This window comes from Semicossyphus pulcher, unplaced genomic scaffold (genome assembly GCF_022749685.1).
Source record: "Semicossyphus pulcher isolate SPU_LCO1_2020_fin unplaced genomic scaffold, fSemPul1.0.p SCAF_17, whole genome shotgun sequence".
Taxonomy (NCBI): domain Eukaryota; kingdom Metazoa; phylum Chordata; class Actinopteri; order Labriformes; family Labridae; genus Semicossyphus; species Semicossyphus pulcher.
Window position 1 is genome coordinate 4,447,860 of NW_027211681.1, and position 60,948 is coordinate 4,508,807.

Genomic DNA, 60,948 nt, shown 5'->3' on the forward strand with positions numbered 1-60,948 from the left:
TGAAAGTGAGTGTTAACGGTTTCACGTATAAATTGATGTGCCGTGAAAGTCAACGAATTCGACAGCAGATGATAACGAGGACGAGGATGAGGAGAAAGAGAGACCCATTTTTTATTATGGATTTTTGTGGAGCAATGGCTGCTACTTCAGTACGGAGGTGTGTGCGGTCGCGGAGTCGGAGCCATCTTCCATGTTTATATTTTACGGTTTGACTCCCGCCAGCGCAGAATTGTGACAAATGTCAATCAAGAGTGGCGTAAAAGTCGCATGAATTCCGATTTGACAGTTCAGACATTGCAAAAAATCCGACCTGATTTAGGAGCACATACGAAAGTGGCCCAAATCAGATTTGGATAGATCAGACTCCATGTGATTTGTGCTGTCATGAAAAAAAACAAACCTGAGTCCCATATGAGCAAAGAAATCGGCAGCCTGCAGTCTGAACGTAGCCTAAAGTGTCAGCCCTGTGATTGACTGGTGATCTGTCCAGGGGTCTGTTTCACAAAGCAGGTTTATTGAAAACTCTGAGTCTGTTAACCCTGAAATGAGGGAAACTCTGAGTTTTCCGTTTCACAAAGGGAGGTAATTTAAGCTCTCGGTCAGTTACCGTAGTAACAGACTCTATGAACCTAACCTGGTCGCGAGCAGGTTTTCTTCAGGAAACTCAGAGTTTCGCTCTGTCTCCTCCCTCTAGAATATAAAACCACTTCGGTTTTATATTCTAGAATATAAAACCACTTCGGTTTTATATTCTCTTATATTCTTATATTCTCTTATATTCTATCAATTCGACTTCCTCATTCATTCAGCCCGTCGCACGCGTGTGTTTAAGCGGTTACTGAATTAAAAGAAGAAACGTTGCGTCTCTGTGCTGCTCTGACCGCGTTGCAAAAGTCTTTTATATTTATGATAAAAAAAAATCAAAAGACAAATCTGTGTCAAAGTCATCATTTTTAGATTTTCCACCGCCACTGCCAAGAGCACTCAAATAAGACACCGTAAGTTATTGGATTTCTTTTTTTTAAACTAACACATTCAGTTTAATCAACATGAATTATAATGTATGTGAAGTCAGCATCATGTTAGGGATAAAGCTAATGCACATTAAAACAGCCACTGAATGATATTTCGTTAGTTTAATATTTAGAATATGATTGAAGTGCTTCCATGTATGTTTTTTTCTACCGCTGCATTGCTCCTAAATTAATATAAATTTTAGCTTCCGGTCGTGATTAAGTATTAAATAAATAGACCAGTTCAAACTTGCGCATTAACTCGAGCAGCAGTTTCTTCCCACGCCGCTTCTCTCTCTTTTGCAGCTGCAGCCATGTTACTTTATTTTTCTGAACGTCCGCATGAGGATTTCGAGCTCCATTGGTGTGACGTAGGAGGACCTCTTTTTGTGTACCGTTGCCATGGTGAATCGTGGTGTCTGGGCTCCATTAATGCTGACTTTTTACAGTCAGCGTGCACGCACTTAACTCCGGGTGAACCTACTCAGAGTTGATTGAACTAACTCTGATCAGCTGTTCTGGAACCGAAAACTCAGAGTTTCCTATCTCAGAGTAGATCGACTCAGAGTTCAGGGTTAGACTCAGAGTTTGTTGAACCTTCTTTGTGAAACGGACCCCAGGTGTAACCTCACCTCTTGCCCAATGACAGCTGGGATAGGCTCCCTGAGCAGGATAAGCAGTATGGATAGAAAGTTTTCAATAACATATTTGATGAGGTGGACATCTCATATTGGAATTAATCTAATTAAATTACCATAAAAACATAAACAATCATCTCAGTGATCACTGATTAGACAGAGACCCCCCTCTGGAGGGCCTTACAAGCACAGCACCTCCGGTTTGTCTGATCTCTGGGGAAGTGAACCTTATACCTCCCTTCTCTCTCTCTCTCTCTCTCTGCACGCCCGGTCGAGCGTGCTCACTGTACCATGAGCGGCAGAGTATGAGATTTCACTGTTTGGGTTGGCAGCGAGGACTGAAACTGTCTGCATGTTAAAGAGAAACCTGCCCTGACTGTGAGGGAAGCGACGGCATCATGGAGGAACTACACTGAACAAAAATATAAACGCAACACTTTTGTTTTTGCTCCCATTTTTCATGAGCTGAACAAAAATACTTTTTCTACGTACACAAAAGGCCTATTTCTCTCAAATATTGTTCACAAATTTGTCTAAATCTGTGTTAGTGAGCACTTCTCCTTTGCCGAGATAATCCATCCACCTCACAGGTGTGGCATATCAAGATGCTGATTAGACAGCATGATTATTGCACAGGTGTGCCTTAGGCTGGCCACAATAAAAGGCCACTCTAAAATGTGCATGAAAAATGGGAGCAAAAACAAAACTGTTGCGTTTATATTTTTGTTCAGTGTATGTTATATTTATACATACATGTAAATATATATTGTAACCACAAGATAATGGACGAAATGAACGTGTAACATCAAAGAAGTCCTTTATAATGCTAAAATGAGTCTAACTCCTATAGCTTTAAGTTATATGCACAATCAGTGTATGAGTCTCTTATATTAAGTTTCCAACAAGCTTAAATAAACACAGTGGCCCTCATTTATCAAACGAACGTACGGCAGAAAACCGTGCGTACGACCATTTCCACACAAGCTTCGGCATTTATCTATTTGGACGTGAGCGGAAGCTACGATCAGATCTCACGTCAGGTCTGAGCCCGTGTACGCAAATCTGAGTCTGTGGATTTGCGGTGCAGCACAGCAAAATCTGGCTGAGTCTGAAAGTAATTATTAAACAAACCTCAGCTGTCATCTAAGCATAAGCAGCCACATATTCAGAACAGATCAAATGGATTCTTAAAACAAATAAAACAAAATAAAATGATTTTTTTTAAAAAGCCCACGTTTTTACGGATACCACTTTTTTTGTAAAATAAAAAAAATATGATGGGCTAAAAAGCCTAAACATGACAACTAATTATTGCACATTAAAATAATTGAAATAATAATAAATACAAGCAGAAATCTGTGTTTGCAAATGAACTCAAAATAGCCTATGGCAAAATTCTGTAAATGTTTTTGAGCGCAGGTGTGCAACAGTGCGCACACACGCACACGGGTCACAGTGGAGCGCTGCTTCGGGTTGCTCAAGGGCAGGTGGCTCTGTCTTGGACCAGCGGGGGGAACGCTGCTGTATACCCCAGAGAAAGTGTGCAACATTATTTTGGCCTGTTCAGTTTTGCACAACATTACATTGGTAAATGGAGTGCCTTTTGATGTGCCAGCGCAGCCAGAGGAGCCAATGCCCAGGGAACCGTGGCCAGCACAGCCTCCAGTGGGGGCTATACGGATGAGACAGGACCTCATTAATCGCTTTTAAAATGTAAAGTATACCTTAAACTTTTGCAACCGCGCTGCAGTATTTAATCAGTAATGTGATGAAGTATCCTAGGTGAACTTGGCTAAAGGCATACTAAACACAGACAATGGACAACATTTAGTCATTTAAACATGTATTAAGGCTTTTTTAGGGTTTTGTTAATTTCTTTTAATGTGTTATTTATTGCCTCAAGTGTGCCGACAACTGAGGCCAATAAAAGGCATATTTCAGTTTGTCTGTCCAGGACCTCTGCCGTGATGATGTTTGGTCTTGGCAACGCAGCACGGGGGGCAGAGCACACACGCTCGCTCTCGGCAGCCTGACTCGGTGGGTCTGGCTCTGTGGGACCGCTCTGGGGAGGAGACCTGGCCGACATACTGCTGGTGCCTGGCTCTGAAACATTTAAACATACAATAAAAATGTATACCCATGTTTCATGTGTAAGAGTTAAAGGAGAAAATGCACCTCCGAGCAGCCAACGAACTGTCTCATTTACGAATCTCTTTAGCCGTAGCGAAAGACGGGATCCACGAATTCATGTGTTTTTTGTTTATTGTAAAACAATAGCAGCAGTGAGTGCACCTTCTGTTAGCTAATTAACATCTTTTTACAATTCTGTTATCAGGTACAGGTGAGCTGCTTCCCTGTAATACTTTCAAGCTAGTCTTTAACTCAAGCTAGGCTACACACCTGCTGTACTGTACTGTAACAATACCAAAATGCTAATAATAGAAGATTTCTAGTAATGAGGTGAAATAAAAGTCTAATACTGTGTCTCAGTATGAGAGCGCCTGTGTGTGGTAACTTCATCTTGACTTTAAGGGTTTCTTTGATGGGAAACAACACTTTTGGAAAATCTTAATAATCCCAGGGGAGTTCAGTATCTTCTTACACTACCACCTGCACTTCACATCTATCACTCAAATTATGAACTATCACCAAGCCAAACCTTCATAATTCAATATTACTGAGCAGGATGGTTCTTCCCCTGCTCCTCCACACAGTCTCAGCCCAGATCTGTGCACTGCTGGCGCTCCACCAAGAGCCTGCTGCATCAGTGAGGAAATCCAGGCCTAATCGTCTGCTTGCCAGTAGTAAATACAGTTTGGCAAATGAGCCTTGGATTCTGTGTGGGAAATGCAAAGCACTTGCTGTGGGTTTTATAAATCTCTGAACAGATTCTGTGTCTGTGTCTCATAAGGGTTTGGACGGTCGTCTGCAGAGGATTGCTGGAAGAGGCTGTCAACCAGGAGGAAATACAGTGTTGCAAACATGCCATGAGGATATTTGTCCCAATTAGTTGTTTTAGAAGTGAATGAATTTCAGTATTTGTCTAGTAGCTTGGGGACAAAAGGTCAACTAATGTTTGTCGAGGACTGCTGCTAAAACATATAAGAGGAGCTGAGCTGGAATCATGCAAAATCTCGGCTCAGTAAAGAGGAAGCTGTGTAAATCTCAGAAGTGATAGGTGCTTAATGTTCCAAGTTGCAAATCCCAGTTGTTTAATTTGACTCAATGCACATGCAGCACTATGGCCTCTGAAAACCCCCCAAAGGAAAATCCCCTAAACATGCTGTTCTGTTGTATGATGAACGACGAGCAAGTCAAAAAAAGTGCACGTAAGATTCCAAAAGTGAATAATAAGTTAATTTTTCACTAGAAAAAGTGCATAAAAATTGCCTCTTAAAGAACAAGTTAACACACATCTTAAAGAGGGCGTATTATGCTGTTTAACCTTTGAAGATATATATATATATAATGTTACAATGTCCAGACTAAATGTGGGTGAAGTTTCAAATCTGTAGGTAGAAGTACTATGGAGTAATCCCCAGGCTTCTCAGCTCAGTCTGCAGGCTGCAGTGAACGCCAGGTTTCACACAGTGTATTCTACATGCTGCACTTTGTGACATCACAAAATGCAGCCTTGGCAGGCTTCCGAGAGCTGGCCAATCAGAACAAAGCGGGCCTGTAGGGGCGGGGTTTCTTAAAGGGACAGAGCTGACTGAGACGTTTCAGGCAGAGGCTGTATGAGGGCCTGCACATGCACCAGTGTGAGAAAAATGTTTGAGTTTTTTTAACTGCGAATTATGCTAAGCTACTCTACAGGTGAAATATGAAGCTTGAAATTAGCATAATACCCCCCCCCCACACACACACACACACACAGATTGCACACAAACATTATAAAGTACTTGTTAGCAATACAATTGTATCCTAATTTAATTCATACTTTTTCAGTAGCAATCTCAGTTTACAAAATTAAGTAGGCTTAGTTATGACACACAACTGTTAAAATGCTGCACAAGAGAGAGTAAATGATTCATTCTTAGTTGCAGGACTACATAAATAAGTCAACAATGATTCATCAGGATGCTATGCATGTTTGACTGAAACTGAGGAAGCAGATCAGTGTTAGTTTGTATATTATTTTGCGTAGTGATAATATTATCTTGTCCCTCCTCACATCACGCTGCTCTCTTTAATTTGGCCTCATTCAAAATGAGCAAAAACAGAAATGTTTTCATGAACACAGACCACCTACTGTCTCTCTAGCTCGCTACTTCACAGTGAAAAAAGGAGAGTAACATCGCTTCCCTTCAGCCTCAAACACAACATGACTATCTAAATAATGCTGTCACTTTAATAGATTGAGGTCAAAGGTTATAAGGTGACTAATGATGAGAGTTGTGGGGTTGCTCTGGTTGGTTGCTAAATTTAAAATTTTCAGCTGAGCATTTGATGAAAAATTGCTGGTAGCTTCCTTGGAGATAGTGAGACTTTTCCCCTAATTAGGGCATAATGGTACTATTAGAAAACTTAATTTTTTGATACATTGCTGTTGAAGTTCTCTTTTAGTATACTCAAAAATAACCTGTAGTTTATAATGTTACAGGGTCGTAAATGTGCCCTATTTATTATATAACAACACATTACCGGGAGGTGACAGTGTAACCGAGTTTAATGGGGTTTAGGATCCAGTTAAATCTCAATTTGCATGGACTATCTTCCTGCACATATGCATTTGTCTGGTGTTAAACACATGACACACTCACTGCAGGGTCCCATGAGTCAGTTCTGTTATCTGAAAAAGGCCATCACACATCTATTTATCTTGGTGTGTGTGACAAAGCCGACTGGGGAGTCTTCGTCCAACAGTCTCTTCAAAACAAACTCCTTCTGACAAAGCTGCTGCTGGACAGAGGATGTCTGCAACGGAGCAGCAGGCCAAAGGGACTCCTCTCCTCTCTGGAGCAGGGGCGGCCTCTGTCCTGATCATCTACCTCCTGTGCTGCTGAATTAACCTCTGGATGTGATAACACAGCTACTATCTGCAATCCATCACGTTTAACTAGGTTATCCATTTCATACAGCTCCCAGCTGAGATAAGGAACTTCTGGAAAAGCAGCGCTGGCAAATGTACAGCGATGTTGTCACCCGATGAAGTAACAATCTAAATAACATTAGTGTATTTAGATTAACGAGCCATTTGTAATGACTCCGAAGAAAGATAAATGGGTGGAGCACTTTGTGCAGTGATATGTTGCAAGCTGAATTTCACTGCTGACCTTTCAGCAACCTGTTTTATGTCACAGGACAGAAAAAGTGGCCTCGTGAAGCTGCATAAAATGATGACGAGGATTTATTTTCCTACTAGATCAGTGTACTGGTGGTTAGTTAGGGGTACACCCTTACTCGACTTGCAGAATAGTTTTCAAGCTACTTTGCCTGAATAAAATTGGTCTGCTTTTTAGATCAGTGATGCAAATCTTAATGTCAGAGTGCCCCTTGTTCAGGGTTACACATTAGCTGCATTACTGAACACTTCTCCTCACCCTCTCACCTCTCTGTGATGGATCAGCACCTGTCACACTGTGTTTGGTGACAAAGTAGTGGGTCTGCAGTCCAGACCACCTTGAGTTTTACTTTGAGGGATAATTCACCATTATGCTGAAACATCTCACTCGTCTGTAGTGCAGGAATTAAGCAAGTCTTGCCCACATGTCAGAGAAGGAATTTTAAGACATGAGAGGAAGCGATGTGAGGATGTTGTTGACATAAAGAAGATTTTGCTCAATGCACATACTGTATAACTGTGTATTAACAAAGCGACTGGTTTGCTATATTATAGAGACTATATATGGTACATGAGTGCTCTTGTGTTCACCAAGATTGACAGGTCCTCAAACTTTCAACACTCAGCAGAGGTCAAAGTCACTTGACCTTCCTTCATTCAGGCTCCGGGCAGCTGACCAATGAGTATTTTGTGGATCGAGTTCTGACAAAGATGGAGGTCAATGGTAAACCCAATGAGACCCTGACTGAGAGAAAAACTTGTTAGTTGCTACAATGTACAACAAAAAGTTATATATCTCTGCTTATTCGTGGTAAAAACATCCCTGACCAAGCACATGGATCCAGCATATCATGAACAACAAGTGACAGAAAGAAAATAGATGACAGACCACTGAAAAAGCATCGTGGTTATCTTGTGTAACATGTGTGCAAAGTTCACGCAACATTGCTCCTTAGATGAAAATGCCAGCAGACTGCGGGCCTGACAGGGTTCAGTGTACTGTCTGCGAGAGAAGATCGTGCTGACTGGAGGGAAGAAAGCTCTGTAAAATTATCTATTAAAGTAGAAGGGATCTTTCAATCAAACTAAATTGTTTCCACGTTGCGTTTTACAGTGCAGAACAAGGATTCAACATCAGGACCTCCAGCCTCGACAGGCCTCAAGGCTCAAACTGTCTAAAGAAAGCTCTTGCAATCAGTTTTAAACGCACAGAGGAATTAAAAGGTTCAGTGTATCATAGACGGGAGAACACACTACTGATCAGACACACGCTTGTCTAAATGACTACTATCTGGATGAGGAAAAAAGCAACAGTGTGCAGCAGAAACTTTCACAAAGTAAAAGAAAGTTTCACAATTCAAATGCACATGCAAATGATCAAAACATTACTGTGAATAATGAAAGTGATTGATTGTTTTTTGGATTAAAAAGACATTTCTCTCCTGTCTGTTGCCCTTTTTTTGATAAATGACTTGGTGTGAAGAATGAGCAGGCAAGCTGAACACATATTTTACACTGCATTCATTACTCTTCAGTGTGCAATATGTTAGTCATCTGAAAACAATTTGTGCGTCTCAAATCTGTCATCACTGCAGTGAAAACACGGCCACCGAATTTATGACAACTTGCAGCAGGTTAGCTAATGCTAAGGCTAATGCTAGTTAACAATCTCCCAATCTCATTAGGTTTTAACAAGGTCTATTGTCATTTTAACAACTTCAAAGATAAGAGAAGTGATTTGTTTCTGGATTTGAAAGTAGATGAATTATTTTACTAACTTGCCAAGGACATGTCAGATCCTTTTTTGGTACTTTCAAAGGATTACAGGAACTTGGCATCGATTTCCTTCCCTAAGACCAAATTTAATATGTAAGAGTTTAAAACAGCTAGAAAAAATGACTCCTGACTCAGTGACAGGTTCAGAAGCATCCAAGTTGGAAATGATGCATAAATCTGTCAACTGAGCAAAAGAGAACATGTAAAATGCACCCAGCCTGTAATGTTATTTTTTAATGGAAGCCAGTGGACAGTCTGTTCGGTCTCATGTTGTTTATGTGGGTCAGTAAATTGTTCTGTTATCTGTAAATCTGTGAAACAAAGACCGCATGTCTAAAGTTAAGTGCTCTTGAAATCAATAGTTGCTTCCGCTCTTATCCAGCCAGGAAAGATTTTGGGAGCAGCACCAAAAAATGTAGAATCAACAGTCTCTCATGAACCGAGTCAGATGTCTTCTATCAGAACCGCAGAGAGCTTCACTTCATCTTTAACATGCCTGTGCTGTATGAGAGTGGCTCTATGCCCAAATTCAATGTAAGCATTGCACGTAATATCATATTTATATCTGTACCAGAATGCAATACTCCTCAAACAATATGTCAACTCCAACTCACAGTCACATCCTTAATCTTATGAAAACCAACAGCCTGAAGTCGTGTTCGCTCTGTGACGCTTCTTTGGCACGGCTGTGGTGAGAGCTGAATTCTATAGTTAGCATGCTAACTTGCTCACAATGACGATGTTGGTATGACAATGCTGAGCAGGTAAGATGATGACTGTGTTCACTATTTGAGTTTATTATTAGTAATCATGCTGAAAATTACATATCAGCACTACAAAGTGCAGCTGAGACCAATCTTGGAGCCCTTCGGCTATTGTCTGATTACAATATAACCTGAGAGAACAACGGCCAACTTTTCAGGGCTTCTGGTATAGCGAGACTGGAGTTGGAGTTGAGATATAAGTCTGCTCAGAACCTGGGCGTCATAATTGACGACCAGCTAACCTTTAAGGTTCACGTGGCCTCGGTTGCTCGGTCATGTCGATTTGCCCTGTACAACATCAGGAAGCTCAGACCCTACCTGTCAGAGTGTGCAACACAACTGCTGGTACAGGCTCTCATGATATCATACTGCAACTCCCTCCTGGCAGGCCTTCCGGCATGCACATTCAAACCTCTGCAGATTATCCAGAATCAGCAGCGCGACTGGTCTTCAATCACCCCAGAACAGCACATATCCCTCCACTGCTCATATCCCTCTACTGGCTCCCAGCTGCCGCTCGCATCAAATTCAAAACCCTGTTGCTCGCTTACAAAACAGCAACAAAAAGGCTCCTGCCTACCTGAACACCCTCATCCAGGTCTACACTCCCTCCCGCCCACTACGCTCTGCCAATGAAAGTCGCCTGGTACTCCCATCACAACAGGGCCCTAAGTCACTAACTAGACTCTCCTCGGTTGTCCCCAGGTGGTGGAATGAGTTACCAAACTCCATTCGGTCTGCAGAGTCCCTTTCACCTTTAAGAAGAAGCTGAAGAATTAAATATGATATTACGTGCAATGCTTACATTGAATTTGGGCGTAGAGCCACTCTCATACAGCACAGTCATGTTAAAGATGAAGTGAAGCTCTCTGCGGCGTCAATATGAATTTCATTTTCTCTTCATTAAGAAATAATGAAAAACATTTATAACATTTATAAACTGTATAAATTGGAGTCATCGCTGACTCTAAGTGGTTTGCAGCAGTCCACGTGCAGCTACTGCTTCTGACACAATTTGTCAGTGTGTTTGGAAATCAACAAAACATTATGTTAGAGAAGAAACAGACCTTGTGGCTCTGTGGGAGACTTTCCACCATTGTCCTCTGGAGAGGATACACAGGATCTGAGCCTGTGATGGATGTCAGACTCAAAATGAAACAATATGTCATGGTTATTTGGAAGTACAGAGGAAATCTAAGATAAGTCAAGAGCTAATGCATTTATATAAATATGTTTTTCCACACTTACAGACCTGATTCTGATTCAGAAAGTACAACAGTAAATCTTGGCTGTAGCCTCTCATAGGCTCAATCTGCCATACATTAGCACTGGGCTAATGCTTGAAGTCAGATGTTAAACCCCACAGATTTATGTTGGCACTGGAAAACGCTACTACGAGTCTCTTGGTCGAACGTTGTTCCTGGGAACCACACATGTGATCGTGGAGTGCCTACATGATAAATAAAGATGACCCAGCGCATGTATACATAGATCTCTGGGAAAAGATGTCACCAAACACTCCAGGGGAAACATGCATGTGTGGGACGCAGGAGCACGGTCCAAAAATAGATCTCGTATGGAGATGGTTGTAGGAATGAACCCTCCTTCCCTCCCACCAACATCTCCCCCATCAACTTCTTTACGCAGGATGGACACGGAAAAGAGGCAAGCATCCCGCAGAGGCACTAATCCCTATCAACCACATCATTCACATTAAGGTTTATAAACTCGGAAGATTTCTTCAGACTCGAATCCCCAGAGTGACAGCCTCTGTGATTTTGGCTAAAAGTACTCCGTTTCCCAGAATGCATTTATCAGTCAAGGAAAGAGCGTCCAGGTTTTTTGTCACGTTCCAAGTATCAACAAAAAGGGAGAGGACCCAGAACAAAAGAGTCCAGTAAATAAATGTCCAATAAAACAGGTGAAGCTCCACAGGAACAAGGTTTAAATAACGAGGGTTGACGAACCACCAGGTAAAAACATTGGTTAAGCCACAGGGAGCGTTCACACAAGGGGCTATGTTAAATGGTAGGGCGAAGGTTAGAAGAAAGATGAACTGGCACAGAGACGGGGGACAATAAAGGCGAAAAACACTGGAGAGGTGAAGGTGAGATCACAGGTGTGACGAGTCAAGGAGCAGGTGAAAACAATAAGGGCGGAGCACATGATCAGACGAGTGGGAAACACACAAAGAAAGGAAGAAGAACATCACACGGGTAGTAAATAACAAAATAAAACAGGAAATGGTTTCTGAACAATATAAATGAAATACTAAATTTAACAAGAAGAACTCATAACATTAAAGTCAGGAAGGTAATTATTCCTATTTTTTCAGTCACCAACTTTTGGCATTTAGTTTAAACATTATCACCTGTGATACACAACATTTTCCATTATCAGGGGGTGGACAGTAACAAAGTAAATGTACTTGAGTACTGTATTTAGGTACATGTTTTGAATATCTGTTCTACTTGAGTATTATTTTGGGGGGAAACTTATGACTTTTGACTCCACTACATTTCTATGAATGTTCTCGTTACTCGCTACTTTTGGCAGCTGATGAATTTTCTTTTCTTTTCTAAAATCGTAAAGACAATAAACTGTTTTTGTGTAGTTCTGGGCGTTGTTTGTCTAAGTGGTGTTGCCGTACCTGTACCTCGTGTGTCCCCATGGTTGAACGTTGAGCGTAGAGCAAACGTCACCCCGATCAGGCAGTTCATTCAGTTCATGTTTCTGACAGTTTGTGCAGAAATTCTTTGGTTATGCAAACCGATTGTTGCAGCAGCTGTCTGGGTGGCTGGTCTCAGACGATCTTGGAGGTGAAGATGCTGGATGTGGAGGTCCTGGGCTGGTGTGGTTACAGGTGGTCTGCGGTTGTGAGGCCGGTTGGATGTACTGCCAAATTCTCTGAAACGCCTTTGGAGACGGCTTATGGTAGAGACATGAACATTCAGTTCACGGGCAACAGCTCTGGTGGACATTCCTGCAGTCAGCATGCCAATTGCACGCTCCCTCAAAACTTGCGACATCTGTGGCATCGTGCTGTGTGATAAAACTGCACATTTTAGAGTGGCCTTTTATTGTGGCCAGCCTAAGGCACACCTGTGCAATAATCGTGCTGTCTAATCAGCATCTTGATATGCCACACCTGTGAGGTGGATGGATTATCTCGGCAAAGGAGAAGTGCTCACTAACACAGATTTAGACAAATGTGTTTACATAGAAAAAGTCTTAGATCTTTGAGTTCAGCTCATGAAAAATGGGAGCAAAAACAAAAGTGTTGCGTTTATATTTTTGTTCAGTGTATATCATGTACATGATAAGCTTGCCTTTCAAGTGGTTTTCAACTTTCAAGTCAGAAGAACCTAGCTGCCATGCAACAGTAACATTGACCCGAAATATATGTTACTGTCCGGTTCCAGAGGCCACTGAGGCTAACAATTTAGTTAGCTAGAGTGTGTAGCTTAATGCAGGACATGCAGAAAATACCAGTTGGGAATGTAAACATTTAACATCTGGGAATTATTACAATTGTAGGAGAAACCCTCATCATATAATTAAAAATAATTTTGTGATATGTAATTTGACAAATATTTCAATAAAGTATATGGACTTACCAACGGCTGAGGAATCCTCGAATGCCTGACTCTGAAAAAATGAGCTTTCAGAGAATTTCCACCTCCGAGGTCAGGAATACCACATGAGGGTTGTTAACACTATAAGTCATTTAAAGACACCATTATATACTCCTAAATGTTAAGCATTGACTGCAATTTCCAGTAACTCCGCTCGCAGAGCTCTAATTAGTCATTATAATTAAAAACACCTGTGTGTGTGCCTTACAGTATGAAATGATACAAGTCAAAGGCCTTTGAAACTCACTCAAGACAACAGTACAACAGAGTATAAGCATCCATTTCTTAATAATTGTGTGGAAACAAGTATTTCATACCTGACAGCAGGTTTTTGCTCATCTTCGGCCTCAAACTAGCACAAGCTAAAGCCTGGCCGGAGGAGTAACCGCCTCCATAAAACCTTTGACAGCACCAGGAGCGGTACAGGCTCAGCAGCGAATCCCTGAAGATTTTCAGAGCCCCTTAAATGACAGTAAGATATTAGAAGATAACATATGGGCTATACTGTGAATGTTTAAAGCTTGTTTTTATAACACTGCAAATAAATAATGGAGAGTAAATCTCTTCTGTAAATGTTAAGCCGGGGTCGGTGCTGGGAGGGCATGAAGCTTAAACAGACAATATTAATGTTTTCTGCTAAAGTAGGCTACACACAGGACACGCACACACACACACAAACTCTGGGCCTGTTGTGTATTTTTTTTTAGGCATTAATACATAAAGACCTCAGTGTTGTTATTACACTGGATTAGAGTGGGCTCAGGGCACATTTCCTGTGTGTTACAGTACGGGGGTTCAGGGTCACAGAGGGTCAAGGAAGTAGCACGTTAGCATGTTTAATGTGTCGTCCACCGTGTGCCAGCTTCTTTTTGATACCACCATGGTAAAGTTTCACATCGTCCACTGAGGGCCGAGATATCCTCTGCAGGATGGTAATTGGACGGAGCAGCGATGACAGCAGCAGTCATTAAATCACACGTATAAACAGCAGCATATGATTTCTCACGGCTCTTTGGTGTCTCTTGTCTCTAACACTTTAACTCCACGGCTCTTTCTCTGTTTTCCTCACTGCCAAAATAAGTTTTATCTTCCTGCTGCCAAGAGAGCAGATCTCTCCATATCCTTCATAACAAGTCGCTCGGTCTCAAATTCAGCTTTTAAGAGTTTTTACAGAACCAGGAAAACTCCGGCCAGCATTAATGTACATTCGTTTAGTGAATTTTAAAGAACGGAGCTGGTCAACTTTTTTATACTGTTTGCATTGTTTATTTGTTTTTATATGTTTCCTGCTGACAGTACAAGTACTGAATAAATTATCCTCCTTCAAATTAATCCACAGTTATTATTAAGTGTAAGCACATGTGTAATATCCAGTGGGATAGTATATTAGAATTGTAGATGTTATGACTCCTATAAAATAATTTATTACAGTTATAAAAGATGTTAGACAGGCATGCATGAGTCATACTCCACTTCCATATTATCCTAACTATTTTATTTTTTTACAAAAACTATTCCAAAGTTTATTTTCTTTTTTAATAGATTAATTTAATATTTAAAAACATAGTACACTTTTTTAATGTAGCGAAAAACAATCAGTAAATCTTGAAAGCTGAAAACAATCAATGTTTGACACTCCTGCAATAAAATCACTTAAATAAATCAATTGTAGCTGATTTAAGTAATTTTAACTAAGGTGTTTATCATGAGTGTACAGTACATAAGCTTAGTATTGTACACTCAAAATAAACAAGTGACTTTATTTAATTTTCTTAGAGAATAAGTTTGCATATTTTTTTAAGTGAATCTAACTTATTACATTTTACAGTGTACGATCAAAATAGTTCAAATGAAATGATCAATTAACTGTTCAACCCCGTATTAACTGTCTGTTATATTAAAGAATTCCAATTATCTTAATTCATGTTTTACTCCAGGAATGTACATGCATTTACTAGATAAAGATGTTTTAAAATAATATAATTTGAACAGCAAAGTGCATTAAACAAACACAACGACAAAAGAAATAAAACAAATCATGGGTTTCATGTGAGGAATACAGGTACATCTAAAAACATGTCGAAGATAAAAACATGTCGGCTAAAATAACACATAAGATCAGGGTGAGGACATTAAAAGATGAAACTAATTGTGCTAGCTTAATAATAGCCTTCTTTGAACTGGATTGCAGGAGTGTATTTGAAAAAGAACATGCAAGTCAAACAGTGTGGGCCCTTTAAATAATAATTCAGCATTTTCCTCTCATATATATCTTTTTTATAAGTAACTTCTGCTGTTTATAACAAACCTCCATCAACACTCTTTCACCGTGTACAGGAGCCTTTAAAACTCTGTGGTACAAAGGCCGATCACCATCACACACACAGCCAGCATACGTTACCCAGCAGCCTTTGTGTATTAAAATGTACCTCCTGAAATTTAACTGACATGTGAAATAAATCACGGCGGGACCTTCCCGCTGAACCACATCAGAACAAATGGATCACGCCACAATGCTAATTCCCCACCAGCCTCTGTATAAACACCACGGAGGGGGAGGCTGAGGAGCGGAGCGGGCCGGAGAGTAAGGAGGGGGGGAGGCAGGGCGGTGAGGGATGGTCAAGAATTCACTGGCCGGTCCAAGAGAGCGAGGAGGGTACATGGGGAGGATTATAGGAGGGATGATTGATACATTTTACTGCATTTTATGACTCAGAAAATATGTAATACAGGGTTGTATGGAAAATCCCCCCAGTGTAAAATGTGACCCTCAGTGGATCCACTCTGACCGCAGACATACAATCAACCAAGGCCTTGTGAAACTGTAACACAACGGAAAGAATGTCTCTAAATTGGGAGACTTTTTAGGCCAACTTTTTAAAGGAGAAACTCACAAATTTTATCCAACAAGAGATAACACTGAATCAGATAGTAAAACAGGAGTAAGTGAGGAAATGAGGTAAGGAAATAGGGACTTATCATGAGGATGTTGGATTAAAGCCAGTGTGTCTAATAAGTCATTACTCAAGCTGCTGTGAATCAGAAAAGCCTCAAATATCCATGTTAAACACTAAATGCTGATGCAGCCTGATAAGGGGCCTTTGGGTGTGTATGGGAGAGACTCTGTGAAAGTTATGAGGTTAAATATTAACGGTGTGTCACGCTGATAAGTGAGGTGCTGCTGGTGGATCGGCTGTGAGAACGAGAGCTGCATTAACACTGACATTTAATATTTTATTCGCTCTTTCCTAAAGCTGACGTCCTCACAGACACACGTGGCAGCACATCAGGACGGGTTATGTTATATAAACACACCCTGAAATGTAACATTAGCAGCTGCAAGGTCACGTATTAAGATATAGAGTGTCCTCGTAAAAAGAAATGAGACGGCAGGAATGTATTTCCTCACATGATTTCAAGACGGTTCTCACTGAATTGGAGCTGAGCTGCCAGCTTGTCTTTATTGTTGGAATAATGCTTGAGCATTTTCATTTTATATATGTTTTTAAAGATTTTATCTATAACATATCCGTTATTGTTTTGCCTTTTATTATATATTTACTGTATTTTTAATAACCTTGTGTATTTTCCTACAGAAGCCCTAACTGGACATGTATCCATACATTTTATTTACTGTATTTTCCTGTGATAATGAGTCATTTCCGGTTGTTTTTTTTTCGAGTTTCAGCTTATTTATCTCGTTATCTCAAGATAAAAAACGTCAGATGATCGTAACTCATATCCCCAGAGTAGCAAAAGAACAAATCAAACATAGAAACGGGCTTAACTTACCTCATTAGTGCGAGCAATGGCAGCATGGCATGCCCTGGTCTGTCATATCACAGTAGGCAGTATTGTTTTGTTTTCTAGATTGCCAGAAAATTATCCTGTTATCAGGCGAAAACCAGCTTTGTTATCTCGAGATAACAAGATAGATAAGTCAGCATCTCGAGAAAACAACTGAAATGAACTTGTTATCACGGGGAAAAAAGAATAAATCAAATATATGGATGCATGTCCTCTTAGGGCTTCCGGACCTTTCTTATACCATATCTATTTTTTGGGATGGAGGAGATAGCATGACATGAAGTGTAGCCATTAAAATAGATGCAGCGATAAACATGAAGACCCTCAGCAATATGTAAGCACTAGTGGAGCGATACTATATGTGGTATTTATTCTGTTTTTAATAGTTGTAATGTGGATGTAGAACGTGAGAACATCTCTAAGAAAATGAAATCAAGCAGAACTCTGCAAATAAACGCCAAAATGATCTTAAGTTTTATGTTCCATGTGGTGCTGCTATCTTGGCCTGGACACTCAGTATCCTGCGGTAATATTTCCATGTGACTCCGAAAGGGGCCCGAGAGTTCAGCCTTTTGTAATTGGAAATTAATTCAATATAGTCTGCAAATTAAAACCACATGCCTCTCAGGTTTACTGAGCATTGTCAGTTTATAACTAAAGAGGAGAGATTCTCACTTTACCTTAGGTCAAAGTTGAACAAAAAACAGGCAGATTTAGGTCAATTTGACCTCAAATATCCACTTTTTACCACACTTCGATTAATTCTCGTTTGCATGCTTAAACAATGGCATGTAATATTTAAACTCCTCTGAATAACCGTCAAACCTCACACATCTTAATGGCGTGTTATATTAATGCAATGATGACTCAGATCACTGTCGGGAAGAACAATAAAACCCTTGGCAAAAGAAACTAAACTGCAGTGAATGTTATGACTGAATTTACTCACATCAAAGCAGCTTATTATCATCACGATCATTTCCTCTGCACTGTTGTATAAAATATGTGAGTTCTGAGTGAAACTGTGAGTTGTAATATCCCCGTCCTCGTTCCCATGACAGCGACCTCAGACAGAGCTGGTTTATACATACCATCCTGCTTAAATAAACCATACCAGCTTTAATGCCACCCACATGCCCCTTCAATCCAAACAGCTGAAGTCTGCACAGGCGCAGGATGGATGTGAAAATTAAACAGGCTTTGGAGACATTTAGGAGGCTAATAAACAGATATTTTAGCCGCTGTGTCACGGCCTATTTCCTTATCTGTCGATCTCTCTCTTTCTTTGTTTTTCTTTACCGTAGACCACCACTGTCACTCAAGATCAAACTGTGGGACTTATATCTCAGTAAAGCACAGCTCGTTGCTGTTTATGAATCCAGACTGAGGTCCACACATGCAGGCGAGGTGTGACACCTAGTGGACGATCTGATTTGCAGTTGCGTGATCCTGTTTTTATACCTCATTACTGAAAAGACAATACTGTTACAGTTTTTCTTGATTGCTTTGACCTGCTTAAAGAAACTGGGATCCACTCGGTTTTCATCATCACTGTCTCAGCAGAGCACAAGACACCTCTTGCAAATGTGTTAACCCTTTCTCATTGGATTGACACATTTTCCCCACCATTTTGCAGAACAGTTAACACGGATGTCATTCAAGCAGTCCAAACTCCATTGTTTTAGCTATGGTAACCAAACAGAAACCATCTGTTCCCAACTATTAGAAACTACCTACATCCGTATGAAATCATTGAAGCACCTGTTTGACACTCCTTCACACAAATCTTCAATTAGCAATCAGTCTGCAGGCCTTACAAGGTGCAGTGTCTGTGTTGTTCTTTGCCAACATGGATGGAAGAGGTCTAAGACAGAAGAGACTGAGTAGCAATAGTGGCTATTTCTATACTCTACAGTAATAGATTTTTATACTTTACTGTAATAGATTTTATTTTTAATTTTCTTAATTTCTTATACTCTAATAGATTTTATTTTGGTTTACATGTATTTTGTGTAATATTTACAGTATTTCAGTTTTCAGCCACAGTTTGAAAAAAATAATGGATCAATAAAATTTGCATCAAAGCATTTCTGATTCTGGATCCAATTCTTTGCAAGAAGGCAAATTTGACAACAAATGGCACTGGCATGACAGCTACACGTACAGTAATAGGCTACAATGACAAGCAATGGTGCACTGATTCGCACTGAGTGCTGTATTTTGTATTTTGTTGTCCACTGTGTAATGGTTGATTGGAAGTGTTGTTTGAAGGCAAAATTTGCTTTTGTTGCATATTTTAAATGTTTTGGCACGGTTAGAGCCTTTTGCAAACAAAATGTGTCATTTCGACCATGAGTGCCACTGTTTCGGCCTGTGTGTTACAGTTTTGAAAATGCGGAGTTTGAGTTGACGGCTGCATCAAAGCAATCAAGAAAAACTGTAAAGCAATGTGTGAAAAGTAAAGACAGCGTCTACGTTTAGTTAATTAAACAGCATAAATAAAAGGTCACTTTTTTTGCAGCAGTAAGATAAAAGTTCCTTTTCCTTCTAACTTTAAACATCATATATACAGCCAGATGTGTATCAACAGGAAATAGACCCCAGGAGAGTGACAGTAGATAACCGTAGATAAATACAGTCAATGGAGTATTCAAAAAAACATCCTCTTAATCGGACATTTAGTCACAGAGAGAAATATCTCAGACTATGAGGTCAGAAAGCATCAAATGTATGTTAATGCACTGCATAAGATGGTGTTTTAAAAAAAAAACTTCATCCTGCTTTCTTTAACAGTCATGTGTATCACTCACTTTAAACTTCATCAATCGCTTCATCTGACACCTACTCAGACATTTCAGACATTAAAATAACTTTATAGAAATAATCTTGTCGCTGATGGTCTGGTTTGCTTTTGTTGGTCATATAGAGGCATCAGAATTAATTTCAGTCTGTTTCATAACTCCTCACAGGAGCTTTAAATAAAGTCTGTTGAGTCACCATTTATCGCAGAATGAGGTAACACAATGGTGATTGAGCCTATGGCCCACTGATGAAAGCCTTTACATTAGCAGTATATAGTATTATTATGGACTGGGTCAAAGACTTTATATATACAGTCATTGGACTGGGTGTCTGTGGCGACATTAGCGCCGCCCAGTCAGTGACGTGTTTTCCATCACTCAGCAGTGGTTGGTCTGCCAGAGAGGGTAGGCGGAGCTAAGCAGCTGCTTTCCCGGTCTCTGCAAGTGAGTAAACAGTAATGTACTATGGCTGAACAAGCAAAGAAAAGATCAATGACTAAAGATACAACTTCAAAACTAAATGAAAATCAATGCTCAGATGAAGGCAAACAGCGACAGGCGGTGAGGAAAAGCAAGAGTCACCGTGACAAAGGGAGCCAACCGTAGACGTCTGTTTAAATTAGAAAAATGTGTTCTTCATCCATAACTATATTGTCATTAGGCGGTACCCTAGAGGAAAGAATGGGAAGATTTTGAAATTGTCTGAGTAAATGTATAAAGCTAGATTCACTGGTAATTTAAAAGTATTGGTCAACGCTGGTAATTACAAAAATAATCTGTAATAGTCCTATCCTTTTCATCTCTTCAAATCTTTAGAACAGACCAAATGGAACCAAAGCCATGTTTCATTGTGGATAGACGTACAGACTCTATTCTTAACAAGGAAACACAGTATGAGTCATTTGAAATGTTGTTTGAATTCTGTTGCATCCCAAACGTGGTATTTGAATTGGTATGTTTCCTACTTTTCTTCCATACGAAGAAAATAATGATATTGTCTTTTCATGTATCAGACAAGTGTACGTGTCTTTAGCCTGGACCTACTATTTTTATGAAAGAAAGATGTGGGTTCTTTGAGACAATATATTTTTACTAGTTTCAAATAATCTTAGCTCTTTTTTTGTAATATTTTCCCCATTTTATGTTTTACTTTCTCATTTTAAACTGACTTATTTGCAGTGCATTTATTTGGCACTTTACTATAATATAAAAAGTGTGCAATAGAAAGTATTCATTTCTTCATGCAGAACGTGATTTAGATCCATTCTACTGAAAGTATTCATGCATGTTGTCTGTAACTCGGTAACAGCTCTTCAAAAATGGAATGAAAGAACTCCATGTTTACACCAAAGCTTCAATGCTTTTGTATAAATAGCTCAGTTAAGTTGGTATTATCTTTGGTGCGTCGGTTATTGCCTTTTAAATTGCAGTTTATTCCAACAGCAGATTAACAATCTCTCTCAATCATGTGTCATCCTGTTTACTCCACCCAAGAACTCCAAGAAGGTTAATACAAAGGTCACATATAAAGAGGTTACAATCTGAAGTGAAGTGAAGCAGAAGGAGAATGCTGCCTTTGTTGCCTTTTCGCTGCTTTGGCTCTGTCAGTCATATTGGACCAGCAGGCTGTGGGCCTGCTCCTGGTCCCCTCACTGCAGTGATCCGCTGTGCTGTGCTCCTGTCCACAACACACACAAACAGCACACATCTGAGACTTGTGTTTTGAATGATGTCTGTGCCTTAGCAACTTAGATATAGTGAAAGTGTAATTGGACATTAGTTTTTAGTTGCTAATATTCTGCAGGAGAATGAACTGCTTTAGGCTTTTTATGAGTTATTCACATCTTAAGAGAGTTGATACAGTGCTTCAGGTGTTCATTTGCAGAAAATGTATAATTGATTAATTGTTTGTGTCAACTTTAGCTTCTAAGATCTAATATTAACTCTTTTAAACTTGTTTGGACCATTGTTTTTACTATTTTCTAATATTTTAAAGACTTAGCAAAATAAAAGTTGATACCTATGATTTAATGATTAGGGGGAAAAAACATTATTTGAATAAAAAATGTGGATATAAACATGTTTTAAAGTTAGACATCAAATGACAAAGGTTTGTATCATTGTTGCTGATGGCTACAACACACCTTAAATAGTATTTCCAAACATTTCTTTTAGAATCACAAAGCTGAAAACTCATGAGGACACCTTATTTAGAGTAAACTGCTCCTCTTCGCTTCCTCTCACCCTCGTTCAGCTGTGCTCTCTGCGAGCTGAAAGCAGCCAAACTCTGTGGTTTTGGGTCACCACTCACAGCTTATTCCAAACAGTATAAAAGGCCCAACATCTCCCTGAACAGAATAATGAGCAGTAAACAAGGGGGGCAGAGGGGGAGGGAGAAGAGGGGGTGTACAACATGAACTGAGGGGTGACAAAAGAGGAGGGGGGTGTCTCCACAGCGACTGAGTCGAGCTGCTTCGGTCACATGGTCTGTGTTTCTATTGAAAGCAGTGAGAGGAGGCTTCAAGCTCAGCCTTTAGTCCAAGTTTCAGAATAAATGGCAGCAACATGAGTGGAGCCCGACAGGACGGAGCGATGATGGCCGACGTTCTGAACAGGACGGCAGCTTTGGGACTACATGAGCAGGAGATGAACGAAGCTGCTCTGTTTGGTGGGTTTACTCATTAATAACTACTTTAATGTCAGGGTATCGTCTGCATAGAGCTTAACTCAATGTAGTTTTAGTGCTTCTTCAAAGTAAAATTGTTTTTCTTTTCTCTACCCAGAGTTCAAAGTGTTTAACATTGTCATCATCGCCCTGGCCCTGTGTATCCTCACTGCAACAGGTCTGTACTGCATCACTGTCTGCTACAACCGCACCAGGTGAGTAACCTCCTGAAAGTAACCTCCTAAAACCAACAGGATTTTTAAAAAAGCATGTTATTGGTGGAAAAACACAATTTGCTAACATTTTGCTAGCTTTGGATTGACTGGTGTCTTGCTAATAATAGATTGTGTCAGAGGCCGTACCTGAGCAGCTCCAGCGTGACCTGCCTCCTCACCTTTATTATGATCAGCAAGAAAATGTGATATTTCAGTAGCATGTCTAATTGCAATCCTTGACCTGTAATTTCAAACAGAGCACAGTTCAATGTTCACAGTTATATCAAAGTCATTAGTGCAATTAGTGCCCTCTTCCTCCCCAGGCAGTCAAAGAGGGCCCACTTGTATGAGAGCGCAGTGACCCAAGGCGAGCCAGCTGACCCCGTGTCGGTCCGAGCAGTGAAGAGGTCGACCAGCTTCATGAACCCCCTGGCCTTCTTCAGGAAACAAGAGACGGCAAAGGACAACAAGATCTATTACATCTACAGTAACCCGCTGCCTGTGGGGCTGAAGGAGGAGGAGGAGGAGGTCAGGACCAAAGCTCTGCAGGAGCCGGAGGAGCAAACGCTGAAACTCTCGCTGCCTCTGTCCATTCAAGAGTACGCCAACGATCCCGAGAGTGGTGTCATCCTGGACCCGCCCATTTTTTACATGCAGCTTTAGAAGTGGTGAGAGTGTAAGAGAGAGACTTTTGACTTCCTGCAGATGTGTCTATCAGAAGTCATCATATACAAGCCATTAAAGGGGCGCCTAAGTGATTTTGCAAATTAAAATGTGTTTAGATATCATGGAAAGGATTACTCAGCCTGTAAAAACCTGTATAGTGTCCTCTGTAGCTGGATTCAAAAAAATAGTCTTGTGATGTCATAGTGATGTCAGAACTTCCTTAGCATCTGCATGGAGACTACTCATTTTAAGTAGAAACCCTACATTATAGACTGAGATATGAGGTTTATGAGCTGTGAGCATTTACAAGGCAAGGGACATGGGATGGTATCAAGTTGCATTGTGGGAAATGTAGGACCTAGAATTTAAAGGCTTGGCCCAGACTAGGGAATACAATTGTAGATATTTCATTAAATACAGTTTGAATTTTGACCATTCTAGCTTTGAATCTCCCATGAGAGTACATTACTAAATCACTGTTGTACTACTTTAAAACCCTTATCTGCGTTTCATCAGAAATAACTCAAGATGAAGGCGTGTTAAAGGTGTGTAAACAAAAAATGTGCAAAAGTGCAAGTGCAAACAGGATGTGTATCTGATCCCGGAACATGCAGTTGGAGTGTACCTGTCTTGACATCACTGGTTAGAAGTTTAAGCAAATAGAAATTGTAACAACCGTTTAATGTCACAAGAGGGGAGGTGGTTGAGCTCAGTCAGTAGAGCATGTGCCCTCCATACACAGAGGCAAAGTCCTCATCGCATTGGCGGCTGGCTTGACTCCAGCCTTGGCCCCTTGGTGCATGTCATCCCCCGCTTTCTCCTCCCCACATTTCCTATCTATCTTCACTATCAACAACAAGAAAACATTCTTAAAATGTCACTTAAGATAGACACTTCTGAATTTTTACATTTTGTAGGGTTTTTTTTAGCATTGTTTGTATTAGTTTTATTCCCCCTTTATTTTGCATCATGTGCATGTGCAACATGATCCAGATTCCTGCCACTGTTTCTGCTGTTCTAATCGCTGTCAGATAGCAGAGCTACAAAGCATAACAAAGTGCCAGAATAAGCTAGCAAAAATGGATGAAAAAATTGAGGATTACATTTTCTATTTAATTTGTTTGCAATGTTTTTTTTTTTATAAGATAACAAATGCATTAAAAATGTTGTTATTGCGTCTAGGACACGCATATTGTATTTTGGTGTTAAACACTAGATGTAAAAAAAAAAAAAAAAACAACTTTCATTTTGAAGGTGCAACACGTTCATTCAGTAGGCTTGTAGTTATACAGAGGCCTAATGGTCATGTATATTAAATGCATATTAGGATAGAGTTTAACACTGTACATACTGATGTTGATATTCTCAATCCTTAGAAGTCACACGTGTACTTTTTTCACTTCTCACAGAACTAGATTTTTTACATCTTAAGAAAGCTCTTATCAAGGCCTCACAAAACACTGCTTATCTCTGAACATGAGGGTGTCATTGGTCATGAAAGCTTATTATGTTGGAGACAAAAGTTAAGACAGGAAAGTTCTTTGATTTCTTGATTTTTTTTTAATGATCTTATTAAAACTGCTGATACGATGTGATTTACAAAAGAAGCGGAGAGTGAGACACAGCGAAAGATGAGAAGAATACAAACGATTATCACTGCAGAGCGAATGACCAGTCAATGCAGAATAGTCAGTCCTCAGACGATCGGCTGTGTCTCTCTGATCAGCCACTGCAGAGCGTCCTTCCTGCCCTGCTTCTCCATCTCCGCTCCGACCACCTCGCGACACTTCCTGTGGTACTCGTTCACCCATTCACGCTGCAGCACAGAGACGAGAGGTTGTCAAAGAGCAATCAAACCATGCAGAGACTAAGTAGTGCTTAGTTCAATAGAAAAAGCATGTGATAAACTAGATGTAGGTTATTGTATACAAAACAACGTGGAACCCTGTTAAGTGTACTACATTATATGTGTTGGTGTATTTCAAGTGTATATGTGTATTTCAAGTGTTCACATTATCACATTTTCAATAAAACACTTTTCAAATGAATTTTAGGGTTAATTTATCATTGATTTAAAAAAAGGGGGGGGGGGGGGGGGTATATGCTCATTTCAAGCTTTATATTTCACTCTGTGATACCTGTGGAGTAGCTTAGCATAATTTACAGTTAAAAAACTCATTTTTCTCACACTGGTGCTCTGTGCAGGCCGTCATACAGCCTCAGCTGTGTCCCTTTAAGAAACCCTGCCCCTACAAGCCCACTTTCTTCTGATTTGCCAGCTCTCTGCACTAAGGCTGCACTTTGTGACACTTTGTGACACCACAAAGTGAAACGTGTAGAAAAACCTGTGTGAAACCTGGCGTTCACAGCAGCCTGAGCTGAGAAACCCCGGGGATTACTCCAAAATACTTTTACCTACAGGTTTTAAACTTCACCCACATTTAGTTTATACATCCAACATTGAAACATTATGTCTTAAAATGTGAAACAGCATAATTCCCCCTCTTTAAATATCAAGCATAAACATACAGAAAAAAGGATATTCCTTACCTCCTTCTCAGTGAGCAGCTCCGTGTTCATCATCTTGACTTGGATAGGAACCAGAGTGAGCGGCTCAAACGTCAGACTGCCTCTGTTTCTGTAGTTGTACTGAACACACATGAGAACGGAGAAAAACCCTGAGTTTCCTTAAAATGCAATTGACTTTTAAACAATGAATGAATGGCTAAATCCTCCCTGATCAGCACTCTTTAGCTCTTCTTTGTATTTCTAAATTAGTCCTGGTTGTCAGTTAAAGCACTTACTTTGGGCTTAGCTGGTATAACAAGGACCACATTTTCAATACGAATGCCAAAAGATCCATCTTCATAGTAGCCAGGCTCTAAAAAAGAAGAAGGGAGATGAAAATTTAGGAAACCATCAAACAATGAAAATCAAAGTTACTGAGTTTTGTGTGATTTTAATAATGTTTTAGATGCTGCTTTTTCTTCCTCCTGCAGGATAGCTTAAAGCCAATAAACAACATGACTGAAACATTTGGAGGGATTAAATTTATTTATAATTATTGCCTGCTGTTGTGGCAGTGGTGACATTTTCAGTGCGCCTGTGGCCGCCTCCATCAGTCACATGTGATGTGACATTTTCATAAGGCCTTTAATTAACTTCCCCACTAACATAAGGTATAAACACATCAGTCAGAAGGCGTTGTGGGTCATTGTCTGAACATTTGCTGTTGCCTTTAAGGGATATGAAAATTACTTTCAGTGCAGTGGGAGAGGTGTGAGGAAGCGGAAGTAGTATTTTACCTTGTAAAAGTCTCTTATGTATTTCATTTGACTGCACCATGTAGATTATTTTATTCACTATTTACTATAATAATATTAATAATAATATAAATAAAAAGACATTGCCAACTCTATTTATAGAAACATCTTAGTGCTGAAACAAAAAACCCTCTCCTTCCTGCCCCCCATCGTACCATCACTGACGATCATGCCGGCCTCCAGAGGCTCGTCAGCGAAGGTCTTGTAGCTGATACCGCAGGGCCCCTCGTGGACGTTGAGGAAGCAGCCCACACCGTGTCCTGTACCATGAAGGTAGTCCAGCCCCGACTCCCACAGAGCAGCGCGGGCAAATGAATCCAACAGGTGGCCTGGGGAGGAAACAGAGAGATTATACTGCAGATCACACTTTCATTAAAAAGATGAGGGAAAAAGTAATTATTCAGTTCGCTCAACACCTTTCTATCCAGTGCATGCTGGGAAATCAATGCATGACCCTGTTACCTCTATGAGATGTCATATTAGTTAGTGACCATTCTTTAGATGTTACTTTTGCTTTGGAACATGCTGTATCTTGATCCCATATTTTCAGCATTCAAATTTAAATGGCCTCATGGGAGCGCGATAATTAAAGGTCAAGTTCTCTGTACTGTAATTACACTAGCATGAAGTGTAACCACTGTCCAAAGCTCTCCTGTCCAAACAATGTCGATGCTTAAAATTCTCCTGTCCTCCTTGAGTCAGTAACACGGATCAGTGACCATACAAGTTTAGTGAATCTAAAGCAACAACATGTTTTACTGCTGATTTGTGAATGTCTGAGACTAATATAAAAGATCAAGATTTCACAAAAGACAGTTCAGGAATATTCAATAAAATCTGTATATTTAAATTAATAATTTCAGCCTTACAGTTGAACTTAAACATGTTATGTTTTATAATGTTATATACAGTACACATGTTAAGATAAGCCCCACATACCTTTAGTTCCATTAGGGAAAATAGCAGCACTGACAGCTATGTGCCCTTTCAGCACATAGGTAAAGCATTCCTGAAAGGAAATGAGAGCAGACAAAACAGAACAATCATTTAACAAATTTAAATAAAATCAGGGTTTGGATACGTTCTATCAATGTATAATTAGTCTGTCATGATTTTTAGTGTTCACACGCTAAAAAGAAGCATATAATTCCTATAATGTCAAATAGTGTGTAGAGTTTCACTTATTTTCAAAGTGAAACAGAGCACTATAAAAATACACATTTACCTTCTCAAAAGCAGACGGTGTCCCAAAGTGCATGGTGCGTGTGACGTCTGTGGTTCCATCACTGCCAAAGAGAGATGCAGGTGAATGTGTTGTTGTGTTAATGTATGGCATTAACAGGCATTAAGGTGATGATGGTCAGCCTAAACGTAATTCATGCATATGTATTGTTTGACTTACATGTATTGGGCTCCTGAGTCGATCAGGTAAACCTCATTCAAAGAGAGGGTTCTGTTGGTTTCAGGCAGTGGGCTGGTGGAAACAGAAAAAGGTCATGAATTAAAGCCTAGTGCCTTAACAAAGCCTTGTGTCTTAACATAAAACAACAAAAAACAGACAAAAAGCTGCAAATGTAGTCAAACACATTTCATTGGTTTGGGTGTGTTTCATTAACCAACTGACCGGTAATGTATGATGGCTCCGTTTGGACCAACACTGGAAATTGTGGGGAAACTGAGGCCGACAAAGTCTTTCTGTTGACTGAAAAAGAAACAGCACAATCACAAGGTAAAGCTTGACATAACAATAAAACAGTTAAAGAGTCATAAAAATATCACTCTTTCTTACAAGAGAACACACTGGGGGTATAAAGCATTATAAAAAAAAGGAAGAATATTTTCACTAAACATGCAACACCTCCATGTCCACTAGAGGGGGATATAACTCAAGGAAACTCACTATCCCAACACAAACAGCCTCCGTCAGAAGACGCTGCCTTTAAAGCATGAAGGCTGACATGAAGTCGAACTGGATGAGCTCGTCAACCAAACCAGGAAAGCAAAACTGTTTGTTTACGACTTGCTTGAAAAACCCACCTGCGTAATTCTTCCGCCTTATCGGCAGCAGAGATCTCTGTCACGGTGCCTTTTGGAATCTATCAAACAAATTAACACGGGCGGCATTTAGTCATGCAGAAAGCGTTAAAATAACACCAGCAAATCCTCCGCCTCAAGCCAGCTTACATGACAACATTCACCTTAACAAAAGGTTCCCACACATACTGATGGACATTTCATTCATTCTCCATTTGAGATTTGTTTCAGAGAATATAAGGCACATGGTACGAATAACAGATACTGTAAATTTAATTTAAAAAATTTGAAAAAAAGTCATTAAAATGTCGGAAAATATTAAATCTGAAACACTTTCTATACCTATAAATATCCATAATACCTCAGTACAAAAGCCTTATTGATGAATATGACATTTAAATTACCTTACATGTTTTTAGCTTATCCAAAAAAAAAAACTTTTACATCTTTATTTCATTTTTAAAGTCCAGTGACACCCCAGCTGAAAAGAACTGGATGTGTAACCCTTTTTTCCAATGAATATATAAAATGTATGGCTCAGACAACAAGTCAAAATACCTCCTTTTCCAACCAATCAAAGAGCTCACAGAGCGCGACTGCATCCTTGACCTGTGGGGGAAAGTGAAGGAGATTTGAGACATTTATTGTGAGTTTATGATGATGTCATAAAGCCTGTGATCATGAGGTATACACGGGAGATTTGAGACATTTATTGTGAGATTAAAAAGATGTTATAAAGATGTGATCATGAGGTATACACAGCACATCTGAAGATGGTGGAAAGGTTCTTACGTGGGCCATTTTCATGCCTTGAATCTCGGTGCCGTTCTTCACAGCCTTGGCGAGGCAGAGGGGAGTGTAGGGAATTGGAGTCCTGTGGGTCTGAAACAGACAAAGAGAAAACATTTACAAAACATTTTTGATAAAAAGCTACTTTAAATACATCAGATAATAAAATGTGTGTACATTTGCTATTTTTGTACATCTGTTGTGGAACACAGCATAGCTGGTCTGCCTTGACAAATGGTTAAGTAAAGTAGTAATGCTAATGGGAGTGATTCTGCTTAAAGAAGTGTTTTTTTTTTTTTTTTAGTGTTATTCATATAGTCAAGTTAGAAAAAAATTATTTCTACAATTAAAGGCAGAATAATATCTTGACACTGATATGTCTAAGAATACATGAATATTTCTGTCGTCATAACATACATTATCTGATCCAACGGCAGGAAACAGACACCCGGAAATGCAGTTATTATTCAGTAAAAGAGTACAGATGAGACTTTTTTTTTCATTTTTCAGTTTGTGAATACTAAAAAATGAATAAACAAAGTCTGAATTCTCCCGATCTGTGGTGCTGGTAATGCTCTCTCACCTTGGGGATGACCTGTGTGAGAGCACAGCTGGCCTTGTCGCAGATCCACACTTTGTCTTTGGGGCCGTGCGCGGCGCAGATGGCCTGCAGCTCAGTGTAGACCGACTCGTACGGGAACGTGTGGATGCTCAGCTCGGGTTTGCTGGGGGAGTCCAGCTGCAGATGGTGCCTCAATGCGGGATTAGAGAGACGCTTTAGGTCCACAAAGAGCCTGCAGGGAGGAAGGGGAAGTTTAGTGAAGAGGTAAACACAGATGAAAACCTTGTACCTACATGGAGCTTTAATTTAATGTGTTCATTAACAATGAGACTTTTCTTTTAAATGTATTTATTTTTGAATATGTAACGCATAGTTTCTACAGAGACTCCATTTATAACTAAAGTGTGTTGGAACAGGGTGTCTGAGTTTTACATATGAACGTTTCATTGTGATTAGGGATAAACACACGTGGGAATCTTAGAGTTAATATTTTGAAGAAAATATAAAAAAAATAAAAACATTTAAATGTAGGACTTAAATGAAAGAATGTTATAACTGGTAATCTTTATTCCTGTAGCCCTTCAAATCAGTCAGCAGCATTAGGGTATATATTTGTATATCTTTATATTTGTTGCCTAAGATGTATATATTTTTGCTCTAAATGTACATTTTTTTGCCTCAAATTTTCTTTTTTTAGATTTTTAGTACTGCATCCTTATTTATATTTTATATATAAATAAATATACGCTCAATGGCCACTTCATTAGGTACACCTGAAAATGAAATGCAGTTCAAAACAACAGCACTGCCATCGATTCTGCTTTTGTGAAGTCAAGTTTTTGTTGAAGTGTGTAAATTCAATGATGTTTATTACTGAGGCCATAGTTAAAGGTGGTGTTGTACTGAACTACATTATATTGAGATGTGTCTCTAATTTTTTGTCCTCCCTATTAACATACATGAGGGGGCCAGAGTATTAGAAACGCCTCTGAATATAATGCAGCTCAGTGCAGCCCCATCGCCAATTATGACCTTGATGCTGAAATATTGAATTAACACCTCTATGACAGCTTAGAACAAAGCCTGTACATAATAGGCAACATAAACACACACTTAAAGCTGAGCTGGTGTATTGGATTACATTAGATTTTTCAGGTGTACCTGATAGACACAATACTATAAAATAGTGTACATATATACTTTATATATTTTATTTATTTTTAATATTTAATATGTACCCCTTTTTAAACGGAGCCCCCAGCTGAAGAATTTCACACACTTGTACTTGTAGAACCGGAGCGACAATAAATATCTTGAATCTTGAATCTTGAATCTAAGGTGTTTAATACAGCAATGATGTAGCCAATATGCTGCTGCATTGTGTTACACCTCATTTACCTTATAGTGTTCATCCCCACAATGGCGTATGCAAAGAAGACTGGGTTGTACTCGATGTCTGCACCTCGAAGGTTAAAAAGCCCTGAGAAACAAAAGAACAAACATTACATTTAATAACATTTGATAAAGTTAATACCATGATGATTTGCTGATAGAAGATGTTTCCTATTTTGGTCCATCCATGCTAACAAACACTAAAACACAATAGTTACTTTAAAGGGGCCATATTTTAGCTATGCAGTCAATCTTCTATTATTCCTTTTTAAAAATGTAATTCTGGAAAAACACAGAATTACGCAGTTTTCACTTTTTCACTGGGAACAATAAACACCCAAAAATGTGAAACCCATGCAAAATATTAGAATATCCATTCAAGAGATATGGCCCCTTTAAAATCAATTAAAGAAATTATATGTTTAAACTGAAAGCTCAGTTTAATCTGCTTGGTGTTGAATATCAACGCTCACTGTACTGTCACTCATCATTTGCAGATGCCTGAGCAAATCCCCTTCAATCTATCACCCACTGAAACCCTCTAGTCTGAATGCGACCTGATGGCGACCTGATCAAAATCAGCGTCACTCTAATTAACACAAACTCTCAGACCAAACAATCAGAAACAAGAGCTCATTAGGGTCGCTTAACAAGGTGCTCAAACAGGCATCTAGAGGGACACCCGTGCATCCCTGGGTCCTTGGATCGTGATCACGTATCAAAACGGACTTATGTAACCGAAGTGACGTCAGGTATGGCTGCAGCTTGTTATACACAGACATAAGTTATGAATGCCACAATCTATCATGGCCAACTCACTTTAACAAAAGAGGCTTTCTTGTAAACCACTCTCTCTTGTTTCGCTTTGCTTGTAAATCCACAAGCATGGGGTCATGTGTGTCACACTTACAGGTTGTCTCCACCCATAGCCCAGGGCTGTTTATACTGCACCCTGGAGCTGTTGTTGTTGTGTGATCGCAACACAATGTTAAGAATTATTATGCAGCTACAGGAAAGAGGTCAGAGCAATTTTCAAATTACATGACAAACTGCTCTGACTTGGTGAGTTATTGAAAATGTATTTGTGAAACCAGTTTGGAAGTAAAAAAAAGTTCCTGCTAAATGTACTGCTGGTAAATGTGTAAAATGAACTACTGGTAAATACCTTCTACATCTTCAGAGGCATGCATTTCCCGTCTGAAAAATCTCTAGTTGCCATTCCTGTCTTTAGCTACCCCACTCTACCCCCACTGTGTATTTCTGAGAAATAACCGTACATGCAATCTCGTCCAGCGCTGTGGCAACGAACCAGGTGATTTTCCTCTCTGTCATCTTGGCTCGCAGCGTTGTTATCTTGTCTTGCCAGGACATACCTACAGGAAGACAGCAAGGCTCATCAACAAGGCGTGGCACTGAAGTCAAAGTCCTGCTTGACCTGATTAACTGAGAACTGAAAGCTACATGGTGGTTAGTAGGCAATAAAAGATAAAGAAAAGAAAAGTAGAAGAGGCAATTTTTCTGCTCATTAGAAAATTACTCATTAATTACACAATATCATGGTGTCTTTATTATTGGGGGAGCTCTAAAAATGTTTCCTGATTTTCATGTATCCTTTTTAAACAAAGTTCGAATAGCTGCTGCAATATGTGTGTATTTTATAATGGAGTAAAACAGGCGTTGTGCTCACCGGTGTAATGTAATCCCAGGGTTCGGAGCTGTGTGCTGGGTCTTTCTGGGCGCTCTGTCCAGACCACATCGATCAGGTTATCCTGCACCGCCACCAGTGAGTGGCCTGCACTGGTCAACGCCCTGGACATGTTCTTCCACTGATCTGAAATATAACATCAGAGTGTGTTGAGATGCACAAGTAGTGGCTTTAAATACTATATTTAACAAGCATTAGGACGACAAAGCTGTGCAGGAAGCTGTGCAGGAAGCCTGACAGTATGGTGCACTTGTTAAGTTTAAGCAATGGGAGCATGTTATTGTCTCTAAAGTCACATCTGCACGTTTCTTTAGTTTGATTGTTATTATTTTGTATATTGCAAATTTAAGATGATTTACCCCAGCACATTTCCTGCTAATTTCACTTAGAACACAGTGTTTTGCTGTCCTTATTGTCATTGTGTGTCCACTGCACTGATAAGAAAATGGTTCCACAACCTACCGGCAGCAATGATCCAAGGATCGACGCCCACTTTGGAGTTCTCTGGCAAGACGCTGATCAGCCAGTCCTCCTGAGAGGGAGTCTCCTTCAGCCCTAGATATCATTATTTAAAAAAAGATCAAACACAATGAAAGAGATTTTAAAAATGGCTGATTCATAGGAGTGTTTAACAAAAAGAATCTTTAATTAATTGTTGGCCATATTTTAGCTATGCAATCAATTTTCTATTATTCTAATGTGTTTTTGCATGACGTTGGTAAAGTTTGTTTCGTTTTAAAAATTGTACACATATTTAATTCAATTATTTTTGGGAGCCTCTCCTTCCTCCTGAAACGAACAAGCCGTTTGCCATTCAAAGGTTAGACAATATTTGGAGTGACCGCGTAGCCCCTCCCCAACATGCCCACACTGCACTGTCGCTCCAAAGTTGTAGAAAACATGGCTGCACTCGGATCCGTTATTCGGCCTTATATGTACGAGCCAGAATCGCCATGAGGTATTGGAAATGTTGACGACTTGACTACAAGCTAGTGCAAAAAGGCAGCCTGAGGTGAATGATGGTGAATGACGATTGGTTGATTTCAGCGAAAGCAAGGTTCTACGTAGAAACCTGCAGCTGTTCTGAATGGCCCGTTTCAGAGTAGGGCTTTCAACAAATATTCTAAATTCGAATATATAACCAAATTGTAATAAAAAACTGGTAATCGGATATTCAAATTAATGTTCGATTTGTAAAAAAGCACTACAATGGCTGTATCAAAAGCTCTTGCGTGTTCTCGTAAGTCCTCGCATGCGCTCTCCTGGTTAAGGAGCATCTTTGAATGCATTCCAACGTCACTTTTAAACTATGATAGGTAAATAATTAACTAAATAATTAACCGTGTGGCATGTGGTAATGATGGCGGAGGATTCAAATCCCAGCCCGGCCGGAGAGAGAAAGATTCTCACCCCCAGCATAACAGACAGGTGTGTTGATTTTTTGTAAAAAGCATGTTTATGAATAGATATACCTGTCACAGCACAGCTCGCTCTGAGCACTGAATGTCCGTTCTACTGTAACCGAATAATTTTGTTTATTTTGCAAGGTGCAGGAAGCTTATGTAGATCTTTTAAAAGGCATATTTATGTTTGAATAAATATCTTAGCACATAAGTTTGTTCCTCGTTGTATTGGTATGTCTTCTTGTGGACATATTGCGCAAAAATATATGTTCGAATAGTTTGAATCTGTGTTTTTTTAGAGGGAATAATTGAATATAATTTTTGGCCAATTTTGACAGTGCTACATCAGAGGCTACCTTTTTAAAAATGTAATTCTGGAAAAACACAGAATTATGCAGTTTTCACTGTGAACAATCAACAAAGATATGGCCCCCTTTAAACAACATTACTAACATGACTAAGAGGCAGCTATTATTTCCATCATGTACAGCAGAAACAAAAACTAGGACATTACCCATCTTCATGAGGGTCCAGTTGTTGTCCATCTGCTGACTGGCCTGGAGGAAATATCGCCCATCAGTCCACATTGCAGCATGCTGCTCTGTGACAATGGCTGTACCTACAAGTCACAACATACAAAACAGATTTAACATTTACAGATGGTTTCGTGGAATTTAAACTACTGGTATCTGGCAGTGAGCAAGAAGCATGGTACTAAAATGGTGATACAGTAGTGTATTAGTGTATTAGTGCCAGTCTGTGAAGAGGCTATTGTTTGGTCAGTTCTGAGAAGCAAAATAAACAGATAATAAACCTAAAATTACAGCAGCTTAGAAAAAAGTCTGAGATCAAGTGAGTCAGCCTGCTTCTCTCTCTTGTGCTGATGCCAAGGTGAACACAGGTTTTATAACAACTAGCTATTGCAAAAGTAGGCCACCTCGCCTGAACAGTACACCTCCTCATACTGCCCAAGCTAGATTTTGTTTATCACACTGTCCTCGGTTTTTCCACTGCAGCAATTACATCTTGGCTTCTGGTCTACCCAACTAAGATTTGAACTTTGGGTGGCTTATTTTTTATTTGACCTGCTTGTATATTACCACTCACACAAAGGATAAACATACCTGCAGAGCCATTAAATCCACAGATAAATTCACGTCTGCAGTCACATGGCGCAATGTATTCACTCTGAAAGACATACGGACAGAGGGAGAGAGGAGAGAGAGAAAGAGAGAGAGAGAGGGAGAGATCAGCTTCATTAACAATCAGTGTGAAGTGGCCATCAACCAGTCAGACATTTTAAATGCCACCTTTGCTGCTCTTCTCACATCATGTCTTGTGCATGGAGAGGATAAAGGGAGGAGCACTGAGCAAAGGGCTGTGATTAATTGCGAAGGTCAGACGAGATAATCAGAAGTTAATCAGGACACAACATAAGTAAAACGAGCATTACATTGAGCCTGTGCATGCGTGTCTAGGGCTATGCTTTGGTATGTTAGGCCATGTAAACATGTAGTATATGTTTTGTGTATGATTTCACTTACCTGGTGTGCATCTCCAGAAGGGACGATGTACGCCTGTATTGGCTCAGACAAGTATTTACAATTCCTCATTGCCTGGCGAAGCTGCCTGAGCAGCTCTCCTGTGATCTTTGGAGACATGCCTGTGTCTGAATAGAGAAAAAGCATGACACACTAAATAAAGGTTTAAATTCACACATTGTACAAAACAGAGCTACTGTTGGATATATTGGATGAGCTGAATGTAAAAAGGCAAGACGAAAGCTGTTTCAATTTTCGGAATGCAGACGATGTCACACCAACGTATTTATGTTATGCAAATAATCGTTTCAATGTTAAATCTTGTAAACACACACTCATTTCAAATAACTACCCTTTTAACAACAAGCACAAAGACTTCCCCTCATCTATTGCTATTAAAATCCACCCTGATAATCCATAGATTACCTGACTGTTGGGAAGCCATGTTTACTTCAGGTGATAGGAGCTGGACATTGACAGACTGTTTCCTACCTGACTATTAACGTGGAGCTCAAAGTCACAGTCCACACCTGGATTTTTAATCTTTAACTCATTAAGCAACTGTAACAAGAGTTAAACATTAAAAGAATAGACCAATTGGCTGGTGCGTACAAATCTGTGACCTATTTTCATTGCCACAATCTCCTAAAAGAAAGGCCAGAGGAAACTGCAGTGGTAAATTCACTATCAACATTGACTGATGGGCCGAAGAACTCGGTGTACCAGCCGACCAATCATGTTGCAGAATTTTTCATCGATGAGCTCTCCTATTGGCTAAACACTCCGCATGCGATTGTTGTTTACAAGTTGGCATTAGATGTATTATTCACCCATCTAACCTCCTAGATAGCTATCATGCGTGCATAAAATAAAACTGTTGCTTTTATTCCTGATATGGAACTAAAAAACCATACAGCTCGATAAGGTCGATATATTTTAAATCACACATCACTGTTATTAACAGGCCAAACGTAACACACAATGACTGATTCATTCAGTGTGTCGCCGTTGATTTCGTAGTGGGTGTGGTAGCACGCCGGTTACTGTTATGATATTTGCAAAGTTGCTAGCTAGCTTATTCATTCAAAATTTACAACCCTCAGAAAATGCTTTCTCTCAGATTTGATAACAGACTAAACTATGGACATTGTCTTTGGGGCGACCAACCGTTTCCCTCATTTGAAAACAGTCAACATCCGTCTGAGCTCCACTGGGAGATCGAACGTTAGCTCCGCAAACCGCCGCTAGCTAACGTTAAAGTCCCCACACATACAGCCAGTGACACGCTGAATACACACCCGGTGGTTTCGTGTCGAAATGAGATTCTTGGTTCTATAACGAAGCACTCCTTTACCAGCTTGGACCTTGTGTTACTTTACAAAACAGGAGGCTGCCATTTCGGTGTTGACGTTTGTGGTCACGTGACTGCAGTTTCTTCCAGTAGACGCAGAGAAAACTGGCTCGCCTCTTTTTCTCTGAGTAAACCATGCACAGAAGAGAGCAATAACACATCATCTATATGTGGCTATAATTACAGTTTATGTTATGTATAGGCACCACACAATGAGTCTTTAATTATATTACAATGCAGAAGCCTAAAAATACTGTAATTACAGTCTACCGAGCCTCAAAACTGACTAAAGGTAGTAAAATGTACCAGGCAAATAAAAAAATGGCTGAAAACGTCGACTGGCTAGTTATTGTTTAAAGCCGTGAGTTAGTTAAAAGCCAAGTCAGTGATACAATTAACTGAAACTTTGCTGGGAAAATGTATTTTACTGCACATCGTTTTTATCAAATGTTTTATTTCCGAAAATTAAATACCACAGAAAATCATTAGCCTGTACATACATGCTCATGGGGGGTTTTTTTGTCCCTCCATTCTCAAACTCCCCCTTCCTCCCCATATGACACATGGGTAAAAAAATTAAGAATACTAATGATATCGATAGCGAATAGAAAATAAAACAACAAAACAAACAACCAAGCAAACCGTTTACAGGCTATATATACATTGCTTTCCCCCCCATACATAATCGTCTTTCTTGCAGTATAACATGTAAATGTAACATAGTCTACACATATCTACGGAGGCCCATTTCCGCCAGTAAAAAAAAAAGTGAAAATTTGCCTTGATTTAAAAAATAAAAAAGTTAAGTCATAATTATGAGATAAAAAGTCATATTTTTGAGATACCTTCACACAACAGTCAAAGTAGCAGCTTTTTGGTGTGAGCTCTGCTGTTCAATATGACAGAGAAATGGATTGCAAGTACATTGAGGAGTACTTTAAACGGGGCTTTACAACAAATAAAATCCTTCATTTGCTTGCAGACTCGCATGGTAAATTACTATGCAAACGCACCCTTGAAAGGATTTTAAGCAAGAAGCAGCTCTGGCGAAGAAAGAATAAAACTGATGTGGTTGACGAGGCAACCAATCTGGTCATGGCTATACATGGATGCATCAAAAATGTTGGTTACATGGAATTGTGACTGACAGAGAGACAGTTTGAATATTACTACAGATATCGGGTGGTGAAGGTGTTCATCTAAGGTCAAGAAACAGACTGCGAAGGCGTGTTTACCACAGTTGTGGTCCAAACTACGTTTCGCACATTGATGGCTATGATAAACTTGGATGCATTGACCGGTTTTCCAGAAAGATGATATGGCTTGAAGCTTACAATACAGGTAATTGACATAATGAAAGATTACCCAATAATATTTTTAAGAGCCACAAATGACCATTTGTTTAAAAAGTTATTGTCTGGGTCCAGTGCAGAGAATGAATAATACACAAATGATTGTTTCTAGTTAAAAACAAAAACAATGATGTAGGTTGAGGTATTCAGAGTAGCTCTGTATCAGATAAGTAGGCATCATTTTAGAATTGTGTTATCAATTGCATCACATAAAAACGTTTAATTTATTTTTGTGTTCTTTCACATTTCAATAGCTGTGAAAATACAACTGCAACAGTAGTTGCCCTGCAGCAAATTACATTTTGCAGGTATTGATATTATTGCATGAAGCCATCATATTTAAAGCTAAAGAAGAATCTCACTTATAAAACAAACCATGGGTCAGGACTACTAAGGCAGTAATCGCCAATGCCTGCTATTATTATCCACTCTGACTGAATATTATTTGCCTTCTAGGAAGAACTTGATGAGGTTGTACTGACTTGGAACGACCACAGAGCCCGTCAAGTCCACAGCTCACGGTCACCTCATGGACGTCCCTCCATACTGCATGCAGTCCTTCAACTGTACGGAGGCAGGGATTGTTTGCATCATGTGGATATGGAGAAGGTTCAAATTTGCATTGAAGAATGTGTGTTCAAGGACTTCCCATGGGATGAAGATGTCTTCCATTTCTGTGTGGACCTAATGTCAGAATACAATCCGAAATTGACAAATGATGTGTTTGAAACAGTTCACCTGTATATCGAACTCAGACAGCTGACAATGAACTGGTTCTAGATCATTAACTTTGCTGGGCCTGTGTCACTTTTATATTTCAGAAATGTTTTTTTTGTTTGTTTCCTGTTCAATTTGAGGACAAATTTAAACTTACATACTGACAATTATCTAATGTACAGTATATGTTGTAACCTGTAAAGAATGTAAATGTAATTGAAGTTGTTTTAGATGGCAAATATATACAAAACGTGTTCATTTCCCTATAACAGATGTACACACAAAGTTATTTGTTTGTACTTACATTGACTATTTGTAAGAACTGAGTAAAAGGTCAAAGTCCACACATTTATTAACTGAATTATTTATTAAACATTTACAAAATCACAGCATTCAAAACAGCTGTTTCCAATTTAACTGCAGTTGAATCTAACTTGCTACAACAGGTGGTGTTTAACAGAAACCCATCTATGAGCTTTTTGTAAATGACAATGACGGCACAAATCAATAAGTATTGTGCTTGCAATGTGAAATTTCAAAAGAATACATACATTTTGACAAGACTGGAATTTTATCTCACATGTACTTGTTCTGTTAAAGAAAAAAACGTCTTACATTTTAAATGCGCTGAAATAACTACTGAAGTGAGCTTATAAATAATTTAAATTCCTTATTTGCTTTGGTAATGTTTTCAAATTAATAAAACAAATTCATTTGGAACAACACAAGTTCTGTGAACATAATGTAATAAAATTTCAAATAATAAAAAAGTATAAGTAAGCAGCCTTTGTATTACTTGCGACTGCATAATGTAAGCTCTCTAATGTCCACACTATACAACGTAAACCTGATAGAAAGTGTAATTTTCTCAAAAACAACAGTGGGGTTCTTCTGTGTTTGTGTTATGGAGGTAAGATGAACAGCAAATGCTTTCAAGTTTCAACAAACACAAGGTGTACAGGTATCAAATACAACACAGACAATTAGGCTCCTCCATTTTTCTCTCATATCCAATATTACCATAGATATTAACACGACATTCATGTAATAACCGCAATAGTATGTTGTCTGAAATAACTCATTAAGACTCAGATTGTTGGAGAAGTAAATCAATATAAAACACAATCTTAAACTTCCTACTTAATTGAGGTATTCACAGTAATGACCCTGCTTTGAAACATACCACTTTAAAGAAAATGTTCTAGAACTGTAAACAATTCAACCAAAAAAAAAAGTGACAAATAGCAGCAAAAGAATGTGGACAGCATGTGAAAAGGGAATTATGGGAGATGTATTGGCAGCAATGCAAAATCATACTCTAAGTTATGTTTTTCATTTGTGTATAAACCTGAAACTAAGAATCATTGTGTTTTTCTTTTGTTAGAATGAACCTTTCATATCTACACAGGAGTGAGGGTAGGAGTATTCAGTTGGTCACTTAATCATACACACTGGTCCTTTAAAAGTGTGCCACTCAGTAAGATTAAACATGGTGGCTGTAGTGCCTCCTTAATAAGACAAAACTCATCTGGAAAAGCTTAAAAGCCTAATCTTGAACCTCTGATGGCAGTCCACTAGCTTTTGGCTGAAATCGTAGTATCTTAGAGTCTAGACAATGTCCATTACCCCCACGCTGCTTTCTAAGATTCTGTTCATTTCATGTCGAAAATCTGGGTACTTGTCATAACTGACTGGTAACTCCAAGTAATAGCCACATGTATGAGCAATAGGTCTTCTCTGAAATCCCTGAATCTGTGTGAAGTTGACAGTGATGCTCTTTCCTGTGAACAAGTCTGATCCAGTGCAAAATCGGAGGAATAAGGAGAGGTGCTGGGTGTCTGACTCTCTGAGGTTTGTACTTACATACTTCACAATTTGTTTCTCCTGGGTATTCTGGGTACTGGGGTAAGTAATTGATCTCATGATCTTTCGTGATGTGGTTGTAGCTCTTCATAGATTGCTGCAATTCCTTTTAGCCCGGATCTAATTGGTGTGAGTATGTTGCTCCACTGTTCAGTCACAAAAGCGGGCTCCTGAATCAGTTTTTGATGAGCAAGCTCCCCCAAGAGCTGCTCAATGTTATCTGCTGTTGGAATATCCATAATTTCCAACAATTCTTCCTGGTCGACACCTTCAAAATCTAAACAACGTGATTCAAAGATCACTCGCACACTCTGACACATACTTCAAAAAGCTGTCCACAAGATCACTCTCTACTAAACCCAAAACAGCTTGCTCCAACAGTACAGGTGCAAGTTTTACAGGAAGGTACTTCTCTTTTTGCCAGCCAAATGTGATTATTCGGCCTACACTTTCCCATTCTTGTTGACGTAGGTATGGCACTTTGAAGCCATTTCCCATTGTGCACTGCTCATAGAAGTCATTCCAAAATTCTGAGAGTACATCCCTTAAAACACCTCCATCATCCACAGCTTTTTCAAGCTTTCCATCGGGAAGAATAACTTGAAAGTAAAAGTTGTCCTCCATGAATCTTTCCTCAGAAAAAACGTCTTTAAGAATCTGTCCAACAATTTTCTTCACTCTTTCGCTCTCATTGGCTAGTTCCTGCTGCATATTCATTGAAGAAGGCATGGGGGATTCAAAAGACAGTTCGTGAGACAGAGGCAAGGTATCATCAAGACTGGAGTGCTCCATCCCAGAGATGCTTTCTGTGTGGAAAGTTACGATGGCACTATCCTCTAAAGCATCCAAATGAAGTAATGTTTCGTGGTCTGGTAAACTACATGCATCAGATGGGCCAACTGTGGTGTAGAGAAGAGAAACACCGTCACTGTTTGCATCTGCAAATACTGTGCTGCTTCCAACATAAATTAAATCTGAGGTTTTTAACTCCACAACATTTGATGCAGAAGTGTCCGGAGAGGGGTGAACAAGTCTAACGTGGTTTTTCACCTTCTTTTGCAGTTGCATCACAATTCTCCTCCTCCAGATTTATGTCACTGGCAATATTTCGCTTTGTTGTTGTTAAATAGAAACGTAATAGATATAACTTTGTCTTTTCATACAGTTCCCCAACTGTCATACCATCCTCTAATGAATGCTGCTGAAAGTCAGTTAAGTCAATGTCGAAATCAGTGATGTTCCCCTCTGCATTTTTCCCCCTTTGAAAAAACAACTGCTGTTTTTTACTGTCCTTTGAGACACCCTCTTTTCTGGTTCCCCCACCCCTTTTTGGTGCGTACTTGCACAAATCCCCCTTCTCTGAAATGCATCCATCCAATCTCAATTTTCCTCTGATTCTTCTGTGCATTCTTTGGAAGGGTTTGATGCTCTCTTTCAGACGCGTGATCACCTTTGTTTCTTGAGAGCTTGCCTCTAAGCCGCTCAAAGACCTTCGACTTGCGACTGCTGGGTTCTTTTTCCTTTCGCCTGCAGTGTCCAAAGACAGCTAGTCGATCACCATATGACGGCAGATAATCCCTTAGCTTAATTTTAGGTTTTTTAATGTTAATATGTCATTTGTCAAATATAAGCGTTTCCTATTTAACTACCTTCTCCTGTTCCATTCGCTGTATGTCTTCCTCAGGCACATGCCTGGATCTTAAGTAGTCACTAAGCTCATCCATCTTCTGACAGTTTGAAAACCCTCTGCACCTCTGTTGAATACAATTCCAGTCAATTTCATGTTTAGGTAAGAGTAAACCTTTTTATTTTCCTAAGGAGAAAGGGTGCATTGTTTCATTTTATTATATTATGTTTTATTTTTATTTTAGTGTTCAAAATAATTCAGTTTTCTGATTTTCTAAATCTACACTTGACGTTATTACAAATTCACTACTTCAAATTGGGGGCATAATAATTCCATTTGATTATATCGTGAAGCAGCTTATGATAACACTGGATGATAAAGTACCTTTAAAAACTGTAGTTTATATTAACGTGTTTGGCTGGATGTTGAATTAATTAAATCAATCATTAAAATATAGAATCCTGGAGCAATTGCAATTCATGTGTTTAAAAATACTTTTTTGTTCAAATGAAATGTAGCAAAAGAGCTTTTTACAAAAGTTAATATTTCACCTAGCTTATATTAATATTTCATGGTACAATTTGCTATTTTACTGTCTCACGACCTTGCAAACAACTTACAGACCATTTTCACACCAGATATTTTGACTTCTTATAACATTCACACGAGGCTTTTTCTCTTTCATGCAAACAGAGAGTTTCATTCTTATGTGTAGTATTTTCTTTTATCACAACCTTTATACTGTAATGGTGATAAGAGGATAGACAGTCCATGGGTAAAAGCAGTCAAACAAATTAAATGTAAAATGAAGTCATGTGTAATTTTTGTGTTGTATTTTTTATTTGAGTCACTGCACTGCTCTCTCCCTGCCTTTTGAAGAATGATTAATTCACAAACAAATAACTACTATTAGCAAATTATTGTAACATCACTGTTCAATACTGAAAAGAGGAAATTACTTTAGTATATGAACACTGATCTCTGTTTCTACCTCAGTGACTGGTATTTGTAGCAGTAAATAGGTTTTATCTTTTTTTTAATCCATTATTTATAATGGATAAATGCAATTGTAATGGGTCCATGTCAAATGTCCCACTGTAACCAGAGACGTTAGGGCAGCGATATTAATCAATATTATTATTTATAATATTTTAACGAACTGCATTCACCCAGGGACAGAGAGCGAGAGAGAGAGAGACAGGGAGAGAGCATGCATATAGACAGCGCGGACGTGAAGCAAAAAGTCACTTGATTATGAAACATGTTGCTCCGCTTATATGAACGACTCCTCCGCAGGTTGCCTGTCTAAGTGCCTGGTTCTAGACTGGGCAATAGCCGAGATAACCATGCTTTAATCAATGCTATCCATGCTAGCTGCGACACCAACACATACAAGGTGCTTAATACTGAGAATACTCATAATGGCATTTGCGTCTTCCCCAGAATAGGTAAACTGGAAAGCTAAAGAGGACATTTTAGTGCGCATGTATAATAGCTGCATGCCTTTTCAACATATCATGGGTCTTCACAGCACGTTACATGTATTACTAGCAAGATATTTTAGCTGTGATAACACTTACCAACTCAAAGAGCGATGCGAAGGCCGAAGTTGCTGCCTTCGAGTAACTTAAAACAACTCACAGCAGCAGTAGCCTACTGACACTGTTTTCTTTCAGGGACACCATCTAGTGCTGTTAACATTAGCCCACTACAACACTATATGGTCTGACAGTTAAAAGCTATGTAAAAAGCAATGTTGTCATTTGTTTAGCTGCAACGACGACCTGATTAAAAGACTGTACAATTTTATCAAACCATTTACTGTAATAGTAACCTTATTTAGGATTGCCTAAGGTTTACTTGGTTGGGCCAGCGAGGGGATGCAGGGACCTCTCACTGCCACTGAAGCGCAAGCCCACGCGCACATACTAACATCATTATTTTTATCTCATAATTATGAGTTTTTATCTCATTATTTCGACTTTTTATCTCATAACTATGACTTAACATGGGGGGGGGGGGGGTTATCAAGGCAAATTTTTCACTTATTTCTTTTTTTTTACTGGCAGAAATAGGCTTCCATTCATACCCTCACTAGCTGAATGAATCTCCTTTTTCCTTTTAATAAATAACCGTTTTATTTATCTGCAGTATGGTGGTTGTGGGCTCATAGTTTTAATCTGACTTTTGCAGAGATCCATTACAGATTTATGTCTATATTTTGTCTCTCCTGGTTTTACTAGTTAGATAGCGTAATATGCTTTCTAGATCAGTTATAACCCCTTATAATTTTATAATAAATGTTGGCTGTTGTGATGGATAATAATGTTTAATATAACAAAATAGTTTGGTCAGGAAGCTCCGTGGAAATTTTATTTGCAAGTGTGTTGCAAGAGATTTTCACAACATGGCAAACTTCTTAATAATGCCTTATAACTGACGCAATGGTTATTAAGAAACAAACTATTCAAACTATCACTAAAGTCAACGATTACTACTCCCACATGTTTTTTATTACCAATTAGTAGGCAATGGACCGTTCTCTTCAAATGCATCACAGGATTACCACCCTGTTAAAGAGCTGTAAACTTTACCCACAGGCATTAATGTTGGCAAATGAATGCCTGCAAAGGAGTGTAAGCTTTAGTGCAATGTGCTCAAGGAAAATAAAAGATTGTCGACCCAAGACATACAAACATTATTGTATTTTATTCACATTTCTCCAGATATTTACACAAAATTGGATATATTGATGCTGGGAAAAAAGGTCAAGGGCAATAAAAAAGGGTCAGGACAATAAAAAAAATGTACAGCAATACTTCACCCATCAATTTAACAGTCCATAAGAATAGTGGATAAAACAAGGTATATGTCTATCAATGAAGAGCTAATGAGTAACTTTGTTGACTATAATGACTATAAGAAAAAGTAAAATAAAAAGGTTGCTTAATCCTGATTGGCTGAGTCATCAAAAGAAAAAAGGATAGAAGTCATTATTTGCTCGATTTTTAATCAGATAACCATCATCTCATTAGGTTGACTACATTTCATAAACATATTCATATTTTTACAATATGAGGATCCATGTGTCCCCTCTGATGGTGCATGGTGCGTCTGAATGTTGGAGCTATAAAAACAGTGAAGGTGGCAGCAGGCAGGCGGCAGCAGACAACAAGAAAAGAAACAAAGTCCCCGGCACCAGCAGCACACCCGCGTTCCCTGAGGGACATCAAATCAGAGAGTAGAACAAAGGTTATTCTGGTAAGGTTTGATACGCTATATAAACTGTTTCAAATTCTCAAAAGGAAAGTTCTCAGTGTGATCACAGCATGGAGAGCACTTACTTGTACATACGACAGACTCTCTGAACCGGCCCATCATCTCACTGTTTTTGACAGACTCCAGGAGAGTTGCGCTGATGTTCCCTTAAAGATACAAACGATGAGGCAATATTTAATCACACATAAGACTGTACAAAACACGATAAGTGATTTGTTATCTTTGATGATTATTGTAGCTTAGTGCAAATCCTTAAGTGAAATGATTATGAACCAGAAATGCAGCAGTGGATTTTATGGGAGGTTTGGTTTTCATTTGAATTGATTGCTCAGATAAAAGATGCTTCATGTGTAGAATTTAGATTTCTGTATTTTCACCATTAAGCTCTGTGCTGTGTTCATCTTTCTGCTGTATTACCGTCACACTCATAATCACGCTCCTTATTCTCAGGAATTACTGCAATTGTAAACTCTGCACCCTGTGGGAGACTTTGAGGGCATAAATGCCGGTCCTGTGCTATACTGTGTGAATCCTCTGCACAGGTACTTCTCTGTTCCCCCCTGAGACAGAGGAAGGGACAGAAACTGAGACACACGGACACTCAACTCCAGCATCAGGTTACTGAGCGATTTTTCAGCTTTTATAAAGATTTTCAATGCCCATAATTGTTCATTGTCCGGATGAACACAGCCGGGGCACACAGCTTGCATGGATCAGTGCTGTAGGCCTGAAGCGGCAGTGAAGTGTTTAAAGACACGCAGCCTGATACGACAATTTTATCCAATCAGATTCAGACTCTGTGTTTATGTCCAAACAGATAAACAATTTCTCTTGGGGTTTTTAGTACAATAATAGATTTAAAGAATAATATAATATATCTATTTGGAGTAATTAATATATGTATTTTGGCGAGAACTGAAGTTCCGCAACACTTGCTTTTATGCAAGTCTGTTCTTTTGTTCCAATGATCTCTATGCGTAAATAAAAATTCAGAGTGATTGATAGTTGTTTCTTCTCTTTGGCACACCCATGAACTTCTTGACATTCCTAAAAGGTGACGCATTCAGTGTTATGCAGTGTGTCACAGTACTTATTAAAATAAACTCCAAATAGAGGAAGTCCCCAAGAGGTGAAATGAGTCAACAGGCCACGCCGCAAAGAGCACCGTACAGATGGAGCATTGTGGCCTGGCCTGCGTGTGGGATCAAATCTGTGAGGAACCATACAAGTAAGAATGACTGCTGGTGTATTTTGGTTTCAATCTAATGGTTAACAGTTAAAGCGTTTCATTTTAAAGGATCTTCAGTGTAACAAGAGGAAAAGGAATGAACGTCCCCTCACTCACTTCCTCAGATCATCTTTACTCATGTTTCAAGTGTTGTTGTGTTGAAAGGGAATACAAATGCCACGTTGTTGTGTTGATGGCATAACACTAAAAGGGGTCAAATGTGTTCTCAACATTTTTTACAATGTGCTCATTTTTGTCTTACCAGACACCATGTAGTCGACAGTCTGACACGTTCCATTAGCTGAAGCGCGCGGGGATCCGGGCAGGATGGTGATTCTTGACCTCGGCACCTTCAGCACATCTGCAACATTGCTCCTGAATTCATGTCTAGGCAGGAAGAAAAGAAATATCAGCTTTATATATAAAGTCCTATAAATGCAGTGAATCTGACAAATCATTTTCATTTCATGGCTTCCAAATGGATCAGCAACAAAAAACACAATTAATAGAGATATTGGGCCATATTTCAAGGTAAAGCAACATATTTGATAGTAAATTAGCTATAGTTAGACAACAGCTAACAATCACATCAGCTAGTATTACATTTTGACACCATTACATGATAGGAAAATTACAAATAATAGTTAAAAATATCTCCACACACTTTGGACACTTTTATTTTAAGCCTGGAATTAAAACAGGTTATGTTAGTTAGGAAGTGGTTAACAGTAGGTAGAGAGCTATCAGATATGTTCCCCCTCAGGATTTCCAATATCAATTGTCTTGTCAGCTGATCTGTATCGAAGCCATTAAATTGGTGTTTAAATGACTTTCAAGCCTGAACACAGCAACTCTGTGCAACTCTGAGAATGACCTCAGTTGAAAATGGCCGCCCTAGTGAATGTGGTGAACGCTCTTAAGGGACTGTAATGACTTCTCGGTTCGACTATATAATTAAGATACAAGCACACATGCTTATGTACTAAAAACAAAACTTACTTACAAAACGTATAAAGCACTTTCTATACAAAATATGAAATGCAGGTAAATAACTTTATAGTAAGACAATTGTGTGCCTAAAGTGCTTCACATGAAAATACACTGGAACATACAAACAGTAAAATGTCACTACATAATGAGATGGAAAACAGAACCTGAATGATAATAAAGGAACAATAGATACATTTAAATGAGACAAAAATAAAGATGAAAATAATGCTGTAAAGCGACAGCCCATCATGCCTCGCATCCCATCATGCTTTGTGCTGGACTGATTTCTGCTGGACTAACTAGCGCGACTTAATAAGCTAGAATCCAATCAAAGGCTATTTCAGACCTCTGCCGGGGATCAGCTTCTCTGACTTGTCCCTGTTCTCATAAACATTTTAAAATGTTTCATTGAATCTGTCTTGATGCTTGTTGACTGACTGAATCCAAAAGAAGCTTCCTTATTATGGATCGTTTTATTATCTCAGAGATGCCATGGCATGAGCAGAATGCATCACAGATCATTTTGGTTAGAAGTTGAAGAAATAAGCCATTAAGTGCCAAGAGGAAGTTATTATGTCTAATGATACGACTCTACGTGTTTTCTCTCGGAAGGGCGGCGCACAGAGTGTCATATAGAGGGTGTGTTTGCTTATTGTGGTTACACCTTGTTTTGTTTCCTTAATGGTTCAGATATTTTATGAAGATGAATTGCTCTTGAAAAGGATGATTGACAGGTCTGAAAATAAGGGTAACAGTGAAACCTTTTTTTCTCTTGCTGTTTCTGTTTTACTTGGATGAAACAGAGGACATTTCCTACATGAGGTGTTTCAAAGATTGCCTAAGCCCATTTACGATCTTTTACTTCTCCTTGTGTGAGAATAAGAGATGTTCGAAACCACTTTTTCCTTCCCGATACTGATTCCGATACTTCGACTTGACTATTGGCTGATACTGAGTCCCCCTCCGATACCAGCGGGAGACTCTCTGATAGCACTGCATTGTTATTTATTATGGTGAAACCAGCTTATTTTGTCGGGGGGCAAATAAGTTCTCGTACCAGATCAGTGCATTGACCGGTGTACTCGCCGATAACCGATAACGCATTTTAGGCTGTACACTGTTCATCTCAATTCATCCTCTCAAAGTCAGTCAACTTAAAATTTCAAGGCAGCCCGGACACTCATTTTTTTTTGTTCAAACAATAGTTGTTGTTTTTTTACAGTGCAACAGAGGCCGATACTGATACTGATATCAGTCATGGATCAACTGGATCAAAGTTAGATTGCAAACTGGAGCCCAACCCACAGCACAGCTGAGTTTGCTGACCTTTAGTAGAAATTTCCACCATTTGGAACCTTTCATTTCAAAGAAACCACCCCCAATCTAAGAGGTCTAAAGGTCACACAGTATTTACAGGAACAACACTTAAGCTCAATTTGTAATATGACTTTCAGGTTCTGCTTTGGGCAAATATTGAGAGTGTGCCAGGAGAGGAAAGGTACACATCTGATGAAAGAATATTAACCATGGTGTAGGTTTATTTTGCACTCACCTGCTGAAGTTAGACACAGAGGGAAAGGTCTGCCCTGCTGAAGGGGATTCTGGGAGGATGTCAGCACATGCGATGATGGTGTCTCCGTTCTTCAGCACTAGAGATTTGTGGACCACTATGGACACAGGAGGACATGAGCTGTTCATACCAGTCCTAGGCTTACTAAAGGACATTTTTATTTAAATGTGTCTTTTACCGGCTAAATACACACACACATATTCACCACTCTAACTGGACACTACAGTTACCTGTGTTGTCTCCGGAGAGCGTGAGGACGCTGTCAGAGAAGACCTGTCTCTGATTCAGGCTGATGTTGCCATGTCGTCCAGAAATCTCTCCCACCGCGCAGCTCAGAGGGCTTTCTGCAGAGCAGCTGGTGCTCTGAGGGGGAATTATAAGAAGGAATTTACATTCAGGTTAGCCACAGAAGTTGACCTATATAGTAGAGACTTTTCAGTTCACATAACTTTTATTATTAGATATCATTTACAACCAAGTGGGGAAAAAAGAAATCGAAACCCTTATGTAACACTTCTGCTGCAAATCATTGTTCACAAACTGTGCCTTACTTTCTGACAAAGGCCTTTAATTTCTAAATCATAAATTCAATTGAAGACGCAAAATTCTGAAATTATCCCTGAGAACTACAACTACAGATGGATTCGACAAGACAAGTTACACTACAGCCAGATATTTCCTTTGATGTCTGTGGTGAGTTTTATGTTTGCTTTCTTGACTTGCTTTTCTTCTATGCTTACAGTGTATGACCTTACACGATCATATAATGAAGTATTAAGAAATATACATATATATATATATCGATCAAACAGTTTTACAATAAATCATATGAATATCAAGAACTTCAGACTCACACTGCTGATTTATTTTCAGTTTTCACAAGCTGTCAAAATGAGGAAGAACAAAGCATTTTAGAAGGAAACAGTCTGTGCTCACCTTTAATGTCATGTTGAAGGGATTGAATACACCTCCCACATTGGCACAGAAGTTGCTGGCGCCCACACGGTTGTCTTTGATGACCATGAATGCAGTTGTCTGCAGGGAGGAGACAAATACAGGGTGAGTGTGTGCACAAAAGGTTTTCCATATCTTCATGCACTCTTTCTTCCTATTCATGCATTCAAAGGCAAGGGAATTCACTTCCTGGACAACAACTCCTTGCAACTTTAGAGAGCAGATTCTAAACATTTCTACTGATTGAAACGCAAAACCTCTCTTTTGTTGCTCTTATATAACCGACTCCGAGACTATCAGAGTGGATCTGTGTGTTTAAGTGTAGTGAGTGTTTCAACCTTGTAATTCAGTAGGCCGGGGCTCCTAGATTGCTGTGGTTGTGGGTGCTAAATGGATCTCATATCAGCCTTGTTTCTGCCTGGCACTGGATGTGAGCACACTCTTCTGTCCTGATCACTTTGAAAGTTATTGTCTAATTCTGTTTTTCAGCTGCCCGGGTGTCTCAGCTAGTATGTAACGTTTTTCCTAAATGTTTCGGGTGTCACAGAAGTTCAGGAGAGCAGGGAAACTGGACCCAAGCAGATGCTCACCGGGGAGGCAGGCAAGCTGATGCAATATTGCGAGAGATATTTATTTACAACACAAGAGGCTTACAGAGTCCGGATATAGCAGGCAGGTAGGAGAATAAACACATGCTGTGTTTAAAATACCATACTATACTAGCAGTACGTACTGATTTGGCCAAAATGTAGTGTGCAGTTTGCAAAACAAAAGCAAAATTCACAGTACACCAAAAATAACCGGATGTCATACTGATTTGGAAAAAATCTCCAGTATGCATCGGACCAGTCTACCTCGCCTACTGTATCCCACAATGCAAAGCGCTGAAACGGCACAGTGGCAGTTGAAATGGCAGATGGCAGCAGAAGAGCAGACGGGGGCGCTTTAGCTAAAGAAGCAGCTTTCTATCATTGGCGGGCTATTGTTTATGTCCGCTTTCAAAAACCGGAAACTGGCGCCTGGTGTTGCATACTGCAAAATACATTTGAACAGCTCCGTACTTCATACCACCAACGAACGCAGTATGTAGTATGTTGTATCTGATTTCGAACACAGCCGCTGTCTATGATCCAGCAGCATGGCAAACACCATGAACTGTGTTAGAAAGAAAACTGTCTGGCTTTATTCTGGGGAGCTGACAAGGAAATGTAATACAGGTGTGTGGGCTGGAGAGTCCGGGCTGAACAGCTGAAACTAATGGGGCCGGGCCGACAATCGAACAGGAGGGAAACACACAAAGGCAGGAAGTAAAACAGACATGACACACACAGGGCAAGAACTTTCAAAATAAAATTGGAAACAATAAACACCAAACACGGGACGGCGACACTGAATTATGTGTTTGCTTAAAGTCTTTAAGACTGTTTGTTGTACACAGAGAAGCACTTCATTTTATTCATACAATGTGTCCTAGTGGGTCACTAGTGTACCTACACTTTCTCTTGGTGCTGATTTGAACTCCACTTCGATTTTGAGGTCACTTCTTGTCCCACAAGGATACATCACCTGGCGCTGAGGAGAGAGACAAGAGAAAACATAGTAGAGAGAATTAAACGTGCACTCTCTTACTGATTTTAAATAGTTCAAACAGAACAGGGGGCTTGCTTTGCTAAAAGGCAAAACAAAAGAACACTGTGGATCTGTGGAAACTACATATAATCACGATTCTAAGCCATTCTTACTCTCACTGTGTAACAATGCCTGAGAAATAGCAGATTTAAGTAAACAGAACACATTTATTCCCCAGACTTTCTTCTCCCTGATAATATAGCCACTTTGCAGCTCTTATCCATAGATGTAGTGCAGAGCGTTGCAGGGGGCCTCTGGGGGAGGCTGACAGAGACAGCTGTTCCCTTGGAGAGCTTCCTAGTTCAGGGGGCCTGTAGGTCCCACTAGCCACAGCAGATGCATGCTAAGCTAATGTTCTGCTTCACATAGCCGCCTGTTGCAATTCACCACAGAAATAATGAATTCACTGTCTGTCCCATGCAGCAGAAACACTCTGTCATGTTTTCGTGGCAGCTTGGCGGCTAATTTGTTAGCACGGAAGAAAACCTAGTATGTTTTCTGTGGCTGTCAAAGAAATTCATCTGATTCTGATTCATTTTGCTGCAGTCATTTGGAAATCTCGTAACTTAGGTTCTGGTGATTGGGCTGGGTAATATTCACTCAAATCGAGTACATGGTCTTCTATCGAACAATTTCTGACTATGTGATTAAGAAAAAACTTCTTCAACATTCAATTCAAAATATATTTTGTCAAAATGTATTGGTACCATGTTACAGTTTTTAATTCTAGATATGGAAAGGATTTTTCACATGACCGAGCCTTTTACAATGCAATGTATCTCTGCCTGTTTCTATTCAGGTCGTCCACAAACACACTGAGGTTGCAAAGTCATTCAAGCCTTGCAGCAGAGAAAGAAATACCTTTGTCTTCCTCATAAGTTAACATGGCATAACTACTTCCATTTTCCACTTACTTCTCTAAAATATGTTTTGAAATTTTGCACAAAGTTAAGCAACCTGACCTTCCTAGGTACAGAATAGGCTACTTGCTGGTGTGAGCTACCCGCAGCTGTTGTTTCTCCTTGAAGGAGACATCAAAGTTTGCCTAAAGGTCTCACAGCATGTAAAAAAGGTAAGGATGGTCCTTGAGTCAGTGACTTCAGAGAGTTCAGGATGCTGAGGCTACGTTAGCAGCTGCTAGCTTAAAACAGCTGATTTTCTGACTGAACTGAGAGCAGCCAGGCTGCATGGATTTTGTTCCTTTTGAAAGTGAGTCTAAAAGTACTTATTGTCAAAAAATATACTGAGTTAATGACTAATTTTTGCACTTTACACTTGTGCACTTTAAAATTAACATACAATATGAAGCATTCTTTTTTTTTTTTAGTGGCATTAGGGAAAACAATAGAAATGACTTTGCTGTTGTTGGTTCTTACCATCATGACTGTCCCAGTCACTGATGTGTTGAAAACAGCCTTGGCAATGATGGATTCACCATCCGGATTTGTATCAGCTACGATGTCAGCACACTGCATTCTGTCGAGGAGACACACAAACACACACACAAGCACAGAAAGACACGAGATGAGTAAAGCACATCCATATCCAGGGGTGTTAACATTTACAGTTTTTTCTTCTAAATATTTTGTTGAGTCATTCTCAGTGAAAAAAGATTAACTGTGTTACAACACAGAACATGAAAGGGATATGACACCACATCTGTGATAACCTACACCTGTGTTTGCCCTCAATAGACTGGTCAGGTGTGGCTGTGGCTCAGTGGTAGAGTCGGTCGTCCTTCAATCGGAAGGTCGGAGTTTCGATCCCCAGCTCCCTCAGGCTACATGTCGAAGTGTCCTTGGGCAAGACACTGAACCCCAAATTGCTCCGGTATAGCCAACGGGTATGAATGTGTTATCTGATTGACAGTTGGGCACTTTACGTAGCAGCCTCTGCCATCAGTGTGTGAATGGGTGAATGTGATATGTAGTGTAAAAGCAGCTTTGAGTGGTCGCAAAGACTAGAAAAGCGCTATATAAGTACAGTCCATGTTACTGAGCCAGAGGGCTGCTCAGAGTGGAGCTGCTTTGTGGCTGCTCATGGTGCAACGGCAACTTAAAATCTACAACTAGAATTGATTCTGGGATTCTGTATCTGCATCATATGTTGTCCATAAATGGACAAATTTATGCTACCAAAGCGACTGCAGTAATTTTAGCTGTAGGAACCTGTGGTCATCCTATATAGCATTTAAAATATTACTTTATCACCTTCTCTCTTTCACTGTTTCCTTTTCTGTAAAAAGCCCAAAGCAAAAAAAGCACACAGGTTCTCACCTCGATCCGTTGGTGTAGTGAAGCACCACTGATCTTCCCACGATGCTGTTTGGTCCAGTCATTGGCATGTTTTGGTCCTTGAATACAGCCTGATGCATGTTGAGGCCAGTCAGCAACCCGAACTTTCCGCTGATGTCCCCAATCTCATACTGGTCCACTGTGCCGGTTGAAGGTGGGGGGCTGTTTGAGATGTTAACGGCTAATGGGTTGAAGTGGCCCAGAATGTTTGCGGCTGAGCAGGGCTCAGTGCTGCCAGGTACGATGGGCAGTACGTGGACGTGGTAGCCCGCAGCCAAGGCGTTCAGATTGTCCAGGGACACATTTATGGTGGTGGTCCCTAGTGGGACAGCCTGGGAGAACCTCACCTGGCCGGTGGCCATGCCAGGGCCAAACCATTTACCTAAGCTAGCTTTGGGGGCTCGCACCATTGTGACGTTGGCACAAGCAATCCTTGGCCCGCCTCTATTCGCCTCGTGAATCACTACAGAACGACCAGTGATACCTGAATCAGGCAACCAGGCAGTGACGTCAGTGAAGAAGTTTTTTGCTTCCACTTTGCCTACGTTGTTGCCGAGGTTGATGGGGCTGTGTTTGTTGGAGAGGTCTCCCACCTCGCAGGATAGGGGTCTGGACGGGCCACAGTCGCGGGCATAGCTGCCATCTGTTGTGTTGACGCCAAAAGGGTTCCAGTGCCCTCCTGTTGTGCTGCAGCGGTTCTCATCATTATCATTCTCTGAGCTGATGGGGTAGGTGTGAACATGCCAGTTGTGGTTTTTGGTTGGTGTGGTTGAGGGATTTCCATATGCCAAATCCATTAAGATGGAGACACCAGACAGAGGGTTGTCCTTCAGCTGGGTGAACCAGATGTCACCAATCACAGGGCTCTGAAATCTGGCTCTGGATACAACCACTTCACCAGGATAGCCGATACTGGCACAAGCATATCTGGAACCGTCCGTTAGGTGAATGACAACTGAGCGACCAACAATGCTGTTCCTTCCAAACAGAGGAAGGTGGAAGTCTTGGAACGAGATGTCCACCTCGTTTTTACCTGCGAGGGACATGTGCTTGTTGCTGAGGTCACCAATCTCGTACATGTCGTGTGTTGAACCGGGCCCATTTGGGTATGTTGCGTCGTTTGTGTTTAACCCGAACGGATTCAAGTGGCCACCCACGATATCATTTGAACACACTTGTACACAGGGGAGAGGAAACTGGTGCACATGATAAGGGCCGACTTTGCTTCTCAAATTGGTTAGGTTCAATCTCACCTCTGTCACATCAAACGGAGAAGCCTGAAGGAAGGTGAAGTGTCCTTTGATCCCTCTCATGTTCATAACGGCGCTCACCTTGTTCCCTGGCAAATTATAAATCTGAGCACACTTGTAATTTGAATTCATGCGCATGAGAAGAAAGCCAATCTTGTTGTCGAAGCTGGTCAGATCTAGACGGGATTTAGAAGGATTCAGAGGGGTTCCAACTGTTACGACGCCCAGTTTAGTCAAAACTGAAGAATTTAAGCTTCCCAAAAGAGCCTTGCAGTTTGTGGCCGTAGTCGTTGATCCAAAGAGAGTGATGTTCGTTTGTGTGGCGTTAACTTGACAATTTGTAACTAGGTCTGTAAGGAGCCTGGTGTCGTTAAGTCCTGTGTTGAGACGGATGTAAATGTTACCTGCAATGGGTCCGGTGAACCTGGCCTGACGAGTCAAGTGGGTTTGACCTCGACTTAAAACCGCACAAACTTTCGTGCCATTACATGTTTGGAAAGTCAGCGAGAAGTCGTCCAGGTTTGAGATTTGTGCGAAGAGTTGTGACACATTGACCATGGAGACAGGATCGGCTTTGAAGGTGAAGACGCTGGAGCCAATATTTGCTTCAGAACAGGGCTGAGCAAAATGGCCGTACTTGACGGGGAACACGCTGAGGGAAAAGTTAAGTTGACCACAGGATCCAGCACCAGACACATTGAGATTGGCCATCTGGGATTTGGAGTTAAAGACCGCCTTCCCTGTGACTCCTCCCATGTTTAGAGGTGCATTAAACTCAACACAAGACATGGAACCTGAGAAGGACAATAAGCAGCAGGTTATGCTTCTAATCTATAATAATAATAATAATAAAGACGACATGACAGCTCCCTAAAAGTGAAGCCAAAACATTTCGAGCGCCCCCTGCTGACTGGCTGCAGTATAGGTCATAAAGCCTGGTTTCTGTCATTATAGCTAGTTATTATCATGGTGATTCACGTACAAGTGTTCATTTTCATTCTGACAAGTTTATTTTTAATTAGTTATTTGATGCTGTCAAAATGATGATTGACAGCTCTGTCGACAAATTCGGCTCCTGCAGCCTGAGCCTATCACAGGGGCTATCTTGGCATCAATTTCGTACACTGGGAGCAGATGGAGTCACGTTGTCCATCTATATATACAGTCATATACCCAAACCCCCTCAACAAACAGAGCACTGATGAGGGATGTTCCTGCAACACCACATTTTGAAAGTTATTTAACTAATTTCTTTAACATTGTCCGATAATGTTAATTCATAACAGATTGGTTAAGTTTTGGGAAAGTTTAATCTTGGATGAAAAAACATTGTTAAATAAGAAATGTATCAGGCAAGTTTCAGGACATAAATAATAAATAATCCAGTAATAAGTCAAGTTGGTTTTTCCACCAAAAAAAACAACTTTCATCCTCTTTAGATTACTTAAATCTGTCTCCCTCATCACAAACAATACAGCGTCTCTCATCATGCATATATTGTTTATTTCAAAACCAAAAGTGATTGAGACTTATTTCAAAAGTCAATTCTTTGTGTATATACAATGTAAAAATCTGACGATGTGAAGATCTGAAACGAGCTTAAGACTAAGAGTTGACAGGTTTGAAAAACATGAACTTATATAATAAAGGACTTGTGACAGAAGGCGTGGTAAGGTTTAAATGACGGCTTTAAAGAGAAAATGGACTCAGTGTAAAGGGACTTTTCACCCATTCATGAAAAAGTTGAAATACTGTATCTATACTATGTCAGATTCTTTCGAGGGTAAAATTAAGTTTTTGTACCAGGATGTGAAACTAATAGAGACACTAATACGGGTTATAGGGAGAGCATGCCGAAGGTAGCATCGAATGAAACTTGTTCAATATTTATTTTAACATTAAAATTTCTTGCCAGACTGGTTTATTTATGCATGTTTGCTTGCCACATTACTGGCAATGTGTCAGACTCTTGAAGATAAAAAAATGACACAATCTGTTATCTTTAACACAACACCACCTGTATGTAGCAAAGATGTGGGTGCACTGAAAATATGGACACCTGTGACAGGACCTCATCATTCAGGAACACACTGGCACAGAAACCACAGACTAATCACACATAATCACAAGATTAAGTTTCACATAAGGAATTTCAAACCGCCTATAATTACGGACTTCTTTGTCAGGCATGACCTGCTATCTCTGCTGATTGGTGACACGACAGCCTTTATATGATGTCCATATCATTTGAATGACGGTTATTTGGGCTGTATAGCGTTTAAATGTAGACTTAAAAGAGGAAATGTTACTTTCACAATGTAACAACACGCTGTCGGTTGTGTTTCTGAACCGAAATTGACTTAAAAAGACTTCTTATTTATTTAAAGTTTGAACTTCATGTTGTAGATGTTCTAAACCTTCTCTATACGTCAGGCGACAGAAATCAATTGTAGGCACTGGTTTATGGCTATAGAATGATACCATATAAAACAGGATATTTCTATTATTTAAGCTACAGGGAGACTTATTTTATTAGAGCGTGTGTTGTCTTAACACACATCCAGTGTAAACCTGGTTATGGATCAAGGTGTTTTTCTGTGAGTCCCAATTTTTTGGAGCAAACTACCTGAGCAATCTGCTTTACTGTAAGCTGATGTGATAAAGCCAGGTAGTGAAATATCTGTCTGTCACATGCCAAGGACTGACTGAATCATATTTACAGAGGTCTCAAAGCAGCACATTAGAAATCATGGGTTTGTTACAGTAATTGTCCACATTAGATCAGCAAATTGTGCATACTTGGGATTTGCTGATTATAGTTGAGAGTACTTACCCACATCACATGTTTCCAGTTATATCATTAAGACAGTTACAGCCCTTACTACAACATAGAGGGGGGTGCAACCTCAGCTGGCTATGCTCTCATCTATTAAGCTGGGATGCTGGTGTATCTACTGCAGAATTTATCACAACATTAAACATGATTAAGAAAGTTTTAACTAAACCTAGACGTCTGTAGCCATGTTGCATTGAAATGAGCAGCTCGCAACAAAACATCAAGCAGAGCACAGGAAGTAAACTGTGAAACAGATTCTCTGTCCTCCGCGTCACATGGTTTGCATTGACATCATAAACATTAACCTGCTGCATACATAAATAACTCACAAAGTCCTTGTCAGTCTTTGCAATGTCAAAGAAGAAAGTGACATACTCACCGAGCAAAGAAAGCAGCAGAGCCGCTGTCAGAAGGCACATGTTGACAGATGTATGCAGGAGGCTCACCACAGGGAGAGGATGTGGTCAGAAAAAATCGGTTCAAAACTTCACTGAGGTCAAATCCTCCTTAAAGGAGTGTGCAAAGAGTAAAACAGCTCAGCCTTAACAGAGAAGGTCAATGACAACAAAAAGATGGAGTGTGCGTGTCTAAGTGTGTTCTCCACCAACTTGTCAAGTGTGACTGCTTCTCCAAAATGTGCAGCCTCCCTTGCGCTTCTTTTATTTAGCTGCAGACTGTGTCAGCCCGTGATTGGCCAGCAGGGCGAGACTGTGTCATGTATGGAGACAGGGGAGGGAGGGTGGAGATGGTTCCCGGTCTGGCTCTGAGCAGAGCGAGGCAAAGAAAAGCACCTGTTGATTATAATGTTCTGTTGCACTCAATCAGAGAAATCAAATATCTTTTCAAAGGCAAAGTAAATACAGCAATATATGTGTGCATTGATAAAGCTTTTTGAATGAATACGTTGTGTGGAGTATTTACATTGGACTGGACTTGAAAGTGAACTGTTGTGAACTTTACACCGTACATTTTACTGTTAGCTCAAGGCCTAAAATTACCCACATGCATCCCACTATACGTTTTACTTTGTAGGCCTGTAGTAAAGCTTGGACTTTATTTCTATGCTTAAAAAGCTAAATTACATTGCTGGCAGATATTACAAAAAGGTCACACAAGTAAGTAAAGTGCTTAAAAATTATTAGTAGAAGAAAATACACAGTTCTATGTGAGATAAGTTAGCTGGACAAAACAACATAATTTATTCATCTTTAAACACAACTACATGCTTATATGGTTGCACTTCGTGGGAATGCAGACAAACAAGGCACCCTGAACCAACCCTGTAGCGTCTTGCTTTCATGTGTTTCAGCTGGTTGTGGGTTCTGTTCCTATGATTCATTCTTTCCCGTTCAACCCTGTTCCTGCCTCTTCCTCTTCTCCCTCACAGAATACGCCTGAGCTGTCCATGTGAGAGCGTGAAGGGAAAAAAAGACGGACAGAAAATAGTAACTGGCTCTAAGAATAGAAGCCCGATGGCTCATCATTGTGGGCTTTTTGAGGTCGGCCACGCAGCTATTTACACATATTGGAGAGCCTGTGAAGTGGGTCAGCTCCTCAACTCGACTTGTTTAGACCACTGATTGCAGCAAGGGCTCGAATTTTGACCATGTGACCATGTCGCTGTGTTTACACACACACACACACACACACACACACATACAGGTTTATGATTTGTATCTACATGCACAAAAATGGCGCAGAGAGCAGAAGACTAACAGAAACAGAGCACCGATGTTACAGTGGGAGCAGACAGGGACCCCCTCCACAGCGTCACACAGGATCAACCTATAGGATAGCTACAGTGTCTCTGGCTTTGAGAGTCTGATATGCATCAAATTGAAATAAACATCGTCTCCCATGGAGCCAGGGTGGAGAGCATTATCACTATCAGTCTGTGGAAAAGATAAGGCAATCAGTACCATCACTGTGAAGAAGAATTATCCAGGCAGCATGCAGGAGCATAGTTTTATTATCTGCTTACTATTATCAGGTATC

At 39.8% G+C, this 60,948-nt stretch overlaps 3 protein-coding genes across 3 annotated transcripts; 1 reads left to right on the top strand and 2 right to left on the bottom strand.

Annotated features, from left to right (window-relative positions):
• The first annotated feature begins 22,267 nt into the window (after positions 1-22,267).
• On the top strand, positions 22,268-25,268 carry LOC138595252 (uncharacterized). Its single transcript, XM_069666614.1, has 3 exons — positions 22,268-22,386; positions 22,502-22,598; positions 22,922-25,268. Exons 1-3 carry the CDS (start codon positions 22,284-22,286, stop codon positions 23,259-23,261), a joined length of 540 nt encoding a protein of 179 aa, XP_069522715.1. The 5' UTR covers positions 22,268-22,283; the 3' UTR covers positions 23,262-25,268.
• xpnpep1 (X-prolyl aminopeptidase (aminopeptidase P) 1, soluble) lies at positions 24,819-37,404 on the bottom strand. The gene is made up of 20 exons (XM_069666613.1): positions 37,312-37,404; positions 36,017-36,141; positions 35,597-35,660; positions 34,987-35,091; positions 33,532-33,624; positions 33,052-33,195; positions 32,642-32,737; positions 31,371-31,452; positions 29,994-30,204; positions 29,414-29,503; positions 29,180-29,230; positions 28,625-28,683; positions 28,212-28,289; positions 27,990-28,061; positions 27,813-27,873; positions 27,527-27,596; positions 26,743-26,916; positions 26,069-26,145; positions 25,815-25,913; positions 24,819-25,080 (listed from the first exon to the last, which is right to left on the bottom strand). The coding sequence occupies exons 2-20, from the start codon at positions 36,131-36,133 to the stop codon at positions 24,961-24,963; spliced, it is 1,863 nt and encodes a 620-aa protein (XP_069522714.1). The 5' UTR covers positions 36,134-36,141; positions 37,312-37,404; the 3' UTR covers positions 24,819-24,960.
• An 8,209-nt stretch (positions 37,405-45,613) lies between these two features.
• Positions 45,614-59,576, bottom strand: cusr (Copper-only SOD repeat protein). Its single transcript, XM_069666454.1, has 10 exons — positions 59,333-59,576; positions 54,850-56,911; positions 53,950-54,049; positions 52,439-52,516; positions 50,927-51,025; positions 50,221-50,353; positions 49,973-50,087; positions 47,693-47,817; positions 46,268-46,348; positions 45,614-46,142 (listed from the first exon to the last, which is right to left on the bottom strand). The coding sequence occupies exons 1-10, from the start codon at positions 59,370-59,372 to the stop codon at positions 46,051-46,053; spliced, it is 2,925 nt and encodes a 974-aa protein (XP_069522555.1). The 5' UTR covers positions 59,373-59,576; the 3' UTR covers positions 45,614-46,050.
• Between the last annotated feature and the right edge of the window lie 1,372 nt (positions 59,577-60,948).

Bases quoted from the DNA above. Each gene is read 5' to 3' on its own strand.
- LOC138595252 (XM_069666614.1), top strand. From the start codon at position 22,284: ATGAGTGGAGCCCGACAGGACGGAGCGATGATGGCCGACGTTCTGAAC. The intron at 22,387-22,501 runs GTGGGTTTACTC...TTCTCTACCCAG, and splicing joins GAACGAAGCTGCTCTGTTTG to AGTTCAAAGTGTTTAACATT. The intron at 22,599-22,921 runs GTGAGTAACCTC...CTTCCTCCCCAG, and splicing joins GTCTGCTACAACCGCACCAG to GCAGTCAAAGAGGGCCCACT.
- xpnpep1 (XM_069666613.1), bottom strand. From the start codon at position 36,133: ATGTCTCCAAAGATCACAGGAGAGCTGCTCAGGCAGCTTCGCCAGGCA. The intron at 30,205-31,370 runs GTAAATGAGGTG...TCCTCCCTGCAG, and splicing joins GTGGGGATGAACACTATAAG to GCTCTTTGTGGACCTAAAGC. The intron at 28,290-28,624 runs GTGGGTTTTTCA...TTTCTTTTTCAG, and splicing joins AAGGCGGAAGAATTACGCAG to TCAACAGAAAGACTTTGTCG.
- cusr (XM_069666454.1), bottom strand. From the start codon at position 59,372: ATGTGCCTTCTGACAGCGGCTCTGCTGCTTTCTTTGCTCG. The intron at 47,818-49,972 runs GTGAGTGCAAAA...CTTCCTGCCTAG, and splicing joins TCTGTGTCTAACTTCAGCAG to ACATGAATTCAGGAGCAATG. The intron at 46,349-47,692 runs GTAAGACAAAAA...TGTATCTTTAAG, and splicing joins TGTCGACTACATGGTGTCTG to GGAACATCAGCGCAACTCTC.